Here is a 72089-nt window from a genome sequence, read left to right on the forward strand (position 1 = left end):
TTTCTGACTCTGGGGCTTTGCTTAGTCTGTACATTTCATATGAATGGAATTATACAATATGCAGTCCTTTGTGACTTCCCTCTTTCACTTAGCATGTTTTCAAGGTTCAAACATATTAAAGCATATATCAGTACTTCTATTCTTTTTACTGCTGAACAATATTCCGTTGCCTTATGATATTTTATTTATCCATTCATCAGTTGATGGATATTTGTGTCGTTTCCACTTTTTGGCTATAATGAGTAATGCTGCTACGAATATACCTACGAGTATCTAGGTATAATTTTAAACTTAGGTAATTCTTCCTTTATGGCTAGATGCATCAAGGAAAGTGAGTATAAGCAAACTTCTGCAAAGCAAACTTTGCTTTATCAGTGACTGTCACCATAAATCATGTTTTCCCAAGGAAAACATTCCCTAACAACCTGATTTGGAAACAGCAAGAAAGCCCCTCCTAAAATTGTTTGGTCTTTTAACAGATTCGAACACACATACATTTGTTGCATGCCTACTAGATGTAACATGCTATTTGTGGTGGACTAATAATTTTGAAATATTAAACCTTTTTCTTTGTATTTCTTTACACCTCTTGCTCCTCCCTCCATTCATTTATTCATTGCCTCAGGGAATGGATAACTCAGAGAAAAACAGACAACATAGTAACTGGCTTTGGCTCTTTTTTTTTTAAGGATTTATTACCCAGTCACTTTGAGTCATTCACTTTCTTTTTTTATTTTTTTAAAGATTGGCACCTGAGCTAACATCTGTTGCCAATCTTCTCTTTTCTTCTTCTTCTTCTTCTTCTTCTCCTGAAAGCCCCCGAATACACAGTTGTCTATTGTAGTTGTGAGTGCCTCTGGTTGTGGGATGTGGGACGCCCGCCTCAGCATGGCCTGATGGGCAGTGCCATGTCTGCACCCAGGATCCCAACCTCTGAAACCCTGGGCCGCTGAAGCAGAGCGTGTGAACCCAACCACTTGGCCTTGGGGCTGGCCCCTGGCCTTGGCTTTTGAATCTCAAAAGTCAGGCAATAAATTTGGGAACATAGGTGATGAGTTAGATCAAAGCTTCCTGTCCTTCTGCACCCCAACTAAATTACGTTCTCTGGATTTGAGGAAGAGGGAGTGTAGGAGGAAAAATGAGCCAAGGAGGGGAACGTGAGAGAACTCCATGAAGGTCTGTGAGATCAGAGAGCAAAGTGAACAAATGCTTCACTTCTTAGGTGGTGCCCACGAGAGATGCCAAGATCTCAAAGAAATGGCTGTGTGGTGTGTTCAGGCAGAGAGAACCTACACAGCCTCCTAGCTTCACCTTCTGAGAAGGTGGCAGGGTGACCTTATGCACTGAGAGGGGCTCTGCAGGAGCATAGAGTTTTAGCTCCACTGAGTGTCTCAAGGCTGACAGCAGCTCAGGAATTCTGTGCTTTCAGCAGAAGTATGGACATAACGGGGAGCACCCCGGGATCTGACTTGGAGCATGGCATGATGTAGCAGTGACCAAGGTCCAGAGCAGATTTTGGAGACCTTAGCAGATACTAACATGGCTAAGTGACACTCCAAAACCAGACACCTCCCCAACTCGATCCCATGCCCCCAGTGTCTTAGCATAACCTAAGACCCCAGCACTTAGACCCAATCCTGGGGAAAGGGTAGGGAACTCCAAATTGAGCAAGATTAAGTTTCTTCTACTTAAGTTTCTACTACTTACTTAGAATAGGGGCTCTTAAAAGAAATCTTCTTATAGAAAAATATAAGCATATTTCTTCAGTAAATGATCTGAGATTTGTACATGTGGGTTTTTTTTTTTTTTAAGAGTATTTCCATGATCCCCCAAACATGGCTCCTATGTTTTCAAAGTTCTTGTTCTCTGGATGATAAGGTTTTATCCCTTTTCTAGAGATGGCCTACCTGCTCTCATTGGCTTCAAAACTTTGCTGCCTTCCTGTCCTTGGCTATGCCCTCCCCTCACCCTCCTCCCTACCTATATTAGGTCCTCCTATAATACAAACCTCATACCTGGAGTTATTTGTTTAATGCCTGTAATCTTTAATGGACTGTAAAGGACCATATCTGTCTTATTCACCCAGCACTTAATGCAATGTCTGATACAAAATAAGCTCTCAATCAATGGCTAAATAACTTTTTCCTACAGGAACACACAAGTGCACAGAATATATGTAGAAGGATGTTTATTGCAGCAATGTTGGTAATAATATAGATTCAAACTAAATGCCCATCAATAGGGAAAGAGTTAGTAGATTAATTAGAGAACCTCTGTAATATGGAATAATGCGCCTAAGCAAAACAATCAGAGAAAGAAAAAGAATCTTGCAATTTATTTCAAAGTCGAGTTAGATACTATTCCTGAATTATGCCCTGCCTTAGACAATCGATGCCATTGCCTTTCTCTCTATATCTCATAGATGACTGATTTGATGCTATTCTTTGAGAGAGTCAAGTTCAAAATTTGAAATTCTCCATACTCTGAGTTCTTACAAGGGCCCTCATGATTTAAGAAGATTGTAAGCATTTATCAGGATACCCATTGGTTATCACCAATGATTATCACCATCATCATCACTGACATTTATTGAATGCTTACTATATATGTTATCTTATTTTGAATGCACATAACTACCCTGTGAAGTAGGTGTTTTTTTGTTCTTTGTTTTGCTTTGTTTTCTGGTGAGGAAGGTTGGCCCTGAGCTAACATCTGTGCCAATCTTCCTCTATTTTGTATGTGGGACACCACCACAGCATGGCTTGACAAGCAGTATATAGGTCCATGCCTGGGACCCAAACCCGTGAACCCTGGGCTGGCAAAGCAGTGCACACTCACCCAACCACTATGTCACTGCACTGGCTCCTGAAGTAGGTGTTTTTATGCCAATTTTACAGTTTAGGCTCAGGGATTGTGACAGAGAGACCACAAAATAACCCTCAGTGATTCTGCCTCCTGATGTTCACAGCATTGTGTAATCCCCTCCCCTGAATGTGGGAGGGACCTGTCACTTGATGCTAAGAGAATATGGCAAATGTGATGGGATGTCACTCCCATGATGACTTCCTGTTATATAAGACAACTCTGTTTTGGCAGACTGGAGTCAGAGGCTCTCCTTGTGGGTTTGATGAGGTAAGTGCCATATTGGAGAAGGTCCAGTGGCAAAGAATCATGGGAAGCCTTTAGGACCTAAGGGCAGCTGACAGCCACCAAAACGTAGGGGACTTCAGTCATACATTCAGCCATACAGCCTCAAGGAAATGAATTCTGCCGACACCCTGAATGAGTTTGGAAGCCGATTCTTTCCCAGTCAAGCTTCTAGATGAAACCCAGCCTGGCTGACACCCCGGTTACTCGATTACAGCCTTGTGAGACTGTGAACAGGGGATCCAAGAAGCCCTGCTCATGGAAATCATGAGATGATCAATGTGTTTTGTTTCAAGCCACTAAGTTTATGGTAATTTGTTATGTAGCAATAGAGAACAAACACAAAGAGGTTAAGTTTCTAACCCTAGACCCCACAGAAGCTGGGGGACAGGATATCTAAGCCAGGGCTGTTGACTCCTGAGTCCATGTTCCTCAGGGCCGTGCCCTGCCTTGCTGCTCCCAAGTGGGGCTTTCAAGACTGTTGTGCTCCAAGCCCGCACTCCAAAACGGGACTCAACTGATCTCCTCTAATCACTCAGACCAAAGGATCTTCACTGACCTGGATCACCAGTGGATCCCACTGTCTCTTCATGTATGCTGAGGCTGCCTAATGGAGCAACAACAATGTGGGTCCATCCTGGGTCCTATTTGGGCCCTGGAAGGACTTCCTGAAGACATGGGCTCCCACGCACATTCCCTGAGCGCCATAGTGGGGTGGGATGTGTGGAGGCTCAGTTAGTTACTTGGTGAACTGGAGGGCAGCAGGCAAATTATAGCACTTTGCTTTCGATGATTATAATACCTATCAGCATCTATTAATCAGAATGACAGTCATCCAGTCGAGCTCCCAGAATTCTCTGGGAATATCCATTTATGAGAAGTAATTATGGCATTTACTTACGGTGCTGTGCACTTCTATTATTGTCTTGTGAAGGCAGCTGTAAACCACATGGATCAATTTGCTGCTACACTAAAGGCAGAATGTATCTAAGAGACAGACGAAGACATCTCTCGTATATCCAGGAGACAAAAACTACAGTAGCTCACCCGTCCAACATCACATCAGTAACTAGAACTTACAAATTTCTTCTTTACAATAAGCTTTCATGAAAATATTTTCCTTATTTCAATATATCCTCTTATAAAGGCGGATGGAAAAAATCAATATGCAGGGATGCAAAAAGAAAAGCGAAATAAATATGTGTTACATTCTGTCAGGAGTCTCATCACAGTTGGAAGCAGTTAAAGAAGCAAACGTTAAAAATAAGTGCCTATTTTACGGCTTGTTTGTTTACACATTCGTTAGTTTAACTCACGTTTGTCATATATCTACCAAGTTCAGAAGCTTACTATGTACCTAGAAAGAATACAAAAGAAATAGAAATATGGTCTCTGCTTCTAGAACCTTTCAACTCTGTGGATCTAAACCACATGGGCTAATTCAAGCACAGAGAGCCGCTGAGACATGTCTGGCCATACATTTCGTCAGTACACATGGACAGAGAGAAAAGACTGGAAGCACATCACAGGGTTGACCGTGGCTATCTCTAGGTGGTGAGATTATATGTAATTTAAAAAATTATTTGTATTTCTTAAATAAAATAGAAATAGAAATAGCCCTTAAAAATGAAAATAACCATATACAGCTATTAAAGACCTTTTAAACCATTAGGTCTAACATTGACTAAACAGATCCACCAGATCCACCAAAGCAATGAGGTACATTCATTCTTCTTAGAGCAAAGAGCCATTTTGGGGAAAACCAATATTTATAGTCCCATATTCTTTTTTTAAAAAAATTATTGTTCTTGGGACTGGCCCCATGGCATAGTGGTTAAGTTTGGCCTGCTCCATTTTGGCGGCCTGGGTTTACAGGTTTGGATCCCAGGCACAGACCTACACCACTCATCAGCCATGCTGTGGAGGTGACCCACATATAGAGCAGAGGAAGACTGGCTCAGATGTTAGCTCAGGGCTAATCTTCTGCAGCAAAAAAATAAAATAAAAATTATGTCTTCTTAAAATTGAGTAATATCTGCAATAGTGCTTAAGTGTTCCTTCATTATCTTCCCCTCCATAGAAGTTGTCTTATATTTTGTTTCCGTTTTTGCTTTGACTAAAATTTCAAAACTTTACAGCAGTGCATGTTCTGAAAAATCTGATTGTAACGCAACACCGTTGAACCCGTTTGCATGAGATGAGCCCCAGGAATCCTGGAGGAAGGGTTCCGGAGACTGGGAGTTGAGGGGACATCTGGCAGCAGAAATCAGCCACAGACTAGTGTACACATTACAGCCCCATTAGATACTAGGGAAGAAGCGGCAGTGTATTGAGCACAAACAAAAAATACTCCACAAATGACTTTCTCGGCTGCTTGTGTATGAAATAGCTGGAAGGGGATGTTCTTGCTGCAACACTCTCCAGATAAGTGGAAGGGGGCCTTTGATCTACCTTCCTGAGTGCTCTCCCCCACACCGTCACAGGCCACCAATGCTCATGCTAGACACTTCATCCAGGTCCAGCCTCTGGACAGCAGAGCTGCCTGCAATCACAGAGGGCTTTTTCACTATGGGTGCAGGTGGAGAAAGGTTGTATATATTGACTTTGATAAGTTGAATTCTCTGTTCTTCAAATTAAATCTCTTGGCAAGTGGTGAAGCCCTGAGGGCTGAGTGTGTCATGCACAGTCCTGCAGCTGCACGCTCCATGGGGCAGGGGTCATGTCTGTCTGAATCACCACCGCAGACCTGGCACCTCGCAGTGCCGAGCACATTCCAGGGGCTCAGTGGGCAGCTGGGAAATGATGCAATGAAGGAGTGAAGGAATGCAAACTTTCCTCTGGTCGCTTTGGAAACCTTTCACCTGGATAATAACAGTAGCCCCCTAACTGATCTTATCCTTTCTACTTTTGTCCCTCTATAATCCGTTCACACAAAAGCCAGAAAGATCTTTTCAAAGACAAATCAGGCTCTAAAATTAGATCATGGTGATGGTTGCAAAACGCTGTAAATACATTAAAAACCATTGACTTGTACACTTTAAATGGGTGAATCTTAGAGTATGTAAATTATATCTCAATAAGGCTGTTAAAAAAAATTCTTTCCCCTACTTAAAATCTTCCACTGATTCCCTCCATTTCACTCAGAACATTCACTTAGAATTCACCAGTTACTGTGACCTGCAAAGTCTTACCTGTCCCATGGGCTCTGCCCACCTCTCCATCCTCATCTCCCATAAGCCACCACCTACCTCCCACCAGTCCCTGAATTGGCCTACCTCGTTCCCACCTTAAGGTCTGGCACCTGCTCCTAGCTTTGCCCACAATACTCTTCTTCATAATATTCTGAATGATGCCTCGTACCATTCAGGTCTCCCTACATTAGCCCATGCTATTGTCAATCACCACGCTAGAACTCCACAACCCCAATCACTTCCTCTCCTATTACTATATTTTTATAGCACTTCTCACTCTTTGAAAATTATCATTTTTTCTTTATTGTTTCCCCTACCCAAATATAAACTCAGTGAGGGTAGAGAATCTTGTGTTTACCTCTGAAGAACAGTGCCTGAGACATATAGTGGGTACTAACAGACACGTCAAATGTTGACTGCCCGGTTCCTACATAGACAGTTTATTCTGCCAAGACTGTCAGGAAAAAACTAATATCTACCTTAGTATATCTTTACAAGAAAAAAGAGTTTAAAAATCTCATTGCTTTGGGATGATTTTTTATTTTTTACAAGGCATGGTAAAATTAGCAAGCTTCTATCTGGATACTGCTGGTTTCCAAAGTTAGATTAATGTTACTACTCCACTTTATAAGATGTATTATAATGCTGCTAAAAGTTTCAAACATGCCCACTTTGGGGGGGCGTGTGCGGTGGCAGGTCTCGCAGTCCAGACGTTACTAAATGGTATTTGCAGACTTACAAGCATGTGGATACTTAGGACAACATCTAGACCATAGGAAGTGTTTCCTTGTGCTACTTTCCTTGATTGTTTAGAACTCTGTGAAAGCAAAGGCAATATTTGTAAAACATATACTTAATCAAGAAAAGTCTTCCTTTTCTAAACCCACAGGATGCCCGATACTGACTCTGTTCCAGTTCTATTTCTCAGAAATCTTTGCTAAATCTATCAAACTAATTTTCAAGAATTTCTCCTTAAGCTCTAAATACTTAGCATTCTCAAGACCCACACAGCTTCTTCAAAGCAATTCCAAAAACTAGTATTTCTACATAACTATCTAAGCTTTTAATCTCTAGCGACACATCTTGGGCTGCTATTCCAGCTAATAAGATGATTAATAAATTTCAATGTGTAAATACTTTACAGGAAATTTAAGTTTTTTTCTTGAGAGTTCTGTTAATTACTTGGGATGAGAAAAACCCTCAACCAGTTTCTCCACTACTCACTGGTTTTGTTACTGTTAACCAACCGTCATTTAAAAACGATGCAATAACTTAAGCAATTTACATTTTTTTGGCAAATCCTTCTTTCCCAGTCCCTACCCCTGCAAACTCCACCTCCTCCCCACAGAAGATAACCATTTTACCGTCCGTGAATGAAGAACAGGCTCCAGTTGCTTGCTCTAAGGACTTGTTTATTCTTTGCCTTTAAAACTGCGTAACTCCTATAGGTATCACTAGTCCAATAACTGATATTCATAAGGACTGAGGGGCTACGAGATCTCAAACTGCCCTCTAAACCAAAGATTCAAAGATGGTCTGCAGTTTTTAGATGAAACATGATCAGATACTAATTGAAAGTTTGGAACATATATATCATAAAACTAACTCACTGTGTCACCAGAATATGCATCTGAACTAAGTCATCTCCTGGTTCTGTCACGTGTGCCACACGCATAGGGATACACAGACAGATCTGTTCAGTAACTCATGAGATGCAGAAGACAAACTAGAACTTCCATACTCTGCGAATGTAGTCATCACACAAGCACATGTGATCTAAATAAACTGACAATGATAATGTTCTCCCAGAATTACTAAACTCAGCATGCTGGTTAGTAAACTTTGGTTTGGGCACCACCTAATGGCAGAAGATGTTTTTGAAAAATCCTACTTTGCTTCCTGAGACTGATAATTTTTCTATTTTAGTGTATATTGATTTAGAAATGTCTGTTCTTCATTGACCTATTTAAATACTTTTTTTTTTAAATATCTAGTTTTCTTAAAAAGATTAAGCCCTTCCCACACCTACTTTGGATTAATAAACTGCCTTCTACAGTACAGTGGGAAAACGTACCAACAAAACGAATACTCTAAAAAATTCTATTTCATTCTTAAATATCTAAATTTAGCCTTATAATTAAGAATCACATTTTAATTGAGTCATTTTAATTATTTAAGGGTTCTCAAAACTCTTCTGCACTGTAGGTCTTTAAAATAATCTGCCACAAATAAAATAGTTTATCTTTCTGAAAACATGGTGCTTATTAGAATTTAGTAATTTAACATATCTAATTAGCTGCTAAAACCAATTCTGAAGGCATAAATGGTGATATACACACTTCTAAAACCATACACCTTTACTTTTTTTCCAGAAGTCCTTGCCTGAAGCTAATGTTTGTTTTGTTCTGTGATTCAACAAAGCTTAGGCAAAATATTTGGGATAATATAGAGCAAATAAGCAATGTTTTAAGAAAAGGTATTTATTATTTACCCCACTGCAATAGTCCCGTAAGAACAATATACACCATGTTTACTTGGAAGGACCAGATTCCTTTCAAACACAAGAACTGTATAACGCAATACTGTCAACACAAAACAGTGGTCACATCACACATCTGCAGGCATAAGCATTGCAAATAATTTTTTTTTTAACCTTATGGCTAGATATTTTCACTGAAACACAGTGTTTGCACTTAGGATAACGGCTGGAACAGAACAAAAACTTCGTGGTCATGCTTTTTAGGGCAGAACCAGTGATATGTTCCAATATATTGCCTTTAACTGCTTTATTGACAATGGTTTTAGGCAGAAGTGCTTCTACTTAGCCACCAAAAAGAAACAGACACTTGTTCCTTATTCTTCAGCTTCATGTTTTCTATTTCTCAAACTATGACATGTCTGTGTCATAGCTGACGTTTTCCAGTTTTACTCAAAGAACACTGACACACATAGAGACCAAACGGAGACAGCTCAGAAATTAAAGGTGTAAATAGTGGAATAAGAAGAGAAATGTGTCTATGACAAAGGAATAAAAAAAACTTCTGGTGATTTTAAACATAGCAAACTAGGTTCCTCACTCAGAAACTTTTTTTGGTTTTACAGGGAAGAGCAGTAGTTTCAAGATGGGTTTGAGATTTAGTCAAACAACAAAAAAATGAGACAAAGCCACAAGACGTAACTTGTTTCCAAAGTCAGAAAATGACACTGTTGATTATACATTTTTGTCCATTTTCTTTTGTGTGTGGGAAAAAAAACTCAGTACTCAATGCTGGAGAAAATACTTTTCAAGAGTAACAGTATATTCACACAGGGGAAAAAAAGGATAATTTTTTTTTAGCATATTGCTATGATCTTCAAAAAATATAAAATTAAATTTACAAAAAACTGGAAGACCAAGTATAAGCAGTCTGGTATTTGCTTCAGTGTCCAGCACGATCTTAATGATTTCTAGCATAAAAGCAAGAAGTTCATGGATCTCAAGTATCTTGAATAACTGCCAGGATAACTTGTAATTACTGTCCTTGCTTCTTTGAGAGATACCTGCAAGAAATAAAATAGATATCTAAGCTGGATCATGCTAAATTCATGATAACAATCTCTCTTCCAAAAGGAGTTTATCTTAATAACAAAACTTTTCAGGATGAGTAATAACTGTTAATAGCTGACAGCTGTTAATTGTCTATGTGCCAAGCACTGTTCTAAGTACATTAATTAATTCATTTAGTCCTCATGACAGCCCTATGAAGAGTTGTCTATTAGAACTTAATCCTATTTTACAGGCACAAAGAGGCTAAGCCCAAGTTCACACGACAAGAAAGCGGCAGGGCTCAGACTCAAAACGGGCTTTGGAGGCTGCACTCTGATACTGCCTTACCTCCAAATGGGAAAGGAATATATTAAATAATACTGTAATTTCCAAAAACACCTCAAACTTTATTTAAAGATATTATTTTCTTGCATAAAGACAGCGGGCCAAAGATGCAAGGGACTGATCGAGAGTGTAAAGACGCAAAGATGTTAATTTACTAAGCAAACAAATTTTTCTTCATATTATTTTATAGGAATCTACCACTAAATTAAATTTTTATATCTCTATTTCTCACAGTTATGAATTGCTATACTCAGTGGTATGGGGTAGGAAAAGAGATCTTAAAATCAGAAAACCTGGACAAGTTTTGATGTTGCAAAACTTACTCACTTTGTGGCACTGTAGCACTTGTTATCTCTCTGACTCAGTTACATCATCTACAATGTGGAGATGAAGATAAAAATGCCTGCCTTATCTTCCTAATAGAATTATGAGACTCTAATAAGAAGCTGTATGTCAGAGTGAGCTAAAAGCCGAAAGTGGAATTTAAAAAGCCAAAGTGTCGTAATGACATAAACAGTTCCTTGTATTAGTGGAATCAGATCTTTAAAGATCTAATTCCAAAAAATTACTTGCAGCACCTAATAATTCTGCCTGCTTCTCCAGAGGTTTGTCCTCACCTCAAAATCATAATGTTTATATGCGGTCTACATGTAGATTTATGTATATGTTTGTGCTTAGAAGAAAGACTAGAAGACAAGATACCAAGATGGTAATAGTGGTCCTCTCTGGAAAGGAAAGTCCTAAGTAACTGTTTTTCTAAAAGTTTGCTAATTTTCCTGCTACACAGAGAGGTTACTTGTAGAGTAATTTTTAACAGAAAAATTTTTAGTGTATTTTATTTTATCCTGACATTATTCTACAGTACAAGAACAGGGATTATGTTCCCAGATGATTCATAAAAGAGTGACCTACCGAATGTCGCAGAATAATTTAAAGGTAGCATCACAAACACACCAGTCTCTCAAGTTGTTTCTACTAGAAGTATTAAAGATCTTAAGAGATGAGGGTTTATGAACAAGCTATGAGGTTAAGACGAAAGGGAAAAATACCTCCAGGGGAGATGTCACTGGATTAGAAAATAGTTTTAGAATTTACCCATTTTAAATAAAAATTAAGAGTTACATGCATACAAGGGCTGCCAGACAGTCTTATCATTCATTCACGTAAAAAGGAAACGAATAAGCAATTAGCACTTACCTTTCCCAATATTTGTGATTTAGGTCCAAAAAGTCATCTAGTTTTGCTATTTCCTTGAGGTACTGAGTTAATTTTAAAAGTTCTTTGTCTTTATCTCGATTTAAGTGCGCTTTCATAAAAGGCCTTATCTATTAGGAAGCAAACATTATCCAGCACTTAACATTGTAATAAGAAAACTGGTACAAATCTACACAATCCTATTATTTAAATGAGTTAACAAGATTAAAATATTACCAAGGATGTCAACACTAAAATTTATGTTTACGTTATCTTACTTTAATAAACTGACAGTCACAGTACAAACATTTATAGTACAGATTAAGAGGTCTTCCACCTAATTCGCCTATGTTATCTTTCCAAAGCCTGAACCTAACACCAGCCTTCTTACAGTACTTGAACCCTACGTGGCTTCTCTACTTTGCAAAACTGCTTAGACTTTTCTCCCTTCTATCAATCCAGTTGCTTCTTACTAATTAATTTCATTCACATCATTTCATTCATAAAAAGTTAACCCAAATACAAACTTGATCCAACAGAGGAGTGAGATAAATTTTAACACTGATGATTCCATTTCAGTATTTTTCTACGAAATTTTTATATAGCTACGATATTGTATATTTACATATCCTGTTTTCTCTCACATATTATCATAAGCATTTTTCTTTATAATTAAAGTCTCCATAAAAATATTTCTTTAATTACACAAGAGTTTTCCCACAAACAGAATAGTCATATTTTCCAAATTTTTAAGGTCGATATAGTTTATGACAAAAAGCATTCATTTCAAAAGCATAAAAGGCAGGACGGTAGACAGGGTGAAGGACTGTAATTAGCAAGGGGTACTGTATCTTGACTTGAGTGGTAGTTATATGTCATCTTTATAACAATTTGTTAAACTATAAATTTTATGCACTTTTCTTTATGTTACAGTTCCAATAAAGAGTTTTGCTTTTCTAAAGACATCAACTCAAATATCTTTATGCAACTCAAGATAGCCTTTCAAAAATTTTTAATTAATTTTAGATGTAAATGATATGTCTGGGATTTGCTTCAAAATATCACAGAGAAGGAAGCAGGTAGGGTACAGAGTAAACATAATCATCTATGAATTAATAAATTGTTTAAACTGGATGCAAACAGGAGGGTTCAATACACAATTCAATGTAGTTCCGTTTATATTTGGATTTTTCCATTCTAAAAACTATTTTTAAAAAATCACCCATAATCCTGAAAAACACATGTAAGGACTGAATAAATGGTACTTGGTAAAGTATTAACATATCCTTACTGTGGTTTGGAGAAAATGCAAACTAATCATTAGTTATTAAATTTACAGAGTAACACTGAAAAACAGATGACATTTAATCATTGTCACCTGATGAGTACAATGAGTCCAAAGGAGTCCACACTGTAAATGTTTTCTTTTTTTTTTTGAGGAAGATTAGCCCTGAGCTAACATCTGCCACCAATCCTCGTCTTTTTCACCCCCCGAGGAAGACTGGCCCTGAGCGAACATCTGTGCCCATCTTCCTCTACCTTATATGTGAGATGCTGCCATGGCATGGCTTGATAAGTGGTGCATAGGTCCACACCCAGGATCTAAACCAGCAAACCCTGGGACACAGAGGCAGCACGAACTTAACCACTACGCCACCAGGACAGCCCTGTAAATATTTTTTTTATACACTTTTCTTCTCTCTCATTGGAAAAACACACCACTAGCTTGAAATGGTCAGAAGAAAATTTTCCTATATGTTCTACTAGCATCAGAATAGCTTGGTGCCAGGGACCTTCACAGCTGTTAGTCAGCTGGGCTCCCACAACTCTAAGGCACCGATAAGAACTGTCAGTGGGTCTGCACAAAAGCAAGCACTTGTAGGAGATGCTACTTCCAAACAGGTAGTGCAGGCAGTGCTCTTTCACCGCAGTGGCAGTGAATGAGGGAGATCAAGCAGCTCCTCTGCAGGGCCTTGTTTAAGCCCTGGGGCTGGAAGCAAATAGGCAGGATACTGTGATGTAGTAAAATGAGTTTCTGCATAAACGCGGGCAACACTGTAATGTTTTAAAGTGTTCCCTCATTCAGCTAAAGACTGTAAAGGGAACATATTAACTTTTAAATTATTAATATACAATGCACCAAAGTGATTCCAAGTTTAAAAGCAGGAAGGGATTTAGACTGAAAAACAAAGTACAGAGTCAGTGGCTGGTAAGTAAGATTTTCAACCCAAGGCCCTGCCAGGTTACTTTTGCTTTCTAAACATTTGGTCTTAAGCACTATTAAACAATAAAACTAAATACCCCAATGATTCTGGATCTAATAGTTAAAATAACCTAATTAAGTGGAAAAAAAACTATTATTCACCTAATAGACTTCACTTGTTCCAGTATAATAACTGCCTACTAGACCATTCTTCAAAACGGATCTACATGCTCACGAGCAGGGCAGGCAACGTACACGACCACTGTTGTCTCATATCAAAGAAACACCTTAGGAACTTAAAATGGTCTAGATTATCTGCATTCTCTTACGTCATCATTTCCTTGTATACATAATAAAAATGAAATTTTCAGAGTATCAACTGATTTATCCATGACCAAAACCCAAGTTCTTTCAGCTCACTACTAGATTCATAATTCACACTGCCTTCCATATTTCATTTCAAATCTTCAGATCAGCAAGTTTATAAGCTTATTATTATTATTAGAAGTTAAAACTTAAAAATAAGCAGTCTTATCTTTAAGATTTCTGTGAACTCTCTTTTGAGATTCCTACCAAGAGCATTACGAGACCGTGATTAAAAAAAAAACAAATGTAAGAATATTTCTCAATTTCAAAACTGCGTCTACATCAATGTGGGCAGATCATTAATAGCCACCTTCTTAAGAGAGGCTTTCAAACGGAGACATGCGAGAGATCATCTGTGAAATGCTTAAAAATACCTCTCCTAAATTAGAACTTTCGGGGGTGGAGACACATATTTTTAGGAAATCCTTCAGTGATTCTGCTGCATACCTCAGTCAAAAAAAAAAAAATCCTTCTGTAAAGTAACAATGAATAACTAGAAATTTATAATATCATCTCTCTGCATCCAGAGAAGAGTAGGGCTCAAATGTTAGCTGGGAAAATAGTTTCTTCTAAATACACATGAAACTAATGATTATACATATATATATATTTTTTTTTTTTTTAAAGATTTTATTTTTTTTCCTTTTTCTCCCCAAAGCCCCCCGGTACATAGTTGTATATTCTTTGTTGTGGGTCCTTCTAGTTGTGGCATGTGGGACACTGCCTCAGCGTGGTTTAATGAGCAGTGCCATGTCCGCGCCCAGGATTCGAACCAACGAAACACTGGGCCGCCTGCAGCGGAGCGCGCGAACTTAACCACTCGGTCACGGGGCCAGGCCCTATACATATATATTTTTAAGTTAAACCTCTCCTCAAAAATCATTCCTCGCATATCATGACTTCAGCTCCTTTCCAGTACAGGGAATACCATTAGTTTCACAGAGAATTCAGCTGAGATCTACTGAATCTTTTCTCAAGACTGAAGAACCTACTTCTGTACCTTATGCCTGGTAAACACCACACAGGAAAAGCACTGCTTCCAAAGTCTCAAACAGAAACCATTTTTAAAGGGTAACAAAACCACCAATCTACCCCAAGTACTTTTCTTCCAAGTCAACAGCTTTTATATTTGTGGCAAGTCACTACCTAGATTAGCCTTCTGTCCCTAAACTACCCTGACTGTGCATCAAACACCACCATCAGCAGTCTGCAAGGAATGCTTCAGAAATGTACTTCCTTCAAGTTTTCCTCTTACCTTTTAAAGTTATCAAGAATCCAGCTTGTGGAAAAGTTCAGGACTAAGAAGAAAACTATCTTAGTGTCAGGATTTCCACTTCAGATGGACACTGCATTTGCATTCTACCATAATATGGAGCTATCTTTTCCATGTTCATGTTGTACTGACACATAGGCAACCACAGGCACCAGAAATTTTAAGTTTCAAATTTCTCTCTTACCAATTTTATACTGATACCAGGATTAAATGTCATATCATGCCTACACAAGACTGCATGTGACTTCATGCTAAGATCCTCACTGGCCTAGGAATAAAGTCACTTAGATTCTAACTCACATTCTGTCATTAACCAATTACATACATCATCTTGGGCAAGTCATGAACTTTCTGATCCTCAGATTGTTTCTATAAAGTTAAGAAGGTAGACAAACAACTGAGATTCCTTCTAGCTCTGGCATCTATAATTCTAAGATCTCTACTTACCCTGAGTGAAATTTTCAAATACCTTTTCTTAGTTTCAGTTAAAAAGAAAAGACCAAAAAAAAACCCTGCTGCCAGTTTTCCAGCTCATCAGAACATCAGAAATTCCAAGATTTGCAATCCCTAATAAAACGTGTGATGCTTTCACTTACAAATGCTACACATCAGCCTTAGTAAGCCCACGTCGCTTCACAGAGCTAAGAGGAGAATACCTGAATGAGCTGGCTAACCAAGGAGACAGCAATGCAAAACAGAAAATGTTCAATTTTATATGAATTTTTCTAAATACTTAAGCTTTTCTTGCCTTTGACCATAAGAATGGAGTACTTTAAAAAATTTATGAAATTCAAGAGTGCTAAAGTTCTACCACTTATTCCAGATTATGTGAGCATGGCAAGTAAAGTTATGTCTTACCTTTAGTCCATTCTGTGGGTTCATCAGAAAATTTCTTCCTATGTCATCAAACATAATGGTGTTTTTTTTGCTGTAAAATTCCGAAAACTTTCCCCATATAACACCAAGGGGCTTTACCTTAGAATAAAAGTTCAGAGTTAACTCAAATTTTAATAATTCATCCTTTCTTGAAAGCAGAGATACTGCAAAAGACCCTGCAGATATGCCAGAGTATTTCTTTCCTCCTGTAAGACAGTTAATGGCTGGCTGTGTGAACAGACCAGAACTGAGATGCAACACACTTTTAAGCACAGTGATATCTTGAAATGTTAACTTTTGAAAGGTCTGTTCATATCTAACTGAACTAAACCTATTATAAGACTCTCCATAATTACAATATGAAGATTTGGCGTCAAAGGAAGAATAATTATTTAATTCAAAAAGTAAGAATCTAAAACAATTGTTCAGATGTCTGCTGAGCAATCGCATGACTTCCTGGCCTAATGCATACTCCCTCAGAGCTTGAGCGTCACCACGGGGTCGGTTTTCAAAGCTACAAAACCTTAGTGATGGACAATATACCTGTCTCTTTTAATACAGAATTTAAATATTTTGTTGAGGAAAAACTGATTTTGTCTTTAAAGCAGTGGCACAGGTGCACAATTTCTAGGGCATCTGATTGCTTAACTTCAACAGCACTGTAATTTGTAAATTCTTGCTTTCATTTCTGAATTCTTAAAATGGGCCTTCAAAAAAGATAATTCCTAATATATTCCTATCTGTTGGTACTCGCATAAAGTCTCCATAAGACCACACAAGAACAGTGATTGCCCGTAGGAAGGAGAGTAAGAGGCTGGAGGGAGCAGGTGGGAGGAAGACTTTTCATTGCGTACTTTATTTTCACTTTTTAATCATGTGAATGTATTTTACACATTCTGAAAATTTTTTCAAATAAATTAACTTCTAGAAGAAAAGTACTTTTTGCTGAAGGCAGGAGTCTCATTTATGGTAGTATGAAATTATATGGTAATAATAATAAGAGATTAAATGGCAGTAAGTAATTGGTGATAAAGGTTATCATTTTCCTTTTTTTTTTTTGAGGAATATTAGCCCTGGCTAACATCTGCCGCCAATCCTCCTCTTTTTGCTGAGGAAGTATGGCCCTGAGCTAACATCCGTGCCTGTCTTCCTCTACTTTTTATATGTGGGACGCCTGCCACAGCATGGCTTGCCAAAAGGTGCCATGTCCGCATCCGGGATCCGAACCAGACAACCCCAGGCTGCTGAAGTGGAATGTGCACACTTAACTGCTGCACCACCGGGCCAGCCCCAAGGTTATCACTTAAAAATGTTTTCTTTTTCTCTTTATATAATTTATTTTAATATGAAGAAAGCCTTTTTCCTTCTTAGTGTCCTAGCTACTGCAAAGAATATTATTAAAGTATTTTAACTTTATTATTTAGAATATTTGATTTGCCTGAATTTGCTTTCACTATTTGTTTACGACTGAAACAAATCCCCCAAAATACTTGAAGACAAATATATAGGAGCTGACACAGTCAGCCATGTTCTTGGTTTTTTAGCTAACAAAAGCCTAAAGAAATATGGCAAGACCTTTATTTTATGACACCCAAGGTGAGAAATCCAACATCCTCTTAAAATAGTGCTGTCTGGGGCTGGCCCCATGGCCGAGTGGTTAAGTTCGCGCGCTCCGCTGCAGGCGGCCCAGTGTTGCATTGGTTCGAATCCTGGGCGTGGACGTGGCACTGCTCATCAAACCACGCTGAGGCAGCATCTCACATGCCACAACTAGAAGGACCCACAACGAAGAATATACAACTATGTACTGGGGGGCTTTGGGGAGAAAAAGGAAAAAATAAAATCTTTAAAAAAAAAAAATAGTGCTGTCATTTTCTGGTTAAGTCAAGTGCCATTTGTCCCCAAAACATGGACTACTTTGCTCTCAATTAGAGAAGTAAACACGCTGACTGTAGGAAAAAATTTGAAAAGACAGACAAGGTCAAAGGAAAATTTTTAATAAACCTATAATCCAGTCAGTACCAAGGATAACAACTAGATATTCTGATCTATTTACCTCCAGTCTTTTTTATAAACAGAAGCAGCCTCAGAGAGTTCATAGATCTTTTGTTAAGGGGAACTCTGAACGAAAGGTTGAGAACTATCTTCTAACAGTTTGCAAACACTGTTCTCTAAAACACTTCTTTCACTTTAATGATGTATCATGAAAAAATTTTAAATCACTAAAACGCCACATCAAACGATTGGCTGCATTCCATTATGTGGATGAACTAAAATTTTTATATCCAATTCCCTACTGTTGGATATTAAGGATTTATTTTTATTCCTCTAACTGTTCACTATTATAAACAGTACTACATTTAACATTTCCCAAACTTCTTTGCAGTGTTTCGGATTCTGTAAATGTACTACTTCAGTAGGTCATAAATTATATTTTTCCCTTGATGTATGCAGATTTCCTTTACTGAACAAATCCCATGCATTTAAACAATGTTTGTTTTTAAAGACTGGCACCTGAGCTAACAACTGTTGCCAATATTTTTTTTTAATTCTCCCCAAAGCCCCCCAGTACATAGTTGTATATTCTAGCTGTGAGTGCCTCTGGTTGTGCTATGTGGGACGCCGCCTCAGCGTGGCCTGACAAGTGGTGCCATGTCCACACCCAGGATCCAAACCAGTGAAACCCCGGGCCACTGAAGCGGAGCACGCCAACTTAACCACTCAGCCACGGGGCCAGCCCAACAATGGCTATTTATGATTTTGAAAATTTCAGTAGTCTTCCTTAAGCTTTCCTAGTTTGCTAAATTCTCCCCAATTCCTATTAGTCTGTGAGCTTCCAAAAGTATGGACATCTCCTCATCTCCAACAGTGCCTGTCTCAGGGCCTTGCAGATAGCAGGAGCTCAACAACATGACTAGTTCCTTGACAAGCAAACAACGTGAGGAACCCTAAACTTTTTAGCCCAACCCTTTCTCTGATGGTCCTTGTTGCTCTTCTCTAGGGCTACTACGCACACGTCACCCCCAAGTACACGCATCACAGTGCATCTGACTTTATTTATCAGTTTCACATAGGGCAGGGCAAGTACGTTTTGATTTGTTTCTAGTATCCTCCTTTATGATATTCAGTATTTTTTCTCACCTACTCTGTCTGTAGCAACACTATGCTGCCATCATCACGGGACAATTATCCATTACCCTTCTTGACAGTGCTGCCTCAAGATCCCTAATTTCATCCAATCTGTTAAGCTTGAATACATCTTCCTATGTCAAACTCAATTGACACTTTACTATCCACTCAGATGTATTTCTAAACTCTTTATGTAGTTTATTCCATCAATATAAATACAAAAAGTATACTAGAAAATAAACAAGTCTTTAAATAGAAGTAAAATGACTTCTTACATCTATTAATCCTCTCCTCGGAGTATGCACTGTTATCATAGCAGCACTGTCCAACATGAAGGTAATCTTATAATTTGCATTTGTGCTCACTCCCAGCTCCTATAAATACAAATATTCATGTGATTAAAATATAATAATGTGGAAAATTCCAGGCTTTCTGAATATTCCAGCTACAATTTCCCATACTGCCAACTTTTTACCCAAAATGGCCACCACATCTTGCTCATCAACTAGCAAGTTTTTTAATTTCATTTTGCTAAGTCAGTAAATGGTAATCCAAGGAAAAGTGAGCCAGAGACATATTCCTTCTAAATTTACTATTTTAGAAGAGCATCACTCCTCTTTAAGTATTATACATCAGAGCAAAGAAAGTATTATTGCAAATGGAGGAAAACAGGAGGGGGAGCTTTGCTATACTTTTTCTTGAAAGACTTACGTAATCAATATAATCCACCATTAAACAGACTTTAAACACACGTCTACTCCTGATACCGGTACTTGTTTATCTACTAAATGCCCTCCAATGAGAATGAAATTAATTCCATTTGGAATTTCTAAAAAGAGAAATGCAATTTGAAAACATTCTTTAATGGATTGTCTAGCACTTACTTTCATTTTAGCTTCAATCCACTTCATATTTGTTGCAGCTAAAACATGAGGAATGATAATACAATACAAATGAAAAGCTTGAATTTCATTTAAAAAAATCTTTCTTCTGTATATAAATAAGTCAGTTAAGTTTTCTAAGCAAAACTGAAAGTTCAAATGCATCATAAATAATAATTCCTAGCATATTTATGGTAACTTTCAAGAATGTACAAAAATAAACTTATTTTAGTGTGCCTTCAAGACAGAATAAAATTTAAACAACTTTTATTTAAAAGATATAGGTAACCAATGATCCAAAGAACTTTGAACCTAGGAAATTTATAAATCAAGACCTAAAACTCCTATTTAAAAACAGCCCAACACTATTCTGTATCAATTCCAAACTTAAATTTAGGGTGCCTGGATCTCCATTTTATCCTATGCTCCTACCGCCAGGCAACGCATAGGTATGTACGTCAATATAAGCAGACTAATGTTATGTGTCAAGTTAACGCTGAGGGATTAAGAGGTCCAGACTCCCAGTTATAAAATAAATAAGTCACGGGGAATATAGTCAATAATATTGTAATACCTTCGCATGGTGACAGATGGTTACTAGACTTGTCATGGTGATCATTTTGTAATGTACATAAATGTTGAACCACTACGTTAGGCACCTGAAACTAATATTATATGTCAACTACACTTCAATTTAGAAAATAATAAATAAAAAGAAAACTCTTATTCCTAAAAAAAAAAGTTAGTGATGAAGAATGCTAGGTCCATTGAAAATTAGCATTTTGTTAGGCTCAGGAAACTTAGCCCTCATTGAATCTAGCAGCTTTTAACAAGGGGTCTGAGTCAGCTAAATTCATAAACTGTGTCTATGCTATTGGCTGCTCATTGCCAGACATGAACCAGTTTGGAGGTCACTGATATTAAAATTCAACCCTCAGTTTTATGTACCCTCCTGGTCCTAAGTTACTAGACTAAACTATACAGGTATTACCAAGTAAAATGTTTATCAAGGGAAAATAAGTTCAATTACTTAAAGTGTGTGTATGTATTTTTTAAAGGTAAAAGAGGTACCTGAGTTCTCAAAATAAAAATCTTTAGCACACACACACAAAAACCAAAAGAAGCACCTTACATGCAGAACTGGTTAGTGGTACTAAAATTTTAGAGATGGATGTATCTACAATGACAATGATCACAAGATAGGGAAAACAATTTTTTAAATTCAGTCTCTAACTTGGGTCAATAATTCCCAGACAAAAAACAACAACACTCACAGCTAATAAAAAGTTTTCAGTTATTATTATATAGTATTCAATTCTTGTATGTCAGACATGGTACTAGTTACTGTACTGTTATCTTTACTTTACAACTGCCCTATAATATAGGTTTCTTATCTTCTCTCAGATGAGGAAGCTAAGGCTCAGAGAGATTAACTGACCTGCCCACTGTCACACAGTAAGGGCAAAGCCAGAATTGAAACTCTAGCCTATTTAGCTCCAAAGTGAAGTGCTTTCTTCAACATAACACCACGAAATATCATAATTTACAAAACTAACTTATTTTAAACGTAAGATTATAAAAGGTTCTCTAAGTTTCTCAGTCTACTTTAATAACATTTAAAGGATAAACTTTTTTCTCAAATGTCATCTCAGATGTCAGAGTTGCTGAACAAGAATTGGTTCAAAGGAAGCTTTCTTCTCTGCATCTTACAAACCAGAAAACTGTGTATTTAACTATGTATTTAATCTTAATGGCTGTGGACTCATTAACATTGAACAATCGAGATACTCCGATTATAAAGAAAAGTACAAAGGAAATTTACTGACTGTAATAACCACATGGCCTCTCATCAAAAACCTAGTACAAATAAATTGTAGCATCTGTAACTGATGGGCTTGTATTTAACTCACAATCAGGGTGGCTATTCTCTGCTTATGACTTGCCAAGAGGCAACTTTACATGTTTGTAAGGAAGTGAGAGATAAATCAATACACTGCTTCCATTTTTAAGAAAGTCTTGCCACAAAAAAATGTCAATTGAACTAAACAGTGTGCTCAGTAATGCAGTAAATCTACTTTGTGGAGGAAACTCATTATCTTGTCACAGACCTTCAAGTTCCTGGAATGGTCTCTAGAGACCAAAATTTGAGTAACATTGCTTTAGTCCGTTTACTAATTTTCCTTAAGTGAATTCATATTCCTTTATATCTGAAGAACTAAATCACTGTGATTTTTTTATACATTTCTTTCTCCAAGTGTCTTGAAGCTAGAGTGATAAAGAAAGAAGAAAGCCACAATATCCTGAAGCATCAAAGATTCTACAGTAAAGATCAGAAAGGAGAGTTCCTAATCAAGGTGGGGTCTTGTGAAAATAAGACTATTTTTATTCTGACACCATCATCTACTCTCTTCCTATATTGAACTATTTCAGTGCCACTTGGCAAATTTATGTATAAGTTTATACTGTGATGCAAGAAAATCAAATACGCTTCGTCAGAAATTTGTTAAAACAAATGAAAAATGTATCATGTTTATACACAGATCCTTTTAAGTCACATTGTAGAAAGCAGAAAAATATAAGGAACTGCCTTACTTCCATGGAAATCTAACAAAAAATATAGCTTACACCAAATAACAATGTCATAATCCTCATATGCAGACGTTAGGAATTCATGAAGATACGGCCGCATTAATTCTACTCCAGTCTCTGCACAAGACCTATGGTCTAAAAGAAAATCAGTCATAGATGATTATTAGTTTATTATTGTATAGACAAGTACCTACTATCAACAAAACTTACGAAATGTAATATAAACACTCAAAAGCAAACCACTTTACACGGAATTACATTGGCTGACAAAAAGATATCTTGCAAAGCACACAATTTAATATCCTTATGATCCCATCTTAATTGATCAATTTTGTTCAATTTCTGAAGACCAATATCTAGAATTCAGGATTATATAGTAAACTGTAAATTTTTTTCTTACGTGGTCTCTAAAGTATAGATGTTACTTTATGATATGAAAAACAAACTAGGGCCATCAATACTCGTTTTCAGTCATTCACCTTCCAGATAAAGTCACCAGAATGACAGGTCTAATTAACTTAACAATCCAATTTTTAAATTAGTAAGTGAGTAAGTACATTAACGGATAACATGTAAAGTTCAGGATTAGAGGTAGATAAATTCATTCTAGCATCAGGAGTTAACTAATCATTTCCTGGCAATATGAGAGGATAAAATGAATCTTTCTTTTTTTCTTGACATGAGAAATTTTAAATTCAAGAATCTGCCCCAAACATAATTAAACAGAAAACCAGGATAAAACATCAAAAATGATTTTAAATAATCCTCATAAAAACTTAAACATTAATCAAAAAGGAATGACTTGATTAAATTATGATGCATCCATAAACTAGATTACTGTGACAAAAATATATATATAATTCACAATGAATAATATTAAGTGGCTGAGAAGATGCTCAATATATCATTAATAAAAGTAAAAACCACATACATACAAACACACCCTGGCAGATACACAGCAAAACCTAACAGTGGTCATCTTTGCGTCTCGGGATTACAGATGACTTTTTTTTTTTGCTTATCTGTATTTTCCACAATAAATTATTTCATTTTGTAATGACAAGAAAAGCTTTCAAATATTTTATATTGCAGGGAAAAAATAAACAAACAAAAGGAAAAAAAGTTCTTGTGGGTAAGAGGAGATGAAGCACACTCTCAGCTGACTTACCAAATAATGTATAGTCGACATCTAGTACCAAAAGCTTTTTCCCTTCCCGGGGAGGATTCAAAATTTCCACTTTGTACTCTTTCACTCTGCGAGAAATTTTCAGTAGGTTTTCTTCCCTAGTGGAAAAATAAAGTCAGATGAAACATTCACTTTTCTCACATTACAATCAATTTCCTTTGAGAGTGAAAAGCACTTACCTATTTTCTACTTCAACTACTTCATCTTCAATATCAAAGTCGTTGACAACATCATCATTGTCTGGAGGTGGACCTAAGACATCTTCCTATTAAGATGAAAAATAGTTTGTTTTACCACATTATCTTCAACATAACAAATACACACACAACATAAAGAGCAAATCAGAGGTAAGACCTGAGCTCAAGAGTCTTTCAAGCACACACTGTGGGAAATTTTCCACATTTTATATTTCGTTATATACATTCAACTGGGCATATTCACCATGTCAAATTTGACCACTTGCACTATTACTATACTTATGACTAACTAGATAACTAACAAGTTCCCCAGTATTTGTCTCCTGCTGAGCTAATACCACATTCACTGTGCAGCTTTCCTTTTAAATTAGCTGCTAAACTGACAATTTTACCACAATTAAAACTATGATACAACAGTGTGATATAAATCATAATATCTTCAAAGGGACAAATGGTAACAAAAGTAAACATTTACCAAGCTCTCCTCACGAGTTCCCATCATCATGATTTTAGTATTTGGTTTCAGTTTGAGAGCTCCAAGCTTAACATCATTTTCTGCAGGTTTGCCTACAATACAAGCAAATGACTGTTTTCTCACTAAAGTTCAGGTGCTGGTTTCACTATTCCATTATACAAAACCCTAACATGAAAAGGTTTGGTACAGAGTCCACAGCAGTTTTTTTTTCTTAAATTAACAAATGTTACTGCTGAAATAGCCATGTCTATGTCTAACACACTAAATAGTAGCAACTAATACAAGGTTTGTTTTTTTCCCCAACTCCATCTTAGAGGATCACCTGTATTCAACTAACTAAACAAAATAAATTCATGTTTTATTTTGTTGTTCACGATGAAGAACTTGATGAAGATAATTACTTTCCAGGGGGTCTTGAAAACTGAGCACATAAGATAAAAGTGTAGATTTACTGATATTCAAAACTCACTCTTCAATGAGAGGACCAAGAAAAACACCATGAAAGTCCATTTCGGACTGGATATGAACATTGCTTATAATTTTTAAATCAGCATTGTAAATCATCATCACTTTCAAAACAGAAAAGATAACTTAGGGAGAGTTCAAGGCTGAAGTTGTAATGGAAAAACTGTGCTAGAAGGTAGACGCCAGGAATTACACTGTTGTACCTGGGATTTCTGTGCCAAAGGTTTAACAAGCAACCAAGGTAAAGTGGAACCAAAAGTAATCTTAACAGTGGTGGTATTTTCAAGTAACTTTTAATATTCTTACTTTTATCATAAAACAATTTTAGGAATATCCCTATCAAAGAAATCTCCAAGGAGAAAGACTTATTAAAGAGAACAGATAATAGCTAATATAAAAATTCCTAAATATATCAATGCAAAAATTTGAAGTGAGGCGAGAATTACCTTTAACTTTGAGTCCAAGCAACTTTTGGCGTTCAGGTAGCACTCCTGTAAGGGTCTTGAGAAACTGTTTGAGATCTAGCACGGTATCATCTTCTGAAAGCGTGGTCACTGAATATTCCTGTCCGCCCCATTTTACAATGATAGGGAGAGCCATCCTTGAAACATATGATGAGTCAGCTTTTGTTCAGCAAAAAGATACCTAGAAGGAAAGGCATATACCATAAACAAGTTAAAATAGATATATCAAAGATGTAGCCAGGGGCCAGCCCAGTGGCACAGCAGTTAAGTCCGCATGTTCCACTTTGGCGGCCCAGGGTTCACCGGTTCGGATCCCAGGTGCGGACATGGCACCGCTTGGCCAAAGCCATGCTGTGGTAGGCGTCCCACATATAAAGTAGAGGAAGATGGGATGGATATTAGCTCAGGGCCAGTCTTCCTCAGCAAAAAGAGGAGGATTGGCAGCAGATGTTAGCTCAGGGCTAATCTTCCTCAAAAAAAAAGAGGTAGCCAAACCTGTAACTTTAAGTTTCATAAGCTGTGCAGTTTGAGTCCTATTTTACAACTTGATGGTAGAGATCTTCTCCTTATAGAAGTGCTACCAGGGGCCGGCCCCGTGGTCGAGTGGTTAAGATCATGCGCTTCACTTCGGCGACCCAGGGCTTTGCTGGTTCAGATCCTGAGTGCGGACATGGCACCGCTCATCAGGCCATGCTGAGGCAGTGTCCCACATAGCACAACCAGAAGGATCTACAACTAGAATATACAACTATGTACCGGGAGGCAATGGGGAGAAGAAGAAAAAAAAAAGATGACTAGCAATAAGACATTAGCTCAGGGTCAATTTTCTTTTTAAAAAAAAGAAAGAAAGAGGGGCTGGCCCCGTGGCCGAGTGGTTAAGTTCGTGCGCTCTGCTGCAGGCGGCCCAGTGTTTCGTTGGTTCGAATCCTGGGCGCGGACATGGCACTGCTCATCAAACCACGCTGAGGCAGCATCCCACATGCCACAACTAGAAGGACCCACAACGAAGAATATACAACTATGTACCGGGGGGCTTTGGGGAGAAAAAGGAAAAATAAAAAATCTTAAAAAAAAAAAAAAAAAAAAAAAAAAGAAAGAAAGAATTGCTAGCAGAATGCCCAAAGTTCTTAGGAGTCCAAGTTAAAATTTCCCCACCCTCCCAATTTTTGGCTTAGAGTTACTACTTCCTAATGCTCTATCAGACTCTCCCTGTCCAGCTGGAAAGCTGCAATAGTGAACTACCTAACCCTCCCTCTCTGTTGATCAGGTTTATGCTGCAGGCAAGCTCCTCCATCATGGACCATCCACATTCACCTAACGTTTGAGAAGGTGGTACAGTCTGCTGCTAAAAGCACAAACTCTAGAGCCAGCTATCCGGGCTCACATCCCAGCTCTCTCACCTACTGGCTGACTTTGGGAAGTTACTTGACTCTTAGTGCCTCGGTTTCCTCATCTGTAAAATAAGGATGATACTACTACCTACTTCTTAGGGTTCTTATGAGGATTGAATTAGTTAATATTTATAAGTCACATAGTACCTGGCACATAGTAAGCACTATATAAGTAAGCATTGGTTAAATAAATTTTTTGAAAAACTAGAACTGAAATTTCTGGGCATGGGGCTAAATAAATAGTAAATAGCCATTATTCCATATTTAATAAACTGGACAGTTTTTACACAGACAAATCTCATTTAACAAGGTTTTTTGATAACAACTTTCTGTCTTTTACAACTAAAGAAACGAGAATTCAGAGAGGTTATGTAAGCTGCTCGTGGAAACACAGCTGGTAACAGAACAGGTTTTCTGACAAAATCTCACATTTCTTCTCCTATACTTCTCTTCCCCAACCACCTCTCTTGAATTGGACCTACAGGAGTTAAGGCATCAAAGATCAGTAAATACAAAACTCACAGGCACAGATATAAGCCCACAAAGATTATATAACAGTTGCTACTCTCATCAACAATAGCATGTAGGTCTCTTCCCTCATAAAGCTTTACACCAGCTTCCCTACGTTTGTTCCCCGCAGTCAGAGAACTGAATTTTCTAATCTCAAAACAGTAGTATTTCAAAATGCTGTCACTTTATTTTACGAAGCATTTGATTGCACTCTTCCTGTATTACAACCAACTGCAAGAGAGAAGGCAATTTTGAATCTGAATATGCAAAACTTAAGGTGTCTTCAACATGCTAGCTACAGGAGAGCACCATAAATTCACTTACATTTACTCTCTTATGTTTACAACCTGCTCTCCTAAAAACTTAAAGAAAGTGTTTTGAGGCCGGCCCGGTGGTGCAGTGCTTAAGTTTGCACGTTCCACTTCGGTGGCCCGGGGTTCACCAGTTCGGATCCCGGGTGCAGACCTACGCACCACTTGTCAAGCCACACTGTGGCAGGCATCCCACATATAAAGTAGAGGAAGATGGGCACAGATGTTAGCTCAGGGCCAGCCTTCCTCAACAAAAAGAGGAGGATTGGTGGCAGATGTTAGCTCAGGGCTAATCTGCCTCAAAAAAAAGTATGGTGTCTAGACCCACCAACAGCACTGACCCCACTTGGTAACTTGTTAAAAACGTAACTGGGGCTAGAAAGAAGGGATCTAGCAATTAGTGTTTTAAAAATCCCTATCCCCACCTCCCCCCCACCACCCAGGCATGCCAAAGTTAGGCTCTTCAATTTCCTCAGCCTTAAAAAAGAAAATGTGCCAGGTGGCAGGGGCTCTGCGCTTAGCAAAGCAGTATACAAACGTTATGTACCACCGATGCCACAACACGTGGGAATTCCAAGCTGGCAATCGCTCTAAAGGACCAAGTAAAACAAAACAAAGACCATAAGAATTTTAAATGCATAAGCCCTTAAAACTGTTTTGAAAAGTTACTGAACCTCATCTCTTCAATATTCAGATCATTCACAGTGGAGCAACGCAATGCAAACGCATGAGTCATTTATGTCTTCACATTTAAACTTCTTTCTCACACAATATTTTGTATCATTCTGAACCCCATTAGATTTATAAACCAAAAAATAATTTGGGAGGGAGAGGGTGGCTATCAAACCCAAACAAGTAAGCTAGGAGCACACCTTTAGGTTGAACCCGGAGGCAAGAATGGCTGTTTGGGTTTGCTCGTCTGCCTAACATACTGCCTGGTCAAGTCCTCACTTCCCACCTCAAGATGAGGCTATTAACATTTACTTGACAGGAAGAGTGTTAAGACGTGAGACAACAACCGCGACAGCACTTTGTAAACTGCAAACAGCAATAGGAACGATGGTAAAGACAGAATAACGGTACCATGCTAAACAACGTAACTGAATCGTCTCATTGACTATTCACAATCCTGAACTAACAACTACTGTCTTCATTATACAGATTAGAAAACTGAAAAAGAAGGAAAACAGCTTGCCCAAGATCTCACAACTAAAAAAGTAGCAAAGGTGGAAATCTGAAAGTCATAGCGGTAAAAGTTAACACCTCGGGAACTCAGGGGAGAGGGTAACTTTTCACCAAGCCTAGGAAAGGTAACGGGGAACTCCTGTCCTCCTGGGCAGGACAGCACGGCGCGGCCACCGCCAGGCAGTGCGGAGGCGACAGATGGGGGAAGTGACTGCTAGGGACAGCACAGAAGGCAGGAAGAGACCCCCAACCCAACAGGGCCGGATGCCATCAACAAGGAGGGTGAAAGGGCGAGATGGTCAAACCCCACCAAAGAGAGGAATGAAGTTTGGGGACGCAAAACCCACTGGGGCGCGGCAAGCCCTCGACCTGGGCGAGCAGGCCGGATGGGAGGGCGGCGGCCCCTGCGACGGACGGGCAGGGGCCAGAGGCCTGGGCGGCAGACTGAGGCCGACGCGCCCGGGCGCCCACGAGCAGGCCCCAGCCCGCCGCGGCCGGCCACCGGAGGGCAACGCTGCGGCGACCCGGCCCCAACGGCGCCTCGGCGGGCAGCGCGCCGGGGTGCTGGCGTCCCCTCACCTTAAGCGCGGCGGAACCGGCGGCAGCGGACGCAAGGACCGGCCGAAGCGGAACGGAAGGCGACCGGAAGTGAAGGCGGGGACCGGAACCGGTAACGAACCGGATGTTAGGGTTTGAAACGGAAAGGCGCTGGAGACTGCACTGCTGCTTCCTTGGTTTCTCTTCGGGTAGTATTCCTAGATGGCCGCTGCCGGGGATCTCCTCACCACGGGGAGGAAGCCAGGCCTTTCCGTGACTGTGACCACCGTGCAAACTCCTACGACCCCAGGATGGCTGCCGGGCCTCCCCTGTTCTGCGCATGCGCCCGCTAGTGGGCTCTGAGTGGGCGGGGGCTTTAGGGTATGACGTCTCTGGTATTGTTTCACCGGAGTTGGGAGTGGGTTCGCGGCGTTGCACTGGATTTTCCAGGTGCGCTGAGCTCTTCGTGGGACTCGGGACTAGGACTCATGTGGCTTTGTCATGTTCTAAATGAGGCCTGAAAGGCGACTTTTGAGGACTGAAGACTCGAGACCCCTTCCTGGCACCAGGGGTCACCAACCCTAGGAATTTCAGGCGCTTACAATTCTACCCATTTTACGCAATTCAAGGGGGAAGCTGAGGATCTTCAGGAAAGGGAACGGGAAAGCCTAAGTGACTCAGAACCAAGGAAGCAAATCTCAATATGCGAGCTGCCGTTGAGATTACTATAGTATTGTATTGAATTGTATCTTCACCCGGCCATTCCCGCCTGCATTCCATTTTCTCTCCGATGCAAGGAAAGCCTGTTACAAACCGTGGCAAAAGAATTCCAGACTTTAATGGAAATTCTGGGCAGTCCCTATCTGGTCCATACAACGAACTTCCAAATTGCATCACTTGCTATTAGACACCAGCTTCTTGTATATGGCGGCAAACAAAACTTAGGTTTTTGAAAAGGAAGGGAACACAAACATCATTTTGGCCCCAAATATGACCAATCCTTGAATTACTTGTATTTTTCCTTCTGCTTGACATCGATGTAACTGATTCTTGTTTCTCTTTTGGCTGTGATGGACGAGCCAAGTTTTATGTCTTAACAGTTTTTTAGTTAATACACGTTATTTTATGTTCTCCTTCCCTGTCTCTTTTGGTAATTTTTATTGCACTCGTAATGCATGAATATCTGCTCATTTTAAAAAATGTAATCTATTTTCAGTAAAAAGTTGCTCTCTTTCCTGCAAATAAAAGAGGAAGGGAAAACCTAAAATTAAAAGAATTTGTTCAAGAATCACACATTAGCCATCCAGCCAAAGACACAGTCAAAAGATAAGGAACTGGACTCCAGAATGAATTATAGTTTTCTTTCAACCCAATCTCTTCCTTGCTTTGTTCACGTGCTAACCAGCTGCTTGGCCACTTTATATTTTTTGCTGTTGTCATTAGAGAAGCTTGTTTTTGTTAATAAAGGTCAACTAAAACATTTTTTAGGCTTCACTAATTCTAAACAACAAGATTCATAAGGAGCTGCTTCTTTTTAGTAATGGAATAGCCAGTGTGTGAAGAATACGATAAGTTTGACATTACTACAGGGTAGATGATTTAATAATTGCCAAGTGTTGAGCAGTAGTATTTCTCAGAGAATGATAGTAGCAGAGTATTTTGCACAAATGACCCATTTAACAGAGGATTTTAAGTTATCTTTTGCCCCATCTCAGTTCCTTCAAGTCCATATTGATTTAGCTAAACCTTCATGAAATCAAAAATAATGTTAAGAAGATACTTGGAGTGGATTGAAAAATACCATTTGAATAAAGGAACTAGACTTGGTAACTAGGAATGAACACAAAGTGGACCTAAGAAAGGGCTCACAGCAGCTCATGACTGCCAGTAAGAGAAAAATTAAATTTCTCCCTCTTGTTGTTAACTAGGCCTCTCTTCTAACACATGGAGGATAATATACCTGTGCCTCACTCGTGCTTCTCTGCAGCAACTGAAGATGCCTGAGAATTCCTCCATCAGGTTTCGATAGGTTGTCAGGTCTGAAAGACTAAAAGAAATCTTGAACCACTTTCACAGAATCAGATGCTGATCTCACTGTTACCAGGCCTGGACTGGAAGACAAAGGACACTCCTGCGCTCCTGGCCACAAATCCACCACCACCCTGCTTTTATCTCCATCTTTCCATGACCTGTTTACTTCCTTCTCTTTTCTCTCTTAGACCATTTTCTTCCTCTCCTCCCAGTTGAAAAAACAACCTGCTTTATTTGTTTTTAAATTTAGTTCACCATAGCACTTTGTGTCCCTCTTCTAATATCTGTTCCCTCACCTTTTTCCTGACTGCAATCAGTGAGCCCAAAATGGTTAGAATGTGCCCCATAGGACAGACTCTACAGGCCCTTAACTCAGCCTGGCAAGTTTACTACCTGTCGCTATTCAACTTGCTTTCCCTAACGACTACTTAAAACCTCTACTGTCTTCAAACTTGAGACCTTCCAGTTTACATCCTTGCTCTTGGCAGATGACATTGTCTCATATTTTGCCAATAAAATAGATCTCAAAGAGGAATTGCCTCCAATTCAGATCTCTAAATCTGCAAACTAAGTTATATCTGCATTCATCTTTGCTTCCTTTGCTTCTGTTTCAATGTGACAATTTCCTTCTACCTGAAGCCAACCCTTATATTTGTGCTCTGGCTACTTCCTTCTTGGGAACGTTTCTATAAATCCAGTATCCCTCTCTCTGGCTCTTTCTCTCTACTGGTTCATTTCCATCAATGATAAACATGCCATGGTATCTTGCCATCATAACTGCTATCCTTTCCTTTCACAGTTGGGTATTTCAAAGCATTGTTTACATTTGTCTAAACTTGACACAATCTGTAATTGTGTCTTTCTCTCAGAAAATTTGTTTAGTGACAGTCTGTCACTATACTGTAAGCTTTGTGAGGAAACAGACCGTGCCTGATTTATTCACCATCATATTCTTAGAGTCTAACATGATGTTGGCTAAAGCTGGTGCTTCATAAATATTTGCTGAATAGATGAGTAACAAATTAGAATACCAAGTAATGAGAGCCAATATAACATACCAATATAATACACAATACCAATGTAATAATAATGCAAATACAATAGATATATTATACATATAGTAATACGTATCAGTGAATGATTATAATTTGTGTATGACTCTGGATGCACAGGGAAGTTCTGAAATACACACCAAAATGTTAATAGTTCCTGGCACCCCATAGGATGCACTCAGTGAGTACTTGTTAAATGAATGAAATTCTCTCTTGATGGCATCATAGAGCAGGTAATTTTCATCCTGTTTATATTATTCTGTGTTTGAATTTTTTACAATAATTTTACATACTTTTTTATTTAAATTAATGAAGGCCTTTCTAAAATTCAAATAATATAGCCTTACCACTGTTAATTTTTATGTCTATCCTTACAAATCTTTTCTATACTTTAGATACATATACATATTATATATAGTTTACTTGTGATATTTTAAAATTATAGATTTGCAGGAGGTTGCAAAAAGAGAGATCACGTGTACCCTTCACCCAATTTTTTCTAATGATTTCATCTTATATAATGACGGTACAACATCAAAACCGGGACATTGACGTTGGTACAATGTGTGTGTGTATAGTTATATGACATTTTATTACATGTAGATTCATGTAACTACCACTACAATCAAGATATGGAACTCTTCCTCCACCACTAAGGTATCACCTTATACTCACACCTACCCCCATTTCTCTCACCATTCCTAACCCTTGGCAACTAATCTGTTTTCCATCTCTGATTTTGTCATTTCCAGAATGTTATATAAATGGAATCATATGGTATATGCCTCTTGAGATTGGCCTTTTGCACTCAGCATAAGGCCCTTGAAATCTGTTGAAGCTGTTGTGTGTGTGAATAGTCCATTCCCTTTTATGGCTGAGTATGATTCCCTGATATGGATTTACCACAATTTGCCTAACCTTTCACCTACTGCATATTTTGTTCCAGTTTTTGGCTTTTACAATAAATAGACATTTTGTGTGTAATGTAATTTTTGATATGTGAAGGCCACTTTATTGTTTTCTGTTTGTTCTTTCTGTTTTTCGTTTGTCTATTTTCTTTTTCCTATCTTTCTGTTAGTTACTTGAACATGATTTTAGAATTCCGTTTTGTTTTGTCTGTAGAGTTTTCGAGTGTATCTCTGTATAAATTTTTTACTGGTTTCTGTAGATGTTAGATTATATGTACATAACTTATCACAATCTACTGGTGATGGCATTTTACGAGGTCGAGTGAAGCATAAAAACGTTACCTCTGTGTAAGTTCCTTTACTCTCCCATTTATAATTGTCTTAAGTGTTTCCTCTATATACATTGAAAACCACATCAAACAATGTTATAATTTTTGCTTCAATAATCAAAGCTAATTTAGAAAATTCAAGGAGAAGGAAAGTCTATTGTATTTACCCATATTTTTACTCTTTCAGTTTTCTTTCTTCTTCTTAAGATCCTAAGATTCTTTTATCATTTCCTTTTTGTTTAGAGAAATTCTTTTAGCCGTTCTCTTAGGATAAGTCTGTTTGTGACAAATGCTTTCAGGCTTCCTTCATTTCAGAATGTCATGACTTCCCCTTCATTACTAAAAGGTATTTTCACTGGATATGGAAACTGGATTGACAGTTCTTTTCTTTTGATGCTGAAAAATGTGCCACTTCTTTCTGGCCTCCATAATTTCAGAGGAGAAATCTGCTATCATTCGATTTGTTTTTCCTGCAATTTATAAACTGCTGTTTCTTTTTCCTTTCAGGATTTTTCTTTGCCTTTAGTTTTCAGAAATTTCACTCTAATGTGTCTTGGTGGAGATTTATTTAGGTTTATTCTGTTGAGGTTCGTTCAGCTTCTGTAATCTGTAGATTTATGTCTTTTGCCAAATTTGGGAAATTTTCAGATATTATTTTTTTAATTCTTTTTCGGGTCTGCCCTCTTTCTTCTATCCTTCTGGGACTTTGATAGCACAAATATTAGATCTTTTAGTATAACCCAGGAGTCCCTGAGACTCTCTTAATTTTTTTTCAATCTATTTTCTCTTTATTGTTCAGATTGGATCATTTCTATTCTTCTGTCTTCAGGCTTGCTGAATTTTCTAGCCCCTCCATTCTTCAGTTGAGCCCATCCACTGATTTTTTAATTTAGAGTATTTTAATTTTCCAGTTCTAAAATTCCCATTTGTTTTTTCTTTATATCTTCTATTTCTTTGCAGAGACTTTTGTTTATTCTGTCAAGATTGTCATAATTATTTATTGAAGCATTTTTATGCTGACTGCTTTAAAATCCTTGTCGGATAATTCCAACATCTGTGTTATCTCAATGTTGGCATCTATTGATTGTCTTTCTCATTCAAATTGAGATTTTCCTGATTGTTGGTATGATGAGTACTTTTCTATTGTATCCTGAATATTTTGGGTATTATATTTGGAGACTCTGGATCTTATTTAAATCTTCTGTCTCAGCACTTCTTCTCTAATACCACATTAGAGGGGGGAGGGAGATGCCACCTTGTAACCTCCTGGTTGTGGTAGAAGTCCAGGTTCCCCATTAGACCTCCTTTGACACCCGATGTGGGCAGGAAAGGGCACCTCATTACTGTTGTGCAAGGGTGGGAGTTCAAGTTCTCCACCAGGCCTCCACTGATAGCACCCTGGTTGGGAGGTAGAGGGGTGCCTCATTGCTACTCTCCACAGGGCATCCCCTGACGTTATAGGAGATGTGAGGGGGTGGAACTCATTACCATTGGAGGAGGGTAAAAGTTCTGGCTCCTCACTCAGACTGTTCTGACACTATCTTGAAAGGAGGGTTGGGGTACCTCATTATAGCCTAGTCAGGGTGAAAGTCTAGGCTTCCCCCTGGGCTATTGCTGACAGAGGTGGGAGTGGGACCACTGCTTTTTTTGTGCTATTTGGTTGGAGTATGGTAGTGTGTTGGGGATCTCCCAGAACACTCCCTTGTTCAATGATTCACTAGGAAGACTCGCAGGACTCAGAGTATAGTTGTATTCACAGATAAGGTTTACAGCAAAAGGTTACAAAGCAAAATCAGCAAAGGGAAAAGCTTCACGGAGTAAAGTCCAGAGGAAACCTGGAACAAGATTCTATGTTCTCTCCCAGCGGAATTGCCCATGTTGCGCTTAATTTTTCCATCACTGAGTTGTGACAACAGGTATGAAGTGTTGTTTCCCAAGGAAGCTCATTAGAGACTCAGTGCCCAAGATTTTTATGGGGGCCTGGTCATATAGCTATCCACTGCCTCGCACCCATTTCAGACTCCCAGAAAGAAAGCAAGTGTGCGGCATAAGCTACATCGTTTGCATGAACAGTTTAGGCCTGGTGAGACACCCTTATCATTGAGGGAAAGTTTAATATCAATGTGGGGAACTGTTTATCAGTGAAGTTCCCAGATGCCAGCCAAGGCGAACCTTGCAAGCAGCACTTTCTACGGACAGCAGGCTCAGGCCTCCCACGTTAACTCTTTTCTGCACAAGTGGTTATTAACTAAATATTTTCTCCCTTGCTAGGTTGCACCTTTGCTGGTCCTTTGTCTAGAGACGGTAGGCTTTTTTTGTCTGAGCCCACTGGCATTTCCAGGTTACCTGTATCTCCAGCACCCAGTCTGAGAAATATGAAGCAAAAAGAAAACCGGGGGAACTCACTGCCGTGTCTTCCCAGGTAACTAGCCAATCTGCCTGCTCCCCACCTTTCAGAGTCCCCTTATATTTGTTTTATAACACCATCCAGGGTTTTTAGCTGTACTAAGCAGAAGGAATGGGGAGAAGAACAACAGTTCCATCTTGTCCCCGAACTGGAAGTCTCTATATTACTTTTATAACAGGAAAAAAGTGATGTTTTAAATTTTCATTTTGAAAACGAAATATATGTATATGACATAGGCTTAATTTTTTTATTGGATTAAGAGCACAAAGTGAGATCAATCCTCTTTAAAAAACTTTGTGTACAATATAGTATTGTTAACTATAGGTACAAAGTTGTACAGTAGATCTCTAGAACTTAATTTTAAGCCTGAACTTAGCAGACTTAATTTAAATATATGGTCCAAAAATTACCAACAGGAGGAAAAAATCATGATTTGATTCCACTTATTATAATAGTAAAGTTCATTCCTCCAAATTATAAAAATAATACATATTCATTATAAAAATTGATTTTCCTTTACTTAGAAAATGGAATGAAAATTTTAAAATTAATAAAAATAACAAGGTGGCAAAAGATCCAGATTCATTTCATTTTGCCATCATTTTATAGGGAAAATATCAAGAAAAGAGGAGAAACTTTCCTGTAGTTGAAGTATAGAACTAAACCCGGCCCCCACAGACGACCTGCAGGCAGTGTCCCACGCCCAATGTTAATGGTAAAACTTGTGCTTCTTGTTTATATCCAAAGTCATGTGCATAGCAGATAATATCTTTTCAATCATGGGAGTAATAATTACAAATGTCCCTACCCACAAACTCTAGACTAATGAACTGTTTGTGAGATGAAAATTTTAGTATAATGTATTGCTACTTAATCAGCATTCAATTTGAAATCTTAAACAAGAACATCAAATTGTTATTATGGTGCAGTATTTCACATTATGAGGGCAGTTTCATTTATTTGTTTTTTTATATCCACACTGACTCATAAGTGGATAAGTTAATATTTCCCATGCTTCAATAAATATTAATGAAATGTCTAGACTGTTACAATCGAAACATTTACAACATGACAAAGCAAGCTTTCATCACTAATAAGCCATCTATAATGAACAGGCTATCATCATTTTATTCATTATACTTCCAATCATCAGGAAACATTTCTTTAGCAATGTGTTTATGTCCAAAGAGCATTAGACAGGGTTCTAGAAGCAGCCTTGCCTAAAATTGTTCTCCTGACCTTGAGGTAATCAATTTCCCCTGACCTCAAGCCCTGTTTATAAAAATGAGCTTATTGAATAATCAAAAGATTTTTTTAATTCTATATTTCAGGTTCTCCAAGGTTCAATTCAGTAGTTCTCGAACAACAGCCTATGGACCTGTGCTAAATTGTGTCACAGTTTCCATCAATCTTGCACTTACAAAATGAGAAATATAAGGATCGTGTAGAGTGTTGTTCATAAAACCAAATGGAAAAATCATGTTCTTCCTTTTTATTGCTAGCTGTTATTACCTCTCTCATGTCTGCATTTACCTTTCCTGGAATTTACAGAGTTTCATTATTCATATGAAATAAACTTCGTAGAGGATTTACATTTAGTATTTAGAATTTTATTGATAACATCAAGGTGATACATTTTTTATTTGATGCTGTATAAATATTACCTCAAATGATTTGTTTTGAATTCTTATTTCTCATTTTAGATAACAGAAACTTAATTAGGCTATCTGGAGCCAAAAAAGTGGGCATTGGGGAGGAAGGGAAGTATTAGGAGGACACAGTACCTGACATAAGGTATTAGTTGAATGTTGTTGAACCAGGAACCAAGGCAAGTTTAAGATCCTTGACAATAAATCCACAGCCCTTCTCCCTAGAGTACTACTGTTAATATGACTCTGGCTCCCAGTCTCTGTATCACTCAGCTCCAAATCCCAAAATCTTATTGGCTTAACTTAGGTCACGGTCTCTTTGAACCAATCAACGCCAGGGCCTTCAGGTTCTGCTTGAGACTGCTTCTGTCTCCTGGGGAGGGTTCTCAGGGAAGAAGGCCTCCCTGTAGGCCAAACAGCCACTCCCGAAGTGTCTTCTACACTGATAGTTAATGCTGTTAGCTCTCTGCCTGACAAGTCTCAATATTACTCTTTTTCTTTCCTTAACATTCTAGTTAATTCAGTATTCATTTATCCTCTCCATTCTTTAATGATGGTCACATTTTATCAGCAAGCAAATCATTCATTTTCTTCCTCTCCATCCGTATCTCCGCTCTTTGGATTTACATTAATTTTAAATTCTATTACCTGCAAATGTATTTTATGCCGTCACTGTTACCAGCATATACAAGAAGTATTAAACAGTTCCAAATTAGTTCATGGTTCTCAATGTTGAAATGTTTCATGTTTTAAATTAACGTGAATCTCTCCATTAATTTTTTCTTAGAATTGCTCCCTCTAAATTTGATTACATTTTAATAACTCCAATTTTGACATGAGTCACAATTATTATTCTATTTTTGGTATAGTGAATCTAACCTATAACTTTTCTTTCTCCTCATTACTTCCCCATAATAACATTCCTAATTAACAATAATAATGATAATAGCCGTTATTTATTCATGCAAGCGCTACAGGTGTATTATTTCACTTAATTCTCAACAGCCTAATGGGTGTCAGATTCAAATTTTTTTGTTCCAAAATGAAAGAAGGGCAAATTGTACATTCTGCGTTTTACTCATGGTTTGAAAAACATCGCTGGAAGTAGTCTGTCTGAAACCAGAATTTGTTGCTGTGCTCTGCCTCTGACCTCAGTTTAACTCAGTTTCTGCTTCCTCAGCAAGGCTAAGGAATGTGACCTGAGGACTCCAGTTAATGACCACAGACATGTCATTGGCATTGCGTTTTAGATTCATTGGTTCTCATTTTCAACCAATGGTCAGCACATCTAACATCTGGTACTATTCCCTCCAGATTTCTTCTGTATCAACTGACATGGACCTGATGCTTTTATGACCATGAAAAATAAAACTTCAAACGTTACTTAATTAGCTGCCTGCTTGCTCTTTATGGTTTTTGTTTGTTTTAATAAGCTGCTCCAGTGCTTCTTCCATTTCTCAACTATATCCCACTTCTGATTCTATTCTCTCTCTGAAGTGACTCACTCTTTGATCATTCTGCTGGTTCCCTCACTACTAAGTTACTCATCACTGACACATGCCGATATCAGTATGTCTAAGAAATGCTTTTAACCCAGTTAAGCATTATCATTACACCCATTGTGCAGATAAGGAAACTGAGACATAGTGATGTTAAGTACTTAAGTTACACCATATGTTAGTGGAAGATTTGCACTCAGGTCATTGACTCTAAAGCAGCATTTTCCAATAGAAATATAACACGAGCCACATATGTATAATTTTAAATTTTCCAATAGTCACGTAAGACATGTACACACAGGAGAGATCAATTTTAATAATATTTTACTCAACCCAATGTATCTAAAATATCGTTTCAACATGTAATCAACATAAAAAGTTGAGATATTTCACATTTTTCTTCGAAATCCATTGTAAAATTTTATACTCACAGCACATCTCAGTTCATACTAGACATATTTCAAGTGCTCAATAGCCACATGTGGCTGGTGGCTACTATACTGGATGGCATGACTTTAGAGTATGCCCTTTTAACCCTTTATTCTGCCTCCCACTGTATTCTTTCATGCTATATATATATATACCTTCATTATGATTTTTAAAAAATTTCTCTGCATTTCCCCAAATTTTATCGTATTGGAATTGAAATAATCCATAACATGGCCAGAGAAAATTTTAAAAATCAAGCCACTCAAAAGGATAGTTTTAAGCATCCGTTCTAAACTCTTAGAAAACTATTATTGCATTCATAATTTACTTGTAGGGGAAAAATGTAATTGTGAGTATTTTTTAGGCTTTAAAACATCATTTAAAAAATAAATTTGGGGACCAGCCTGGTGGTGCAGCGGTTAAGTTCACACATTCCGCTTCGGCGGCTGGTGTTTGCCAGTTCGAATCCCAAGTGCGGGCATGGCACCGCTTGGCAAGCCATGCTGTGGTAGGCGTCCCACATATAAAAAGCAGAGGAAGATGGACACGGATGTTAGCTCAGGGCCAGTCTTCCTCAGCAAAAAGAGGAGGATTGGCGGATGTTAGCTCAAGGCTAATCTTCCTCAAAAAAATAAATAAATAAATAAAAAATAAATACGTTTGGAGCCGGCCCCATGGCCCGGTGGTTAAGTTTGTGTGCTCCACTTTGGCAGCCCAGGGTTTCACCGATTCAGATCCTGGGCACGGACATGGCACCACTCATCAGGCCATGCTTGAGGCAGTGTCTCACATAGCACAACCAGAAGGACCTAAATCAGAATATACAACTATGTACTAGGAGGGGCTTTGGGGAGAAGAAAAAGAAAAAGAACTAAGTTTAATTAGTATCTATGGGTTCAAACTGAAATTTAATTAACTCAACATTTGTTGGACACCTGCAATGACTCAAACTACCAGCTGCCAGAAGGAAGACAAAGATGCCCCTGTAGGAGAGCAGGCTTATGTGAAGATGAGACCTGAGTATAAACAAATTTGTGACCTACTTTTCACAATTCCTCTCCCTAGTGGAATGTCAATCTTTTGTGTGTGGTCTTTAATTTTTTTTATTGTGGTCATAATAGTTTATAATATTGTGAAATTTCATTTGTACATTATTATTTGTCAGACACCATACACACCTGCCCCTTCACCACTGTGCCCATTCCCACCCTCCTTGCCCCCTGGTAACCACTAAACTGTTCTCTTTGTCTGTAAGTTATTTTATGTTCCACAAATAAGTGAAATCATATGGTGTTTGTCTTTCTCTGCCTGGCTTATTTCACTCAACATAATACCCTCAAGGTCCATCCCTGTGGTTGTGAATGGGACGATTTTGTCCTTTTCATGTGGCTGAGTAGTATTTCATTGTATATATATACCACATCTTCTTTATCCAACCATCAGTTGATGGGCATTTGGGTTGCTTCCACGCCTGGCTATTGTGAATAATGCTGCAATGAACATAGGAGTGTATGTCTCTTTGTATTGTTGATTTCAAGTTCTTTGGATAAATACCCAGTAGTGGGATAGCTGGGTTCTACGGTATTTCTATTTTTAGTTTTTTGAGAAATCTCCGTACTGTTTTCCATAGTGGCTGCACCACTTTGCATCTTACTGACAGTTTATAGGGGTCCCCTGTTCTCCACAACCTCTCCAACATTTGTTATTTTTTGTCTTGGTGATTACAGCCATTCTAGCGGGCATAAGGTGATATCTAAGTGTAATATTGACTTTCATTTCCATGATGACTAGTGATGTTGAGCATCTTTTCATGTGCCTATTGGCCATCTGTATATCTTCTTTGGAAAAATGTTTGTTTATATCCTCTGCCCACTTTTTGATTGAGTTGTTTTTTTTTTTTTTTTTTTGTAGTTCAGTTGTGTGAGTTCTTTATATATTATGGAGGTTAACCCCTTGCCAGATATATGATTTGCAAATATTTCTCCCAGTTGGTGGGTTGTTTTTTCGTTTTGATCCTGGTTTCCTTTGCATTGCAGAAGCTCTTTAGTCTGATGAAGTCCCAGTTGTTTATTTTTTCTTTTGTTTCCCTTGTCTAAGTAGACATGGTATTCAAAAAGATCCTTTTAAGGCTGGTGTCAAAGATTGTCCTGCCTGTATTTTTTCCCAGAAGCTTTATGGTTTCAGGTCTTATCTTCCAGTTTTTGGTCCATTTTGAGTCTGTTTTTCTGTATGGAGAAAGATGGTGGTGTACTTTCATTCTTTTGCATGTGGCTGTCCAGTTTTCCCAGCACCATTTATTGAAGAGGCATTCCTTTCTCCATCGTATGTTCTTGGCTCCTTCATTGAAGATTGGCAGTCCATAGATGTGTGGTTTTATTTCTGGGCTTTCAATTCTGTTTCATTGATCTGTGTGCTTGTTTTTGTACCAGTACCATGCTGTTTTGATTAGTATAGCTTTGTATTATATTTTGAAGTCAGAGATTGAAACGCCACCAGCTTGGTTCTTATGTCTTAGGATTGCTTTGGCTATTGGGGGTCTTTGTTGACCCATATGAATTTTAAGATTATTTGTTCTATTTCTGTGGAGAAAGTCATTGGGATTCTGATTGGGATTACAGTGAATCTGTAGATAGCTTTAGGTAGTATGGATTTTAGCTATGTTTATTCTTCCAATACATGTGCATGGAATATCCATCCATTTCTTTATGTCATTATCAATTCCTTTCAGTACTGTCTTACAGTTTTCCTTGTATAGGTCTTTCACCTCCTTGGTTAAATTTATTCCTAGATATTTTATTCTTTTTGTTGCTATTGTAAATGAGATTGTATTCTTGAGTTCTTGTTCTGTTAGTTCGTTATTAGAGTATAGAAATGCCACTGATTTTTGTAAGTTGACTTTGTACCCAGCGTGTGCTGTAGTTGTTGATTATTACTAATAGTTTTCCAGTGGATTCTTTAGAGTTTTCTATATATAAAATCATGTCATCTGCAAACAATGAGAGTTTCACTTCTTCATTGCCTATTTGGATTTCTTTTATTTCTTTTTCTTGCCTAATTGCTCCAGCCAAAACCTCCAGTACCATGTTGAATAAGAGCGGTGAGAGTGGGCACCCTTGTCTTATTCTTGTTCTCAGAGGGATGGCTTTCAGTTTTTCCCCATTGAATATGATGTTGGCTGTGGGTTTGTCATGTATGGCGTTTATCATGTTGAAGTACTTTCCTTCTATACCCATTTTATTGAGAGTTTTTTATCATGAATGGATGTTGGATCTTGTCAAATGCTTTCTCTGTGTCTATTGAGATATCATGTGGTTTTTCCCCTTATTTTGTTAATGTGGTGTATCACATCAATTGATTTGTGGATGTTGAACCATCCCTGTGTCCCTGGTATGAATCCCACTTGATAGTGGTGTATGATCTTTTTAATGTATTGCTATATTCGGTTTACCAATATTTTGTTGAGGATTTTGGCATCTATGTTCGTCAGCGATATCGGCCTGTAATTTTCCTTCTTTGTGTTGTCCTTGTCTGGCTTTGGTGTCAGGGTGATGTTGGCCCTGTAGAATGCGTTAGGAATTTTTCCATTTTCCTCAATTTTTGGAATAGTTTGAAAAGGATAGGTAATAAATCTTCTTTCAATGTTTGGTCGAATTCTCCAGAGAAACTGTCTGGTCCTTGACTTTTATTTTTTGGGAGGTTTTTGATTACAGTTTCAATCTCTTAATTTGTGATTGGTCTATTCAGATTCTCTACTTCTTCTTGATTCAGCTTTGGGAGGTTGTAGGAGTCTAAGAATTTATCCTTTTCTTCTAGATTGTCCAGTTTGTTGGCATATAGTTTTTCATAATATTCTCTTATAATATTTTGTATTTCTGTGGTATCTGCTGTAATTTCTCCTCTTTCATTTCTAATTTTATTTATCTGAGACTTCTCTCTTTTTTTCTTAGTGAGTCTCGCTAAGGGTTTGTCAAATTTGTTTATCTTCTCAAAGAACCAACTAGTGGAATCCTAATCTTAATTGTCAGTATGCACTGTAAATCTTTAAAGTAGATTATGGGCAGATTTTTCCTTTATTTTAAAGGTATAGCTTGTCTTTAATAGGTGTAAGTTTATAAAGGCTGAAAGAAAATCCAGATCTCCAAGGATGTATAGCATGTTTGACAGAAGAAAATTAAGAGTGTAAGCTTTGGGGCCAGCCTAGTGGCGCAGCAGTTAAGTTCGCATGTTCTGCTTGTCGGTGGTCCGTGGTTCACAGGTTCTGATCCTAGATGCAGACATGGCACCGCTTGGTAAAAGCCATGCTGTGGTAGGCGTCCCACATATAAAGTGGAGGAAGGTGGGCATGGATGTTAGCTCAGGGCCTGGCTTCCTCAGCAAAAAGAGGAGCATTGGCAGTAGTTAGCTCAGGGCTAATCTTCCTCAAAAAAAAAAAAAAAAAACAATGTAAGCTTTTTCCTAGATTGCCTCTTATAAGTCATCCAGAAGAGGAAATTATTTTAAGACAGCTTTCTTTAAACTAAAATTTGTTTTAATAGGTATGCTAGTCTTTAGCTAAAGTAAATTAGGCCCCTGATATACAGACATGGACTTTGAGCTTCAAATGTCTCTATGTGTTATAACTGCTCGTGTAAAACTTACTACAACTACAGTTCATGTTATCGGAGATTTAAATTAAACACCAACAATTGAAGTACTATCTTCGCACTATCTAGAGATAGAAGAAAACGACATTCCCTTTTCAATGTTTATAAGCTCTATAGATAAATTTAAATAAATAAAAAATTATAGGTGTGTTGAGCTTCCATTTGAGCAATCGTGTAATCACATAACTACAGCAGAGAACTAAACAAGAGAAAATTGAAAAATACTTTAGGAGACAAAATTGTCATGTTTTTCTGGATCAATGGAAGAGACTTGTTAAATAGCAATATCAAAAATAACATACTTTATGTAGAAATTGAATAAAATGGAAGCACTTTACTAATAAAACCCCCATTTACATAACGTGTATTTGTAGAACACGATCCCGTGAATTATAATTTTATTGTTTCCACTTGAACATTCATACATCACTTGACTAACAGCAATCAGACTAAAAGAGAAAATATTCCAAATTATTTTAGAAGGCAAAATTCTTGCTCTGTTTCTGGGTTGTTTTAGCGGACTTGTCAACATCAACAACAAAACAACTGTAATTACCCTACCTACAAATAGAATAAAATGGAAAAATTTACTTTTAAGATTCACATTTAAATAATCTACAGTTATAAAACAGTATCTTAAGAATTATAATTCTATCTTCAATTTGAGGCATAGAATGATCACTTAATAGCAATGATACTGAGAGAAAATATGAAAATTACTTTAGGAGAAAGCAAAAATGCATTTTTCCTATGATTCTGATCTTCAGAAATAGGCTCATTAGAAGGTGAGATCAACTCTGAAGGGCTATCACTTCTGTTTTCAAGTTTTTAGACAAAAAACAAAATCCGGCTCTTGTCTAGAAATGTTTCTTCTTGCCAGTGGATGATGTGCTGGGCCATGGACAGCCCTCCATGGATCAGATTCTTGGGGAAGTCCATACTGGCTTTCCAGAGAGGGGGACAAGACAGAAGTTCCTCTACTCAGGAACTGTTTCCTGGGACCCATCTGTGACATCTGACCTCTGACAGGAGGATAAAGTAGAAGAACAGAACCTGGGTCAGCTGCCTGCCGTCCAGGTGGGAGGATTGAATTCAGCATAGTTAAGTGACCAAGATCATCTGCGGTATCATTCCTATTGGCCTATATTTCTGAAAATGTGTATGCCTCAGAGTTATCAAAAGAAAGTCTTGAGCATCTGCCAGAATGAGGGGCACCAGGACAGGCTCCGTTTTGCTGCTTTGGAGGAATTGCTGTTCAGGAGGGAGTTGGCCTGATGGAGGAATCTGTCCCTCATAGGCACAAGATTCTGGATCCTTGAGCCATCCCAACATAATGCTCCTCCTTCCTCATGCCAGGGGACTCGGGCACCTCTTGAGTCTCTGCCAAATGCCCCTTTTGAAATATCGAGGACATAAAGATACTTTTTTTTTTTTTAAGATTTTATTCTTTCCTTTTTCTCCCCAAAGCCCCCCAGTACATAGTTATATATTCTTTATTGTGGGTCCTTCTAGTTGTAGCATGTGGGATGCTGCCTCAGCGTGGTTTGATGAGCAGTGCCATGTCCGTGCCCAGGATTCGAACCAACAAAACACTGGGCCGCCTGCAGCAGAGCGCACAGACTTAACCACTCGGCCACGGGGCCAGCCCCATATAAAGATACTTTCTTAAAAGATGAAATCTGAATTTTTACTAAGTCATTATTGCTCTGAAGTGTGGATTTTATTTTCCTAAGTTATCAAAGTTTTTCTCAGCCAACAGATCTCTCAACCAAATGTCATGAACTTTATTTCTCATGATAATTGATAAGACTCAATGGTTCTTTCTGATTTTCTAAAAGGATTTTGGCTTTTGTTCTGTAGATGTCCACCCCTTCACATGCATAAATGATCTTTTCATCTACTTTGGGAAGATCCTTCTCTTCCTTCCCATAGTAAATCACTTTAAATTGAATTTTCCATAATCATTTTATTTTATTGATGCAGTTCAGTAATGACTCTAATCTTCTATTGGAGCTCTGGAATCTCACTTTAAAACTGGATTTTTCTGATTGCAATGAAGCTTGTGAGCTTTTGAGAATTTTAAATATGATTCATAAGTGCATTTGCTATTTTCACTTCTTCATATAATTTAGTGTATATTTGGTGGCTTTTTTTCTTCAAGAGTTTTTAAAGACACATAATCCAGTTTCTTCAAAACTATATTTGTTTAATGTAGTTATAAACCTTCATGACTTTGGATTAGGCAATGGTTTCTTAAATATGACACTGAAAGCGTAGGCAACAAAAGGCAAAATTGATAAGTTGCACTTCATCAAAAACAAAATGTTTGTGCATCAAAGGACACTATGGTGAAAGTGAAAAGATAACCAACAGAATGGGAGACAATATTTGCAAAACATATATCTGATAACAGTTTAGTATCCAGAATATACAAACTCTTACCAACTTGACAACATAAAGACAAACAGCCCAATTAGAAATGGGCAAAGAAGGGCCAGCCCAATGGCACTGTGGTTAAGTTTATACATGTTCCACTTTAGTGGCTCCGGGTTCATGGGTTTGGATCCCAGGTGCAGACCTATACCACTCATCATGCCATGCTGTGGCGGCATCCCACATAAGAAATAGAAGAAGATCGGCACAGATGTTAGCTCAGGACCAATCTTCCTGGGGCAAAAAGAAGAAGATTAGCAAAAGACGTTAGCTCAGGGCCAATCTTCCTCACCAATAAAAAGGGGGGTGGGCAAAGAAAAAAAAAGGGCTAAAGATCTAAATAAACATTTCTCAAAGAAGATATGTAAATGGCCAATAAGCTTATAAAAAGATGCTCAGCATCATTAGTCACTAGGAAAATACAAATCAAGACCACAATGGGTACACCACTTCGCATGCACTATGATGGCTATAATAAAAAGAAATATGTCAAGTGTTGGTGAGGATATGGAGGAAATGTGCCCCTGCAAACCTTTGGTCAGAATGAAAAATGGTGCAGCCGCCATGGAAAACAATTTGGCACTTCCTCAAAATGTTAAACAAAGTGTTACCATCTGATTCAGCAATTATCCTCTTGTGTATATACACAAGAGAATTGAAAACATGTGTTAAAACAGGGACTTGTACATGAATGTTCATAGTAGCATTATTCATAACAGCCAAAAAGTGGGAACAACTCAAATGTCCATCAACAGTGAATGAATAAACTGTGGTGGGATAGAATATTATTCAGTCACAAAAAGGAATGAAGTACTGAAACATGCTAAAATGTGGATGAACCTCGAAAATATGCTAACTGAAAGAAGCCAGACACAAAAGGTCACATACTGTATGATACCATTTATGTGAAATGTCCAGAACAGGCAAATCCATAGAGATGGAAAGCAGATTAGTGGTTGCCAGGTGGTGGGGGAGGCTACACTGGAGGAGAGGTGACTGCTTATTGCGTATGGCGTTTCTTTTTGGGATGATGAAAGTTACGAAATTAGATAGTAGGGCTGGTTGCACACATTGTGAGTGTAGTAAAAGACACTGAATTGTAAACGGTAAAATGGTTAAAATAGTGAATTTTGTTATGTGAATTTTACCTCAATTAAAAAAAACATTTCTTAATATTCTATGAAATCTCCATTGTATGATGCATTCATTATATCCAATTCCCAAATCCCATCCAAGTGCTTTTCTCCAAGAACAGCAGCCCAACCGCTCATCTTCTGTAAGTTTCTTCTGTTTATTAAATTCCCTGCCCCCTTGTACTGTTTGTCTCCAGCCATGTCAGATTATTGGATATTTCCAGGCTATGCTCTGCACATTCCCATTCTCTGGCCCTTTGTTCCAACTGTCTCCTCAGCTTAGAATGCTTCCTTGTCTCCCTCGAAATTTTATTTATCCTTCAAATATTAGTTTATGTCCTCACTCTTGAAGCCTTTCTCCCCAGTCACATTTGCGAGTTTCTCACCCTCCAAACATCCTGTAAGTGTTGGGGTCCCTAGGATTCTGTCCTTAGTGACCTTAGTGGGTGATTTAATACAAGCCCATGACTTTCAACTTCCACTGAAGTGGTGATGATTCACAGATTTATCTTTCCTAAACTCTAGACCTACATATATAGCTATGATTAGACGTTTCCACTCGCGTGTTTTGTAATGCTTCAAACTCAGTATGTCTAAAACTTAATTCTTCACCAACCAAACTGCCTCTCCCAGTATATTTCACTTGTATCCTACTTAGTTGCCGATGGTCAATATTTAGAAATCACCCAATGCTACTCCTTTCCTCTGAACCCTTCCCCAGTTATAATCAGTCACACCAAATCCTGTCTGTGCCACCTCATTTAAGTCTCAAAGATGCACCCTAAAAACTTGGCAACGTATATAAAAAGTCTTAAAGATACGTTATGAGTTGAATTTTGTCCCCCTAAAATTCATGTTGAGGTCCTAACATCTAGTACTTCAGAATGTCACCTTGTTTGGAAATAGCGTCATTATAGGTGAGGTCATACTGGAGTAGGGTGGTCCCCAATCCAATATAAAAATGGGAAATCTGGACACAGACAGGCACACAGGGAGAACGCCATGTGAAGATTAAGGCAGAGATCGAGATGATGCCGCAGAAGCCAAGGAACACCAAAGATGTCCAGCACACTGTGAGAAGCTAGGAGAGAGGCATGGGGCAGATCCTCCCCATGGCCCCCAGGAAGAATCAACCCTGCCAACAGCTGGATCTTGGACCTCCAGCCTCCACAACTGTGAGACAACGAATTTCTGTCGTTTAAGCCACTCAGTTTGTGATACTTTTTTCCAGCAGCCCTAGAAAACGAATACAGTATGTGTACTCTGACTAAATTTTCACACCTGGTAATTAATCCTATGAAAATAATTGCACAAGTGAACAAAGGACAATAGTGCTTATAGTTGTATAGCAGGACAGACAACCTAAGTGCTTACAGTGGAAGACGTAGTTCATAAATTATGGCATACGCAAACAGTGGAATGTTATGTCACTTTAAAAAGTGATAATGTATGTATAGAGCTTAAGAGAGAAAGACATTCAAAATATAGTTAAGTTGTTTACAGGGGGGCTATAAAAGAGTATATATATTACAAGACCATTTTTGCAGCTTATATTTAAGTGTGTTATAAATGCATAGGAAAAATCTGAAAGTATATCAACATATTTACAGTAGTGGAATTTCAGGTAATTTACATTTTCTTCTTTCTGTTTATCCAAATTTTCTTAAGAGACATGGTTAAGAAATTAACCTGTAAGTGTTGTTAGTTTTCTCTTTCTCCACTGCCCTCTAGTAAAGAGAAGACATCTTTGCCTGATTAGATTTGCAATCCTTCTCTACCTTGGGAAGGAGGAAGGAAGAAAAGGAGTAGGGGGAGGAGCAAGAGGGGAGGAAGGAATGTTGTCAATCTATTAAAGAACTAGGATAGAAAGATAGGGAATTTATAAAGCAAAATAGCAGTGTGAACTGTAGGAGAAAACGTTTTTGAGAGGTAGAGGTGTGAATGAGAGGATCCAAGGCAATATGGGGTATAAGAGCAATGTGGAAGACAGAAAAGGGCACAGGAAAAGGGTTCCTGGCAGTTAGAAACGAGATACTCAGGGCCAGCCCCGTGGTCGAGTGGTTAACTTTGAACGCTCTGCTTTGGCAGCCCAGGGTTTTGCCAGTTCGAATCCTGGGCGCCCACATGACACCGCTCATCAGGCCAAGTTAAGGTGGCATCCCACATACCACAACTAGAAGGACCCACAACTAAAAATATACAACTATGTACCAGGGGGCTTTGGGGAGAAAAAGGAAAAATTAAATCTTGAAAAAAAAAAAAAGAAAGAAAGAAATAGAATCCTCTGCAAAGATTTTTGAGCAGTGCAAGTTAAAACTCAGAATTTCATTTTTATTATTCCAAGCTGTTTGTATTTCTTTGGATACAATATCGTACAAAGAAAAGACCCAATGAGTCTCAGATTAATAAAATTTACATTATTTTTTCTATAATAAACATACAAATCCCAGTTCACAAACTGATGTAAGAAATATGACTTTATTTTTCTGTATCTGAACTTAATTTTTGTTATTATTCCACTCAGTGGCAGAAAGCCTCAGACAATGTGAGTTTTCTGAGATAACATTTAAGTGGAGGCAGGGAGTGGGCACAGGCTTAAGTAATGTTGAGTCACATTTGGGGCACATCTGGGCCTCAGCTCTCAGAACAATGAAAACCTTTGAGATGTGTCTCATCCCATCTGGTCTTTGGTCATTAGTCTGTCCAGGTCTCTGACTTTTCTAGTCTGATGAGTCTCTTTGCTGGGCCCAGGCTGTTTTGAGTTAAGGGGCTCCTGAACTACATTGGGCCATGTCCACTTTACTCCCTTCCACACTGGGCTGTGGGTAAACTGGAGTCTTGTCACCTCTAGGGTTCGATTTGGGACTTGGGTAGGGGACCATAGATCCACTTAAGCCATCAGATGAGAGTCTGTAATTCCCAAATCTTTCTAGGGCTTCTGACATTGCATCCCCAAGCCCCTAGCCACCTCCCAACGCACACGCTGTGAGTTTGACCTCTTTCTCAATGACACTTGCCAATATTTAACTCTTCTGCATTATCTCCAATTCCCTTTCTCCCCTCGGTCTTGGGAAATCCTGCCACAATTTTCTGCTATCCAGATTCTTCTTAGGCCTCTGAGCATCCCTTCACTGTCTCTTTCCTGCACGTTTGTTCCATCTTCTGCCCATGAAATATTCAGCATCTTAGCATTCCATCTTCGGCCCGCTGTCTCAGTTTTCCCAGGTTACCTCTTCCACTCCCAAAGATTTAACCACCACTATTGAACCTGACTCCCGAATCTACAGTTCCAGTTCAAAATCAATGTCCAGTCACTGTATATCTCTTCACGATCTCCCACAAGCCAATAAAAACTTATCCCAAACACTATACATCTTTTTGGAGACCTGTTCTTTCTCCTGCATTCTCTCATTGTCTGTTGGTAGATAGGATTATAAACTGCTAAGGTTATTAAAGAAAAGTGCTTAGTGCTCTGAAGATGTTCAATGGAGGCACTCTCCATCTGTTTGGGATGGGGAGTGGCAATGCAAGGCAAGATTCTCTCAGTATTACTGCAGCCCACATTTCTGTATGTGCACAGCTCAGGAACCTGACCGTGTCACTTCCTTGCCCCAGATCTTGAGGAAAAATATGCAGTGGTCATGTTGACAGAGAGGAGTATTTTTATCATTGTTTACAATTGTTGGTAAGTTAGTCATTTTTATTATTGTTTTCAAATACTCTTCAAAGAGCACACTTCCTTTTTGCCTGCACCTGGGGCGGACCACTCCAGTTACTCTCGGCTTGGTGTGCCACTGACAATTCGGAGGTCTCCAGCCTCCTCTCCTTATTGCCACCTGCCTTTCAGGTAAGGATCTAAAGCTGAGTCACTCTTCAATTTCTCACTTCTTTGTCTCTTGTCATGCTCTCCCCTTTGCCTGAAATGCCCTCACTTGATACACTCTCCATCTGGTTTCCCCTACTCTTTAAGATTCAGCTTAGTGCCACCTCCCCCAGAAAGCTGCTTCTGCTCACCCAACCCCAAGTCGTGTACCCCTTGGGCTTCCATAGTATCTTCTAAATATTGAATTCCTTTATTGTCCACATTGTACTCTAATCTGTTCATGACTGTGTCTTCCCCAGTTACTGGGCACAAAGCCAAGGTCGTCTTATTCACTTTCATAGCTCAAGGATCTGGGGAAATACTTGTCACATAGTATGCCTTCAACAAAGGTTTACTGAAAGAATGAAAGAATAATGAAATCACTATCATTTTATTTTTTATTTTTTTAATATTGATTAGGAGTTAACACATTTACTGCTTCTGAAATGCTAGATATATGAGCTGATGATAAAGGTATATAGTATTTTTCTTGGGATGTAAGTTTTAATTTCTACGAACATTTATTTTCATGGAAAAAACATAAGTTTTAAATTCTATTAAGACTTATTTTCATTGAAGGAATCTCTTAGAATCTTCTTCTACTTCCTTTCTTGATGCCCTTTAGAAACCTTCGTGTGATCTTTCCACATATCTATTTAAGGCCCTGGTTGGTCTCCACCCATGTGGCCTGAATTCTGCAACATTCACAAGGTGAAAGAAGTTTTTGAGTTTTAAAGAGTATTCTTTTCCAGGTCTCTGCAGAGTTTTTGTTTTGGCAAGACAGTTACACTCAGTGACCAAGCATTTGGGATTCAATTATTATTCCATTTATTTAACTCCACCAGCAAAGGGTAACAGAATTCAGAACGTTGAGCTACAATAGTGTGGAATTTTTAAAAGGCACTTAAAATCCTTGACAGCTGAAGCAGAGACATTTAAAATACATATGACAGGGAATCAAATTGTGAAATGTTCTCTCTGTAATCTTCACCAAAGAGATGTGCTCTGGAAATGACTCCTTATTCCAGGGGAGAAAATACGATCTGTTCGTCTCTTCCCATCACTGCCATTTATAAACCACCAAGTCTTACAGATTTTTTCTTCCCAATGTCTCTCGTAACCATTTTAACTTTACTAGCCTTATGAATGTTCCATCACTTCATACCATCTTTTACAGTCATTCTTTCAATAGCTAGAATACTGTGTTGAAATATCAAAAAGAGCTGGAAGCAGTGGTGTGCTGGTAAATGTATCACAACCAGCTTTTTGGGGAAAGAAGCTCTGTTTGTAATACTTGCCAATTGCGATGGTATAAATACTCCCACCAAAGCAGATTTCAAACTATCACCTTGACGTGACAGAATGAAGAACAGGTGAGAAGAGCACAACAATTGGCTTTCGTGAGCCAGAGCAAGCGGCTGCAGGTCAGCTCCAGCACACCACTGACTGGAAGATTAATTTTTCTCAAGCACCATTTAGATCAGGCTACTCCCAGATTCAGGAATCCACCTAGACCGCTACTGCCTACCATGGAAACAGCAACTGCAGTCTGTTCACTTTTCTCTACCACAAACACTATGCTAGGCCACTTGACTGGAGGCTGCATTAGCCATTTAAATAATCTCCCTGCTTCCCTGATAGCCCTACAATTCTTCTCCACCCAGTACTCAGAGTGTTCTTTTAAAAATCCTGATTTGATTGTATCACCTGCAGGAAGGCAATGTTATGCCACACCAGGGAGTATGCCAACAGTGTCCCACAGAGCTATGCAGTGCCCAGGGCGTATAGTCAGCCATATTTAGCACCTCTGGCCTTTCCTTAAAATCCTCGGTGGTTTTCCACTACACTTAGGGATTTGTATAATATTGGTATTTGTATCATAGATGGCCGAACATGGGCTCTGAGGACCTTTATGATCTGCCCCAGCTCCCTCTCCATCCAGCTCCGTCAGTGCTGCTCTCCCTCTGATGCTCTTTGTTCCAGGTACACTGGACTCCTTCATTTCCTCTACCACACCAAGTTCTTTCCAGGATCCCATCTGGAACTCCTCTCTCCTTACTCTTCCTCTGGCTAATCCCTTTTTCCAAAAAGTCTCTGCTCACAAGACATTTCCTCAAAGAAGCCTTCCTTAAACCCCTAATCTAAATTAAGTCCCCTTATTTAGTTTCTTTCACCATATTCGTTCCCTTCAAGGCACTATATCAGGTACTTTCAGCATGAGTTTTTTGGTGTTATTGATGGCAGGTTTTGTGCCCAGTAAAGATTACCTACAATTAGTTTGGTTTTAGAAATGAATGTTCCACTTAAGTTTATGTTGACCTCAAACAAATAGCCAGTTATTTCTCCAGCAAAACTGGATTTATTTGGGATCAGCAAAGAATTGCGCTTTGGGGTCTGCAATCATGGCAAGCCACATATGAGTCCCTCAGCAGCAAGGGAGGAGAAACTCGTTCATAGAGGGGAAGAGGAAGTTGGGAGGGCTATTGTAAACAAAGAGGTTGAGGTGTACTGGCTTTCCGTTGGCTGAGTTGTGACAGTCTCTCATAGGCTGAGTTTCCTGGCACTCATGAAGAGGAAGCCTCTGACCAGCCTGATGGCACAGCTGTTAAGTTTGCACATTGTGCTTCGGTGGCCCAGGGTTCACCAGTTCAGATCCCAGGTGCGGACTTATGCACTGCATGTCAAGCCACGCTGTGACAGGCATCCCATAATGTAACGTAGAGGAAGATGGGCACAGATCTTAGCTCAGGGCAAATCTTCCTCAGCAAAAAAGAGGAGGATAGGTGGCACATGTTAGCTCAGGGCTAATTTTCCTTAAAAAAAAGAAAAGAAAAAAGAAGAGGAAGTCTTTCTTCTTCCTTTTGGGCTCTGCTATCTACACAGGGCATGAGAGTTCCTCCTTTTGGCCTCCTGACTCCAATTTAATGAGTTTTCTGTTTATTAATTTCCATACTTTTCCCTTTTGATCGAGATCTTTCTCTGAAAGCATTGCTGGGCAGGTTTTTCAGGTTTCAGTAGCCTTTTGTCCCTCAATGCCAGGAAGGAGCTTTCCATAGTATCATGTCCCACGTCAGAGGGAAAGTGCATAGATTGGAAACCTATTGAGGTCACGTTTGAGTAACAAGAAAAGGTAGAAGAGAGAACACCCAGGCATTTTTCTTTTCTCTTTTATTTTTGCTGGGAAAGATTTGCCCTGAGCCAACATCTCTTGTCAATCTTCCTCTCTCTTTTTTTTCCCTTCCCAAAGCCCCTACTACATAGTTGTATATTCTAGTTGTAAGTCCTTCTAGTTCTTCTGTGTGAGCTGCCACCGCAGTGTGGCTACTGAGAAATGAGTGGTGTGGTTCTGCACCCAGGAACGGAAGCTGGGCTGCCAAAGCAGAGTGGGCCAAACTTTAACTACAAGGCCATCAGGGCTGGCTCAGGCATTTTTCTTTTCTAAAGTCCATATGTCACCAAGATCATAGGCATTGGAAATCATCTGAAGCATTATGTCATTATCAAAGGTTTGGCAGACAAACTTCCAACAGGCCTGATCTGGACATCTTGGGAAAGCTGTCTCATCAGATGATGTCTGATTTCCTCAGTTCTGGGAAATCTTTATTTTCAGGTCACCAGATGATGTGCAGGTCCAGCCAGGGTTTGGTGCTTTCTTTAGGTGTGTCCATGTGAATCGAAGAGTTTTGCAGCACAAGGGTTACTTAAAAGGACCTGATAGGGGCCTTTCCAGTGAGGTTGAAGAGAGTCCTTCTGGAGGGGTCTTTTCCAATAGATGAATCTCTAGGTTGCAAAGTGTGAGGCTTAAGGTTTTTGTCTCCCTGGAGCAGACTGTGAAAAGATTGCTCTACCAAAACATGGTGATTTTTAATAGAAGCAATTAAGCCCTTGCAATGTCAGAGTATATCTCCTTTTGTCAGCTATGGGTCAAAAGAGTCAGGAGCCAAATGCATTGGGCCTCCTGTGACTATCTCAAAGGGCGAGAGCTTACGAGTTCCCAAGGGGGTGGATCTGACATTTAGAAGGACCAATGGCAATGCTTTGGGTGAAGGCATTGGAGGATCTCTACCGATTTTGCTAACTGAGTCTTAATAATGCTGTAATACATTCAACTAAACCAGAGAATTGAGGGCAGCAAGCACAGCGAAATTGTTGTAAAACCAAACAGCATGGACTTATTGAAGTACCTGACCAGTAAAATGGGTTCCTCAATCACTGCAAAGCTTAAGAGGAGTTCCCCAGGTAGGGACAATCCTTTCTAAAAGGATTTTAACCACAGAAGAGGTAGTAGCCTGTCTGCAGGGGAAGGCTTCAGACCAGCACACAAACCATGGCTAAAACATATTTATATCCATAAGATGGGAGTTGTATGAAATCCATTTGCTAAACCTGGAATGGTCCATTAGGCAGTTTAAAATGTCTGGGCACAGTACAGACAGGTTTCCTTGGGTTGTATTTTGGACCAGTGAGAGAAGTGAGGTAGGCACTTTTTGTGATCTTGTTAATCTTTTCCCACCAGTATAGATTCGTGAATGTTTTCATCTTGTCAGTAGATCAACGGTTTAATGCACGTACAGCAGTTAGGAGTGGGAATTTTAGAGTCTCCAGGAGGAATGGGTTGTTATTTGGTCCAAACCAGAGCTTCCTCTTTTTATCAAACCAACAATTGTTGAACTTCTAATCTTGTTTTTCCTTTTCTGAGGCCAATTGTTGGGCTTCTCTAGCTAGTTTTTCTAAGTTATCATTTGGGGAAATATCCATTAGGACCATGACAGAGGTTTGATTGTTGCTGGTTTCTTTAAGGGCTGCATTCCTTGCAGAAATGTCAGCAAGGTGATTTCCTTTAGCTTCCAGAGAGTGAAGTTTAGAATGCCCTGGGATCTTTTTTCTTTTAAAGATTTCATTTCTCCTTTTTCTCCCCACAGCCGCCCAGTACAATTTGTGTATTTTTAGTTGTGGGTTCTTCTAGTTGTGGCATGTGGGATGCTGCCTCTGCATGGCTTGATGAGCGGTGCCATGCCCGTGCCCAGGATTCGAACCAGTGAAACCCTGGGCCACCGAAGCGGAGCACGCAAACTTAACTACTCAGCCACAGGGCCAGCCCCCACCCTGGGATCTTAATAATAGCAAAAGCAGCAGATAAAAGTATAGCATCCAATAATTCCCGAACATAGGGGCCATTTTTAGTTGTATTTCTGCCAGAAGTAAGGAATCCACGTTGCATTCACAACATTCCAAAATCATGAGCTACTTCGAAAATGTATCCACTATCAGTACAAATAGTGGCAGTTTTGCCCTTGGCTAAAGTACAAGCCCATGTAAGAGCATGTAATTCAGCCTGTTGGGCTGAAGTAGCCATAGGTGAAGGTGCTGCTTAAACAGTATCAAAAGGAGTTGCAATAGCATACCCAGCACAGTATTTGCCATTGTCACCTTTTAAATAACAACCATCGGTTAACCATGAGAAGTCAGCGTTACCCACAGGAGTTTCCTGCAGATCATCATGTGGAGCCAGAAGGGGATCCGTCAGCATTAAGCAGTTGTGAGGGACTTTGTGGGTAATGAACGGGAGAAGAGTAGCAGAGTTAAGCTTATTACAACATAAAACAGTTATTTGAAGAGCGGTTAGCAAAAGGATTCTATAGAATTAAGGCAGCTGACTGAAAAATGTTGAGTGTGATGAGAATTCAGGAGGCCTGGGCAAACTGCAATTTCTCCTTGGCGAACTTACGTCCCTTTAAGGCTAAAAGCTTTAGCAAGTGGATGCTGTCTTCCTGTGGGGAGCTACAGGAAGGAGAGTGAGAAAACAAATCCTCCACATGTTGCAACAAAGTAGAACCCCTAGGGAATTTTACATCGTCCAGATCAGCCTTCAGGATTTGTGAAAAATAAGAAGGGCTCTCAGTAAAACCCTGAGGCATGACTGTCCAGGTGAATTGTTTTCCTTCCCAAGTGAAGGCAAAAATGTATTGACTAATTTCATCCACTGGGATGCAAAAGAATGCACTACATAAATCAATTACAGTAAAGAATTCACTTCCAGTGGGAATGGATGTTAGTAGCGTATAAATGTTAGGAACAACAGGGCATCAAGGGATGACGATGTTGTTTATTGCTCAGAGGTCCTGAAAAAACCTTCACGCTTGGTCCTTGGGTTTTCTCCTTGGTCCTTGGGTTTTCTCACAGGTAAAACGGGAGTATTACGGGGACTAGTCTTGTAATCTCTTATTTTTATACCTTTATACCTTGAAGGGCTTCTTTACTTACAAGGTATTGATTAATTCTGGGGAGAGGTTTCGAGGTATCTATTTGAATCTTGATGGGAGGTGTGCTGTGAATTTTACCAATATCAGCTGGAGATTTTGCCCATAAGGAGGGTGGTAGCTGATCCAATAAGGACAAATGATAAGTGTTTACAGAATCAGCTCTAGCGTCGTCAAAGATGGAGCAAATAAAAGATGTCAAAGAGTCACTTAATTCACCTGGTTGGCCATTTTGATGGCTACTGTCAAATTTAGAATTATTTCCCCCTGTCAGGAGAAAGAAATTCCAGCACAATACTTTTCCAAGAAGTCTCGGCCAAATAGATGGATGGGGGTGGAGGAACTAAGGAGAAAAGGGTGTGTGTCTCTCAAAGGGCCTAAACAACAGGGAATAGTGCAGAGATAGGAACTTTTTGAGGTTTATTAGAAATCCCCACTATTTTGAACTATTTTCGTACTCCGAGGGAGAGGCTGCTTTATGGTGGTGGGATTGAGCATCGAGAGTGTGGCTCCAGTGTCACTTAGGACAGAAAGAGATTCATCTCCAATCTGGAGAAATGTTTCTCCAAGCCAATTAAGAGGGGAGATTGGGAAGAGCCCCCACAGTTCCTCGGAGCCCCATCATTGAGAATTTGGAGGACATTGGAAAGGCTGGTTAGAGGGCTGAAGGCTCGGAAGCACTTAAATTTGTAACAATCTCTTTTCCAATGTCCTGGCTTGCTGCAGTAACACCAGAAACTAGGAGAATTTTGTTTGCTTAAGGGCCTTCATTTGCTGGAGTTGAAGACTAAGAATTTTAGTGGTCTTTTTTGGGGGGTGACTCATCTAGAGTACAAGAGAGCTGGTTTGCCATATTAACCAAATCTGGAGTGGACATAGTTTCCCATTCCATCCTGGACCTTTTACTAAAAGGGAAAGGTCTCAGTTCAGCTCATTAATAAACAGAGTTAAAAGCTACCAGGTGCAATCAACATCTGAAGGAAGACCAGAATTTTCTTTAAAAACAATCTGGGGGCCAGCCTGGTGGCATAGTGGTTAAGTCTGTATGTTCCACTTCAGTGGCTTAGAGTTCACCAGTTCAGATCCCAGGTGGGGAGCTATGCACCGCTCATCAAGCCATGCCGTGGCAGGCGTCCCATGCTGCCGAGACCAGCTAGGCAGCCAGCTGAAGGGGCGGACGGAATTAATAAACAGAACACAATCTATATTATTCAATGGGACAGGGGACCATCAGCCTCAAGGACTGAGGTGATGTCCCTCAGATCGCCACATATTTATTTGCAGGTGAAGAATCTCAAGCAAGTACAATAGCCGGAACTCATGCCTGCAGGGACACGCAAGCCAAAGCCCAAAGGTTCTATTCTTCATCTCCCCAAATCACACCAGCCCATCCCAGGTCATTCCCTTGGGGAGTATCTTAAGGACAATCAGCAAGGTATGCAGACGGTGTTCTGTCCCTGCAAGGGCCCAGTGTTCCTAAGCCCCTTGTCTTCATGCTCCATGAGATATTCCCTTCCGGCCTTTGAATCCAAGGCGCAAACAATCTGGTGTCAGTTCACAAATCTCCCAGTTACCCATTTGGAATTTGTTTTTCCTAGGCTTAAAGCTTAGCAAGAATGCCGCTATGATCTCCTGCAGCAGTCCCACATACAAAACAGAAGAAGATTGCCATAGATGTTAGCTCAGGCACACTCTTCCTCAAGCAAAAGGAGGAAGATTGGCGACAGAAGTTAGCTCAGGGCCCGTCTTCCTCAAAAAAAAAAAGAAAAGAAAAAAGCCTTTGGGACAGCCCTAGGAGTTGCCCAATGAAGTCGTCTAGCAGTTGCCCAAGCCTGATCATACAACAGGTCAGCAGGTTGGTCTCCTGGTTGTAAATCTAGAGACCTTTCAGGATTTTCCCAACCAGCGAGTTTCATCCAACGCTGGGCCTGGCCTTCACTGACAAGCATATGAACTAGCTGATATAGTCAGAGAAACAAGTTTGATAAATTTGAATGACTATATTAAATTCCTCAGCAAATCTGTGAGGATCTTCAGTTACTTTGGGAAAATCTTTGATTACGGCTTGCCGCTCAGTGTTAGTCCAAGGAATATAAAAAATTACAAGTTTAGTCTTTGGATCCTCAGAAGGCTTAATTTTAAAGGGACAGGTTCTTCTAAAGAGGGAGTAGGGAGAGGTTCTGGGGAAAAGGAAAGTTTGACGAGAGTGTTAGTATGGGGGAACTGAGAGTACAGAGGAGGTGTAGGTGGTATAGAAGGGAAGGAGGTGGCTCCAGAGACACGGAAGGAGGTGGAGCCTGAGACACGGAAGCAGGAGGAGAGGTACAAGATGGCGCCGGAGAAGAGGAGCTTGAGGCTTCAGAAGCCATGTTATCTTTCTTTAATTGTTTGTTTGCCTCAGTTAATCTTAAAATTTTACTTTGCAAAGAAGCATTTTAGGGGCTGGCTCCACGGCCAAGTAGTTAAGTTTGCGCACTCTGCTGCAGTGGCCCAGGGTTCACATCCTGGGCGTGGACATGGCACTGCTCGTCAGGCCACGTTGAGGCCGCGTCCCACATCCCACAACTAGAAGGACCTGCAACTAAGATATACAACTATGTACCGGCGGGGTTTGGGAAATAAAGCAGAAAAAAAAAAAAGATTGGCAACAGTTGTTAGCCCAGGTGCCAATCTTTAAAAAAAAAAAAAAAAAAAAAAGAAGCATTTTAGACTCCTGATAATGTTTGGAAGACTCAAAACACCCATCAAACTAGGCGTGCCCTTCAGTTTGGGAAACAGAGATATAGTTGTCCAATTTGGTTCTCAGAATAGTTTGGGGTGGGGCTGGCCCAGTGGCCAAGTGGTTAAGTTCACAAGCTCCACTTTGGCAGCCCCGGGTTTCACCGGTTTGGATCCTTGGATCCTGGGAGCGGGCATGGCACTGCTTGTCAGGCCATGCTGAGGCAGCGTCCCACATGCCACAACTAGAAGTATCTACAACTAGAATATATGACTATGTACTGGGGGGCTTTGGGGAGAAGAAGAAGATAAAAAAAAAAGAAGATTGGCAACAGATGTTAGCTCAGATGCCAATCTTAGAAAAAAAAAAAGAATAGTTTGGGTAATTCAAAAGTTCCCCATCATGGCCATTGATATTCTAAATTACTTTTGGTTGAAACCGTCCATTTAGTTAGAAATATGCATGAGGGAGGACCGTGATTTTTAAACATAAAACCAGCAGGGGTCCCTGCAGAGGGGGTGCCCTTAAAATATTTAGATAACTGAGATCCCATTTCTTAGAGGTTTTTCTCTAGAGCAAAGGGATAATTTTAAACAGCCTAAACAGCTCCAACAGCTTTAGCTTGCAACTCAAACAGCTTGAACAGCTCAAACAGCCTGCGAGCTTAGTGCCAGCCAGTTCCAATAGAATAGTCCAACTTCAGTAAGGTAGACTGAAGATGGAATCAACGCAGTTCCAGAGAACAGCCCAGTTCCCAAAGGAATCAAACCGAAGGGTGATCAATGCAATTCCAAGGGACAGCCTGCTCCCTAGGGAGTCAGGCTAAAGGCTGGATGGCACAGTTCCAATGAATAGTCTGAAAGTTGGACCAGAGGCTAACCAGTCCCCAGTATGGAACTGAAGGCTAGCTCAGTTCAAAGAAATAGCCCGATTCAAAGAGTCAGGCCCAATTGAAAGACTACTCACAGACAAACAAGACCTAACCAGAAAAGGACAAAGCCTTAAAATAGATCTTAAATAAAAAGCCTGAAGAGCCCCAAAACACAAAAAGGGCAGAAGCTCAGATCCAGGAGAAAGACTTCCCCTCACACTCTAGGGTGATGAGAAAAGCAGCAAGAGCAGCAGACTGTGTTGTGGGTACCACACCTGTTTGCTCACCAGTCTCAGAGTCGTTGGGTGTCTTTGCTGGAGCCAAATGTCGACCTCAAACAAACAGATGGCCAGTTATTTCTCTAGCAAAAATGGGTTTATTCAGGATCAGCAAAGAATTGCAATTTGGGGTCTGCAACCATGGCAAGCCATGCGCAAGTCCCCTAGCAGCAAGGGAGGAGAAACTCTTTCATACAGGGGAAGAGGAAGTTGGGAGGGCAATTGTAAACAAAGAGGTTGAGGGGTAGGGGCTTTCCATTGGCTGAGTTGTGACAGTTTCTCATTGGCTGAGGTTCTTGCTGGTCAAAAAAAGGAAGTCTTTCTTCCCGTTGGGCTCTGCTATTGATGTAGCGATGAGAGCTCCCGTTTTTGGCCTCCCGACTCTAATTTAATGAGGTTTCTGTTTATAAATTTTCAGTCATAAGATTAAAAATCTATTCATCCTTAAGCTTCTAAACTCAAAGTTAAAATCACATTGTTCTATTTATAGATAGACAAGACTTTTAACAAATATGTTTAAGGTGGACTTTAATTAATGTGTGAGCCTATTTACAAACTTAATTTTAGTTTCTTAAACATTTTAAATTATACTTATAAATGTAATGTAATTGTTTTTATTTTAAGTCCTTCAATTATCTAGCAAAAATAATGTAACTGTAATTTATTAAACATCTATATATGGTGAATACTAGGTTTTCTTAAATATTCCAATACTGTCTTCACATTTAGTAAAATCTTCCTATTGATTGAACTTAAACTCATAAGTCTAATCAATTATTCAATTACATAATATAAATTGAAATCACAAGGCAATTTGGTTTGATTTGCTAATATGCTAAACTTTCCGAAATATTACAAGCATTGTAAATAGCAAGCATACCCTCTTATTCCTCTGCTTACTACGATTACTACAGTAAGTTCAAATTAATCAGTTATCATTGATGTGGGCTCAGGGAGGTGAGGAGTAGAAAGAAAGATTTTGTGGACTCTCAAGTTCTGGTAGTAGTGCTCTTTTATTCAGAGAATAGCATGGGGACAGGATCCGTGGGCAGTGAAGAGCTGCAATGGGTTAGCAGTAGGGTTAAATTTATAAGGCACAGATATGTGAGTTATTTTCTTACAAAACAAAGGGAAGATCATGTAAAAAAGTCCTTAAAATGGTATCAGGGCAGGTGGGGCCTGGTTATCCTGTGGTTGTACAACTTTAGATATGAATCAGGTCAGGACGTCCTATACTTCCTGGAGGCTGGTATAGATGGCAGGTAGGCCAGAAGGCCTTGGGCTTCTCTCCCTGGGGCAGCCTTGATCCTCCTCTTCCTCCTTTACTCCATTATCTTTATTCTCAATTCTAAGTCTTCCTGGAATTAAAATGGACAGATAACGCAGATTACACCATACCAAACAATTTAGGGTTATCTTTCAGGGAGGAGGGCACTGAGGATACAAACTGACCTAGGATTTGGCTGAGACTCAGGACTGTGTGTTCTCCCATCACACTGAGGCCTATTCATGTTCATTATAGCAGGGATTCCACCACCAGAAAGGGTCTCATATCCATTTCCCTAATTTTAGTCAAATTTGAGTCTGTAACCTCTCACCCGGATTGTTTCACTTCATGACTGGATTCATTTAATCTCTTAAATTATCCTCTAAATTGAATTATTTTTAAATTATTGCATTCTTCCTAGCTGGTTGGGTTCAGCCCCTACTGATATTTAAAAAGCATCCAATAGCATTCCACATATCTCTTGTAGTTTTGTACGGAGATGGATCTCAATCTACAAACTGACAAGAGATTTTCACATATTGACGAATACAGGGTTCGAGTTCAAAACTGATTCAGCTTGAACTAAAAAGCCTGACTTATGGCCTATCAAGCATACATTGTACATCTGATTAAACATCCAAAGTAAAGAATGCACTCTCTTAAGATAAGAATGCATACTTCCCCTCCTGCGCCTTATTGGTAACGCCTGGATTAGTTGAACATCAAGATAATGTTGACCTGCTAATTTGCAACTGAGTACCACTTTGAAATTTTGATGAAAATGTATCCTGGGTGTGTTTAGTGTATGTTCTTTGTTCTAAAAAGATATAAGACTGCACTGAAACCCATGCTTCTCTGGAACGTCTTCTAAGGCCTTCCTGGGTTATAATCCTCACTCTGGCTCATAATAAATTCACCCCAATTTTTATTTATAGGTTGGTTATGGATTATTTGTGTTGAAGAAACTCAGGTCTACAAAAACTCTAACTTTTTTTTTAAATAACTCACCTTAATTAATAATTTAAGCCTCCTTTCAACGAGGAATTGAAAACAATATTGGAGTCAGTATTCTCCCCTCCTTCTCCTCCTGGAGTTTCATCTAGTTTCCAGGGAGCTCACTGAGTGCCACGACATTAGGAGAGGGAGAATGTGGTTCTTGATTGTCATCCATCAAAGCTGATCTCTGCTGTAAAGTCCCTTGACCCCTCAATTTCCCAGTAACAGCCTACAGTGGCCTCTGCTGTCACCTCCTGGCTTCCATTTATGGGCCTTCCAGGCGCTGCTCTTCCTTGTTCCTTCCACATACCCCTTAGGGGTGGGACAATCCATTCTGCAGCTCTTGCACCATGCTGAACTGTGGAAAATTCTCTGGGGCCTTCTGACACCTGTGGGGACCTGAAATTGGCCACCCCAAGATACGTCTCTTTGGCATCAGGATTATTTGAGGCTGATTGCTTTTGATAAACTGGGACAGGGAAGGAGGCTCTGAGGAATGGAACTTGCCCTTCCTTAGGACACCTTTACATTTGTAAGGTAAATCTCTATCTGTAAAGGTGCCTCCCTCTCTGTACCAGGAAGAAGAAAGGAGATGACCTTCTCTCTAAAAACTCTTAATCAATACCAAAGGCAAGGACTTAAAATCTGCATTTTATTGTGCTAGTCTGGTAACCTCCTGTAACTGACTTCCCTCCCCCTCCCAACGTTGGCATTTCTTTAAGGATTAAGCATCTTTCCTTAGGCTAGGAACTGATTGCTGCGCTCACCTGTGACCGCCCAGACAATCTACTTGCCTCCTGCTACGCCCACCGAGATAGCCGACCACTACCTGCTGTGTCCGTCAAACACTGTGCCGACAGGGCAATCTTGTGACTATTGTGGGAGGGACATTTCAATCGCATGTGAAACACCCTGTTTGGGGGTATATAACCACTATGTGCACCCCACTTCTTGGGTGTCCTTTCTTCCTTCTGGAAGAAAGGCCCCGGGCCATGGTTCCTCATAAAGCTTTGTTTAATTTTCTCTTGCTATTCTGTCTCATGTGAATTTAATTCGTTCTCTGGCCAGACGAACCCCCCATTTGGGAAGAGGAACTGTCTTCCTCCCCTACACACCGTATGTGTGATATAGTAAAAAATATATATATTTGGTCTTTGTTCCTTGTTCCTGGCACAGAGCTCCTGATACCCCAGGAATTTCCTAATAGAGGTGTTTTGTTATTCCTAACAAGCCCCTTTCCACCATACCTGAATTTATGCTAATGAGGTGATTCTTGGCCTTTAGCTAGCTTCAGGATGGGGGCTGGTCACCAGAGGAACCAACCACATGATTAGAAGGTTAGAACTTTTGTCCTATCCCCCGACCTTGGGGAAGGAAGAGGGACTAGAGATCGAATTCAATCACCAGAGGACAATGACTTAATCATTCATGTCTACGTAATGAGACTTCAATAAAATCTCTAGAATAACCAGGTTTGGGGGCCTTCCAGGTTGGTGAACACATTACTGTACTGGGAGGGCGTGTACTTGGAGAGGGCAGAGGAGTTCTGTGGACTCCCCCTCCCTTCCTTGTCCTGTGCATCTCTTCCATTTGGCTGTTTCTCAGTTGTATCCTTTATAATAAAACTGTAATGGTAAGTATAGCGCTTTCCTGAGTTCTTTGAGTCATTCTAGTGAGTTATCAAAGCTAGGGGTGAGGTTGTGGGAACTCCCACATTTGTAGTCAACTGGGCAGGTGCAGGTAGCTTGGGAACTCCATTTGTGGCTGGCACGTGAAATGGCGGCTTTTTTGTGGGTCTGAGCCCTTAATTTGTGGATCTGTACTACCTCTGCGTAGTTAGCATCAGAATTATATTGTTGGACACCTTGTTGGTATCAGAGAATTAAAGAATTGGTTGTTGTTGGAAAACAACAGATTTGCTGTCAGTAAAACAATACTATGCTTCTTTGGAGTATTACTCCTCTCTGCCCTGGGATCACTTTGCTTTTCTATACCAAAAAGAAGCACAGGCAACTCTGTGAGGCTTCAAAGACCAAGTGCCTAGACCTATCATAATGCCGTTTCTAGTCTGAGGTTGGTCAACCTGCTGGGCCATACTGGAGAAGGGGAGCACTGTTCTCCTGTGCTCTCGTGCACCAGAAGCCTATCTTGGTCTTCTGTCATCCACTGGAGGACGCCCTGGGCAATGAGATGGGATGGGGGCTCCCTTTCCCAGAGACCTAGCAGCACCTATACTCTGATCACTTCGCTTCTGACTCTTCTCTCCTTCAACCTGTGGAAATATTGCTCGCCTCTGGGCCAGGAAGCCTTGCTCTGACTCATCAAGTATTTTCCCAAATCACTATTCATGCCAGAAGTTATAATCTTTGCCTTCAGAAAACCAGGATTTTGAAACTCAAGAGCTGGGACAAAATTCCCGTTAGTTATACATTGGATTCTGCTGTGTCATACCTTTTCTGAGTCATTACACACAGAATACTGAAAGGAATAAATACATAAGGGCCAAAGGGGAATGGGAAATACTGGTGACAAAACCCACATTGATTGGGGCTGGCCCCGTGGTCGAGTGGTTGAGTTCGCGCGCTCCGCTGCAGGTGGCCCAGTGTTTCGTTGGTTCGAGTCCTGGGCGCGGACATGGCACAGCTCATCAAACCACACTGAGGCAGCGTCCCACATACCACAACTAGAAGGACCCACAGCGAAGAATATACAACTATGTACCAGGGGGCTTTGGGGAGAAAAAGGAAAAAGTAAAAAAAAATCTAAAAAAAAAAAAAAAAACCCACATTGATTAATATGCCCAAAATATTAACCCAGTGCCCACTTTGGCAATTTGTATTGATATTTATGGAATATTATTTGATATTAATCTTCCACTAGATTATAAACACCTGAGGGCAGAAATTATATCTCTTGTTCATTATTGTATAAAAAGTACCTAGAATAGTACCTAGCACTCAGTAGAAAGTCTAAATATTTGTTGAAGGCGTAAATTAATTTAAACCCCTTAGGTTGACATTCAATACATTTAACCAAATGATGACTCCCTGCTCTGATAAGCTAATTTTAGTCCTGTATTGACCAACTTTCTTTCTTTCTTTTTTTTTTTTTTTTGAGGAAGATTAGCCCTGAGCTAACTGCTGCCAATCCTCCTCTTTTTTGCTGAGGAAGAGTGGCCCTGAGCTAACATCCATGCCCATCTTCCTCTACTTTATATGTGGGATGCCTACCACAGCATGGCCTGCCAAGCGATGCCATGTCCGTACCCAGGATCCAAACTGAGGAACCCTAGGCCGCTGAAGCAGAACGTGCGTGCACACTTAACCACTGCGCCACTGGGCTGGCCCTGACCGACTTTCTGTATCACTTGAATTAGTATAGTTACCAGCATCTGTCTGTCACTTGTTCAAGACTGGATCATTTCCTTGAATATCTCATTTTCTTTGGTAAAAATGTCCTTTCTTCTTTCTAATAATTAATCATCTTCCCTACTTTCAAGCTATGCCTTAAAACTGACCTCCAAACAACCATCTATGATTGACCTCACTTGTCTATTCACTCAGTTTTATTCATTCATTCATTAAAAATATATATACTGGATAATTACCATTATTAGACACCCATTATAGGCACTGAGGATATAAATGTAAATAAGACAGAGAAGGTCTCTGTTTAAATAAACAAACACACAAATAAGATATTTCCAAATAGTGGTAAATACTAATAAAACACAAACACATATGCCTGGTGGCATAGTGGTTAAGTTCACGCACTCTGTTCTGGCAGCCCAGGTTCACAGGTTTGGACCCTGGGAGCGGACTTAGTATCGCTCGTCAAGCCACCCTGTGGCAGCATCCCACATAAAAAAAAATAGAGGAAGATTGGCAACAGATGTTAGCTCAGGGCCAATCTTTCTCACAAATTGAAAAAAACACACACAAACATAGGGCAGTATGATAGAAAGTAACTGGGGGACAACTTTAAATAAGGGTTCAGGAAAGCACCCTTTGAGGAGGTCATGGTTGAGCTGGGACCTGAATAATGAGAAGAAGATGTGAGAGTGGAGAATTTCTGATACCATTTCTCACATGAGGATGAACAGGTACAAAGAACCTGGTGCAGGCACAAGGTTTGGTTTGTCTTGGAAAAGCAGGGGTGAGGTCATCACTGGAGCTGCAAGAACAAGAAAGAGAGTGGTAGGAGCGAGGGCAGAGAGGGCAGCAGTGCCTGACCAAGCAGGGGCCTGCAGGCTAAGAACAGGAGTGTGCATTTTATTCCAAATGTAAGGGGGCTCTTGGGAGGCTTTGAAACTTGCAGTGTCATGGTCTGATTTAAGCTGCAAAAACCTCATTGAGCTTTGGGCTATAGACAGCAAAAATGAAAGGAAAAGGACTAGGGAGAAGGCAATTGTAGGAAGAGGCAAGGAAAAAATCTTTCCTAGAGCCTTCAGAGGGAGCATGGCCCTGCCAATATCTTGATTTCGGGTGCCTAGCCTCCAGAACCATGAGGGAATACATTTCTGTTGTTTTAAGCTACCCAACTGTGGTCATTTGTTACAGTAGCCCTAGCAATGTAACGCAGAAATGAGAAAAGAAAGTGTTTTAGACAGGGGTAGATGATAGACCCTTTGGAATGCTGCCAAGAAGATGAGGACTGACAAGGGGTCACTGGATTTGACAATGAGCAAGTCTTTGGTGACCTTGCTAGGACCAGCTTCAGTGAAGTGTTTGCGGTGGAATTCTGACTGTAGTGGGTTGAGGGGAGAATGGAGAGTGAGGAAGTTGAGACAGGGGCTATAGACAACTTTTCAGAACATTTTCACGGTAAAGTGGGGGTGATGGTTGCTGGGCATGGAGGGATGTTTTTAAAGATTGCCATCCTAAGTACATTTGTACGCTAGTGGCAATTATCCAGTAGGAAAAGAAGTTGATGGTACTGGGGAGAAAGGGAATTGCTGCAGGTTATAAGTTCTTGAGAAAGCAAGAGAGCCTGAGATTCAGATTCCTAGTGGAGGACCAAATCTTTGATAGGAACGGGGAACCGTCTCCCATTATACAAGAAGGAAGGCTCAGAAGATCACTACAGAGGCTGATAGGTTCACAGTGGAAAGATGAGGAATTTGATCAATCATTTCTATTTTCTCAGCTAGCTACTCACCTGAAAGAGAGTAGACAAGAGAAAGAGAGAGAGAGAGTGAGTGGTATTGGAGGTTGGAGAAGAAAGCAGAGTGAGCCACTCTGAAGAGTACAGAACAAACTTATTAGGGCAATACGGTGGGTTTGTGGAGCAGGGCTGAGGCCTAAGCTTGGAGATTTGTGGCTGGTTGTGGGGTTTATCCAATATCAGCTGCTCAAGTGGAGGTGTAGAGCAGATGGTGGGGGAGGGAGGGAGGAGTTAAGAATGTTTGTGTTAGAAATTTAAATGGTAGACTAAAGAATGCATGGTGGGTAAAGAGAGATGTGAGGACATAAGAGGGGTATGTAAAGAATTGGTAGGGTCAGTGGACGGAAGCTTAATGCTGAGAAGACCATGTGAGTGTAGGCTTTATAAAAAAAAGACCCAGGGGCCGGCCCCTTGGCCGAGTGGTTAAGTTTGCGCACTCTGCTGCAGGTGGCTCAGTGTTTCTACGATTTGAACCCTGGGCGCGGACATGGCACTGCTCATCAAGCCACACTGAGGCGGTGTCCCACATGCCACAACTAGAAGGACCCACAACTAAGAATATACAACTATGTACTGGGGGGCTTTGGGGAGAAAAAGGAAAAAATAAAATATTTTTAAGAAAAAAAGAACCAGAATGTTTGCAGGAGTGATCAGAGAGAAAGATGCTCAAAATTGAGGTTTTGAAAGTTAATGTTTAATGACAACTTGAGAGGTAACTATGGGTGTAGGTGGGATGGAGGAAAAGATCATTTAAGTGAGAGGGTCAAACTAGGAGATTGGGGAGCAACTACTTCATGGGTACGGAGTTTCCTTTTGGGGTGCTGAAAATGTTTTGGAACTCAGTAGAGGTGGTGGTTGCATAACATTGTGAATATAAGTGCCACTACATCGTTCACTTTAAAATGGTTAATTTTTGGGGCTGGCCCTGTGGCCGAGTGGTTAAGTTCGCGTGCTCCGCTGCAGGCGGCCCAGTGTTTCGACGATTTGAATCCTGGGCGCGGACATGGCACTGCTCATCAAGCCACACTGAGGCAGTGTCCCACATCCACAACTAGAAGGACCCACAACAAAGAATATTCAACTATGTACAGGGGGGCTTTGGGGAGAAAAAGGAAAAATTAAAATCTTTAAAAAATAAATAAATAAATAAAATGGTTAATTTTATGTTATGTGAATTTCACTGCAATTAAAAAAAAAGAAAAAGAGAAAAAACACGCATTATCTATGTGGTTGTTGAAGTCACCAGGAATGAGGACGCAGCAGAGGTGGAGAGGAACTCAGTGAGCCAGGGATAAAGTTATCTGTGAATGAGGGAGAGTGATTAAGCATGACCTCATTCCATTTGTACCACTGCATCAAGGTGCGGTCCTATAAATTTGTTTCTCAGTTGCTTCGTGTTCACTCAACCACATTTACTGAAGACTTGTGATATACAACATCCTAAATGGACGGCAGAGTTGGTGAGGGGTTCAAAGAGGAATAAACATTGGCTCATACCACGAAAGAGTTCATAATCAAGCAGGGGAGATAATATGCACAAAGCAGCTTTACAACAAGGCAGTATAAGTATAATAGTCCATCTATCTAACTGGGTCATGAGAGGCTTGAAGCCAGGAATTATGTTCTGTTTCATTTGTATCTAACTAGCATCTGTAAAAATTGTGTTTTAATTCATTTATATCATACCTAGAATCTAACAGATTCTATTACTATGCATTCAATAAATATTGACTGATGGTTAGTATCTTTAGTAGTAATCTTTGAATAGTGAAGCATGATAAACCAAAATAATAACAATAATAACAACAATGATAGTTAATGCTGCTTTCCTTGTGCCAAGCATTGTTCTATGGTATATATATATATACACATCTAATCTTCACAAAACTCTATGAGATCACTGCTATTAAGTGGGAAAATTAGGCACAGAGAGGTTGGCTAACTTGATCAAAGTCATATAACAAGGAAGTGGCAGAACCAGGCTTTGAACCTAGGTAGAATAACTCCAGACTCTCCTCTCTTAGCCACCACCTCTATTTCCTATTTAAGAAAAGGCAATTTTCCATACTGTGCTCTGAAGTCTATGACCCAAAGCAAACTTTCTCATTTTGTGGAACCGGGCAGAGACATCAAAGAGTGCTCACAGGGAAAATTCCCGAAGTGTTGCTCCTTTTTGTTTATATAGGTATTTCAGGTAAGATAATAATAATGTATTCATTTCCAAAGAGAGACCAGGGGACTTTGAGTTCTAGACACAGAGAGGTGGCTCTGTGAATAAACTCATTACCTCTTCCGATATGGTTAGTCTGACAGGAAGCAGGGTACAGTGTGGTGAGGGACATACGCAACCAACCCCGACACTGGGTCGCATCTAAGCTCTGCTCTTGACTAGCTGTTTAACACCAGACAAGTTACTTGACCTCTCTACACCTCAGTTCTCTCATTTTAGGATGGAGATAACGATCGCATCTATTTCACAGGGTTTTTGTGAGGATTAACTGTGATAACTCATGTAAACAACCTAATATAGAACCTAGAAGGTAGTGAATGCCCCAAAAATATTACTCTCCTGCACAAACTCCTCAGTGTTGCTCCATTTCCTGTTAAAGTCCAAATTCCTTAGCATGACGTGGAAAGTCTCTCCTCAACTCCTGAACAGACCTCAGCTCACTTCATCTCTTCCTACATTCCCTCTGTAAATCTAAGATCCAATCACAAT

General features: G+C 39.6%; 1 protein-coding gene across 1 annotated transcript; it reads right to left on the reverse strand.

Moving 5' to 3' along the window:
- Positions 1-8798: 8798 nt before the first annotated feature.
- On the reverse strand, positions 8799-29789 carry UBLCP1 (ubiquitin like domain containing CTD phosphatase 1). Its single transcript, XM_014842728.3, has 11 exons — positions 29484-29789; positions 25490-25688; positions 24579-24670; positions 24086-24171; positions 23889-24004; positions 22757-22855; positions 20135-20172; positions 19526-19624; positions 16104-16220; positions 11407-11534; positions 8799-9878 (listed from the first exon to the last, which is right to left on the reverse strand). The coding sequence occupies exons 2-11, from the start codon at positions 25641-25643 to the stop codon at positions 9851-9853; spliced, it is 957 nt and encodes a 318-aa protein (XP_014698214.1). The 5' UTR covers positions 25644-25688; positions 29484-29789; the 3' UTR covers positions 8799-9850.
- Between the last annotated feature and the right edge of the window lie 42300 nt (positions 29790-72089).

Source organism: Equus asinus, chromosome 9 (assembly GCF_041296235.1).
Source record: "Equus asinus isolate D_3611 breed Donkey chromosome 9, EquAss-T2T_v2, whole genome shotgun sequence".
NCBI lineage: Eukaryota > Metazoa > Chordata > Mammalia > Perissodactyla > Equidae > Equus > Equus asinus.

Excerpts from the sequence above, each read along its gene's own strand:
- UBLCP1 (XM_014842728.3), bottom strand. The coding sequence starts at position 25,643 with ATGGCTCTCCCTATCATTGTAAAATGGGGCGGACAGGAATATTCAGTG. Across the intron at positions 20,173-22,756 it reads TTATGACATTGTTATTTGGT|CTGCAACAAATATGAAGTGG; the intron begins GTAAGCTATATT and ends CTCATGTTTTAG. Across the intron at positions 9,879-11,406 it reads AATCACAAATATTGGGAAAG|GTATCTCTCAAAGAAGCAAG; the intron begins GTAAGTGCTAAT and ends TATTTCTTGCAG.